General features: G+C 52.3%; 1 protein-coding gene across 2 annotated transcripts; it reads right to left on the reverse strand.

Moving 5' to 3' along the window:
- Nucleotides 1-32,582: 32,582 nt before the first annotated feature.
- On the reverse strand, nucleotides 32,583-54,723 carry RHCG (Rh family C glycoprotein). Of its 2 annotated transcripts, none has more exons than XM_026510456.4 (11): nucleotides 54,494-54,723; nucleotides 46,069-46,255; nucleotides 43,692-43,842; nucleotides 40,110-40,257; nucleotides 39,080-39,246; nucleotides 37,492-37,629; nucleotides 37,157-37,293; nucleotides 36,730-36,854; nucleotides 36,437-36,510; nucleotides 33,808-33,889; nucleotides 32,583-33,013 (listed from the first exon to the last, which is right to left on the reverse strand). In XM_026510456.4, the coding sequence occupies exons 1-10, from the start codon at nucleotides 54,678-54,680 to the stop codon at nucleotides 33,821-33,823; spliced, it is 1,383 nt and encodes a 460-aa protein (XP_026366241.1). In that variant the 5' UTR covers nucleotides 54,681-54,723; the 3' UTR covers nucleotides 32,583-33,013; nucleotides 33,808-33,820. The 2 variants fall into 2 exon arrangements, with proteins under 2 accessions (XP_026366241.1, XP_057159700.1); XM_057303717.1 differs by having other exon boundaries at nucleotides 33,797-33,889.
- Between the last annotated feature and the right edge of the window lie 15,755 nt (nucleotides 54,724-70,478).

A 70,478-nucleotide genomic window follows, 5' to 3' on the forward strand; every position in this document is an offset into this window, starting at 1 on the left:
GTGGTATCAAGAAGGACTTGAAGGTTTATGGCAAAGTCTGCAGATCATTTTCCTTTCCCTTTGGCTGCCCCCAGTGAACACTGAATTTCCAACCTCTCTTGGAGCTAGATATGGACATGTGACGAAGTTCTGGCCAATTGAATGTAAGCAGAAGTATCTTGTGCACCTTTTAGGGAGTGTCCCTGGGGCGTGTGTGTTGTGGAGGTGGGGGAGTGCCTGTTAATCTTTCTTGCTTCCTCTGGCTTAGTGTGTCTTGGTGCCTGGCACCTGGATCTCCTGATCTGATCTGGTTAGGCTGATGGAAGCGTGTTCAGTGGGTAAGACCAGAGCAAGATGGAGACTACCATCTTTGGGCAACAGCTATACTCTGCCAGGCCAGTGTACTCTCCCACGAGTGCCCGAGCCTTTTGTTCACCTGTTCTAAAACTGGTGGCAATTGGGCCTCCACCATGGCTTCTTTTTCCCCATGTTCCTGACTGTTAGCTGTACCTGGAGGAGGTCTTTCTCAAGGCCATCCACATTGTGAAAATAATAGCAGCTCACAGTCACCGAACACTTCTATGGGCAGGCACTGTGCTCGGGGCTTTGCATGGTTGGTCACATTATTATCTCTTACCCTTCATGCCACCTCACCTTCCAAGCCACACCAGGGTCAAGACAACAGGAAGGTTCTGGTGGAGTCGGGAGTCATTAGTGAACACAACTGATGAGGCTCTCAGGCCCCTCCCCCCACTCCTGACCCACACTGATCACCTTCCCTGTTCTTGATGAGGAACCAGGCACAGTCGTGAAGCAAGTGGCTCAAGCTCACACAGCTGGGAAGTAGCAGATAGGAAACTCCAGGTCTTTACTGGGCTCAGGAGAAACAGGTGACCCCATGAACTTCATTCATTTCCAGTGGAGAGATGACGAGGTTGGCTTTGGATTACTACAGTGCCTTTGTTTCTTTTAATTTTTAAAAAATTTTAATGATTTGATTTATTTATTTGAGAGAGAGCACACTAGCAGGGGTGTGTGTGTGGGGGGAAGACAGAGGAAGAAACGGAGCCCTATTCGGGGTTTTATCCCAGGACCCGGAGACCATGACCTGAGCAGAAGTCAGACACTTAACAGACTGAGCCACAAAGGCGCCCCTACAGTGCCTGTGTTTAAATCCCAGCTCTCGCACTCACTGGCTTAGTTTCTCTGTGCCTCAGTTTCCTCATCTGAAAAAGGTGGGTAGTAATGGTGCATCCCTCATAAGACTCCTGTGAAGATTAAAAGAGTTAATGCATATAAATCTCTTGATTGTATGCATGATCAATGCGTATGTCGATATACTATGATTATTACTACTACTGCCGCTGTTGTTATTGTTAGGGATAGGATGGGTCCAGGCCCCTCCCCTGGCCCTGCCGGGGAGAATCAGGAGGTAAAGAAGAAAGCCCTGCCAGAGGCCAAAGGACAGAGGAGGGGCCGCGTGACTGCCTGGGCTGGCGGGCAATTTACTAGAGGAGCTCATTTGGTGACTCCGACGCTGAGTTAATTAAAGATGGCCGCTAGGGGTCATTGCCATGGCGACAATTAGGCTGGGAAGGAGCCTCATTAAGGTGCGGTTTTAACAAGGCCTGTTGTTTTTAACCTGGCCTCTTGTGAAAGAGGAATTCTTCAGCTCGCTTCCTTTCCTGTCTTTCTGTTTTTCGGGTCGGTTTCTAGAGACTTTCTGAGGAAGGACGAGACACAGGAGAATCCTGTGTTCAGCCCCTTTGAAGAATCAACAGGCTTCTTCTCCCTGGTGCCACCTTCGCATCTGAAAGGAGGCCCAGGTGGCTGAGGTGTAGAGAGGGAGGGAAGGGTGGAGGCGATGAAGTCAGAGCAGGAGGTGAGGAAGGAGGATGTTATTAGAAATGGAACTAGAGGCCTTTCCTGGAACTTAGAAATGTGGCCTCTGCCCCCCAGGCTGCTGACTAGTGGGCGAGGAGCGCCAAGCCTGTTTCTGTAGAGTGGAAGGAAGGGAGGGAGGGAGGGAGGAAGGAAGGACGGAAGGGAAGGAGGGAGGAAGGAAGGAGAGAGGGAAGGAAAGAGGGAGGAAGGGAGGAAGGGAGTTAGGTTGGTTGGAAGGGAGGGAGGAGGTTCGAGGCCTCTCTTAATTCTGAGCACTTAAAAAGTGTATTTACTTTTCTTATTTCCATAGTAATATAGGCTTATTGAGAAAAATTAGAAATTTCAGAAAAGCACAAAAAGAAAATACCCCCTGTGGTCCCGCCGCCAGACTTACAGACTGTTAACAAATTTTGGAGAGAGAACTGAGCAGAGGCTGCAGGCAGCTGGATTGAGGGGAAGGGAAATATGTTTTCATTTATACCCTTTTTACTGTTTGAATTTTTAACAGAAGAATGTCAAACGAAACCAAGTTCAAGTAGTACATAATGCAACCCCGCCCTCCCTTCCTTTCCTTCCTTCCCTTCTTCCTTCCTTCTTTGTAATCTCTACACCCAGGTGGGGCTTGAACTCACAACCCCAAGATCAAGAGTTGAACGCCCTACCACCCGAGCCAGCCAGGCGCCCCAACATTTTTCTATGCATTGAGATGTACTTTTTTTTTTTTTTTACAAAAATAGGGGTCATATTGTACCTACAATTTTAAAGTCTGAATTTATTCAAGATAACAAGGTATCTTGAATGATTTCCCAGGATGTTACATTTCTTCCTGGCTTTTTTTTTTTTTTTTTTTTTTTTTTGAGCATGGTGTAAAAAATATTCCATCCGTGCGAAGGGTAGACAAAAGGGAGTCTCCTACCTGGGGCACATCCTTGGTCCCCCACCCCAGAGGCAGCCACTAATACCAGTTTCTTTTGTATCTATTTAGAGGTATCCTACCTGTGTACAAGCACACACATTTCCCCCCAATATCCATTTTGTGCAACAAAGTGCACTCTACACCCTCTTTTGTACCTCATATTACAGTATGTCTTGGAGATGGTTCCCTATCAGCAAGTATAGAGCTGTCTTGTATTTTTTTTTTTTTTAAGATTTTATTTTTAGGGACGCCTGGGTGGCTCAGTTGGTGAAGTGTCTGCCTTCGGCTCAGGTCATGATCCCAGGGTCCTGGAATCAAGTCCTGCTTTGGGCTCCTTGCTCAGCTGGGAGCCTGCTTCTCTCTCTGCCTGGTGCTCTGCCTGCTTGTGCGTGCACTTGCTCTCTCTTTCTCTCTCACTCTCTCAAAAATAAATGAATAAAATCTTAAAAAAAAAAAAAAGATTTTATTTTTAAGTGATCTCTCCAGCCAAGGTGGGGTTTGAACCCACAACCCAAAGATCAAGACACATTCCACTAACTGAGCCAGCCAGGCACCCCCTGTTCTTTTTTTTTTTTTTCTAACAGCTGCATTCTATACAATTCTCGACTCGAATGCATTTGACCAGTATCCTCTTGGTGGACACTCAGGTTATTGTCAGAGATAAGCTGTATCGCGGCTGGAATTCTAGAGGAAGCTTGTTAACTCAAGGAGTGTTACCCCATCATTTTTAGTATTTTTAAAAATATTCCCGAATATGAATGCCTGTGACAAATTTAACAATTCTTTATGGTTGAATATTTAAATTGTTCCCGTTTTCCACAGAGGATTACCCACCAAAATCTTTGAGGACCCACAGTCTGCTGGGGGGACAGACAAATGAACAAGCCCTGTAATAACACACTGCTTAGGGGTTGTGATCGTGCTGTGTGCGGGAATGTGCAGCCCCACCTGTGGAAGTCGGGGAGGATCCGGGCTGGAAGTGGGAAGAGGGAGGGTGGCAGGGCTTTAGGCAAAGGCCTTGAGGTATGAAACCCTTGGCGGGCTGCCGGACCTGGGAGTCTTTAGGTATAAATGGGGGTGGTTCTGGCCCGTAAGGGGCTCACAGGAGTGGTCTTGCATATGCTTTCTTGCCCAGAATTTGGCATAGTGGTCAGCACTCAGTGGATGTTTATGGATGGATGAATAAGAGGGGGATAAAGGGAGAGGAGCCAGAGAAGGGGGTAGGGGCATGGCTTTGATGGTCATGCTGACAGTCTGAACTTCGTCTGGTTGGGTTTGGGGTCCCCCGGAAGGCCCTCAAATGGAAGCAGACACAGGTAGATCTGCTCCCATGGAAAGGTTCCTCTGGGAGCCCAGGTTGAATCAGGATGGCCACATAGGCTGCAAACAAGGTGTGGGACACTGTCGTACTGGTCCCCCATATTCATCCCCCCCCCCCTTCACTGATTCTCCTTGCAGGAGGATTATACATCCCAACCCTTTGTTGCATGCCTGGTGAACATAGGCATGGCCATGAGACTTGTTTTGGCCAATGAAATATGGATGGAAGAGACATGTGACATTTTCAGGAGCAGCTTCAAGGGACAGTTAGTGTAAGTTTGGCCAAGTTTGCATGGAGACATAGACTCATGGCTTTTCTGCTAGACCCACTTTGGGAGAGGTGGAGAAAAGCCTATGGCATAAGTCTCCAGCAGCTGCTGTCCCTTCTAAGACACGACTCCTGGTGGCCTTTTGAAGGTCAGAAACATCAACGGGCATGTTGGTATCAACAGTAAGATGAGAGTGTATCCTTGCTCACTGGGATTCCCTCTTTCTGAAGGGGAAACCAAGGCTGTAGTGCCATTTTAACCCAAACATTATGCCATCGTACCCAAGAGTCAGTTGCTGCTGCCTTCCCAATAAGGACACTTATCTCATAGAGCTGGAGTTCCAGAGGAAGGATCTCCTTGAACATCATAGCATCAAGGCTCAGGGAGGTCACCAAGAACCCAGGTCTTCCATCTTCATCTTCCACATTGGCTTTATCCTTGGGAACATCCCCCTTTCATGATCACGGGGTGGCTGCCAGTAACCGTAAGAGCCATGTGATTGCCTGCTTGTTCATGCCAAAGAAGAAGATGAGAGGAAAACGCTCCACCCAATCCATGGACATCATCAGGACAGATGGTACCAACTGGTCCAGGCCAATGGTTCCCAATCCCATCAAGCCTGATGCGTGCTTCTCATAATAACTATTACTATCCTAGTGTAATTGTAGAAAATAGAACTCACTAGGACATCTAATTACAAAAAAAAACCCCAAACCAAAAAACTAATACAGTGCCCTAACTATAAAAGAAAAACAAAGTGAAATGTACAATAAAAGAGCACGTATGTCAAGATATACGCTCAGGTGCACGTATTCGAGAGGACAAAACGAAACAAATGCCTTCACCTGCATATACAATCTCCATGAATGTGGCAGTGATGGATGAAGACAGATACAGGTGGATTGTTTTGGTGACTAAAATGCCACCTGGTACATGATTGTGTTGACACAGTAACTCTTGGGAAGAGTCTCAACACCACAGAACTAAGACTTCTCAATGTACAGAGTGGTTACTGCACTGTGGTTTGGATTCAATATACATATTAAAGCTGTACAAAAAACTTCTCTGTTCATATGTAAAGTGGGATTAGATTTTAGGCTCAGATTTTGCACCTATGTCTCTATTCAGTGGAAGATTTGAAAGTCTTGTGGGATTCAGACCAAAGCTTTGTTATCGCAAATGTCAGGAATTCTAGCCCCTACCCCAGCTCACCAGATATCTGCAGTGCCCCCATCACCATGACAACCAAAAATGTCCCACAGAAATATAAGTGCCCGTGGGGATACTGCCGCCCCTCTGGAAAACCTCTGGTCTGGTCCAATCAGGAGTCCTTTGTTTGGTGTGGACTGGGGTGGCTGCCTGAGCAAAATTGGGATTCTTTTAGCAAGAAGGAGGAGGACCAAAGGTAGTAGAGGTGACCCAGTGTTCATGCTAGGGCTCCAGCCCAGCTCTTTCTCATAGGATTCATGGTCTACCGCTGGGGTCCTTTCTGGGACTGAAAAATCTTAGAAGATACACAGAGAGGCTCTCAGGAGAAAGTTCCATTAGGGGGGTGAGTGTGTGTGTGTGTGTGCATGTGTGTGGTTTCTGACTGGCACAGAAAATACTCATGTTTCTCAGCCAGGAAGAGAGGAGGCCTGGGGCGCCTGGGTGGCTCGGTCGTTGAGTGTCTGCCTTCAGCTCAGGGTGTGATCCTGGCGTTCTGGGATTGGGCCCCACATCAGGCTCCTCCGCTGGGAGTCTGCTCGTTCCTCTCCCACTCCCCCTGCTTGTGTTCCCTCTCTCGCTGGCTGTCTCTCTGTCAAATAAATAAATAAAATCTTTTAAAAACGAAAAAAAAAAGAAAGAAAGAAAGAGAGGAGGCCAGGACAGGGTAGGCTGGTCCTGTGTCCACTGAGAGAGAATAAGCCCCCTTTCCCTGACTTCTTCCAAAACACTGACACTCAGATGTGTCCAGCACCTCCTGTTACAAAACCCCTTTCCTGCTACTATCTCTCTGCACGCTTGCCTTCTATTGGGTTACTCATCTTTTAAAAAATTAATTTGTTGAAACTCTTTATACATTATAGATCTTATTCCTCCTTTTATTTATGTTGTTGACATTTTCTGCCAATTGTCACTTTTCATTTAACTTCATATAAGGCTTTTTTTTGGTCTCATGTAAGTTTTTAATTATTATGTAATCAAATCTGGAAATCCATTTCTCTGTGTACATTAGGTTTATAAGGCTGGGTGAGCTGGTGGTTTTCCTGTGTTGATGTGAAGGAGGCCTGCTGGGACAAGGGAACTATGCAATGGGAAGGCCAGCTCACAGGCCTGCAACACAAGCGGTTCCTTGAGCCTTCCTGGGTCAGGCATGTATCTAGAGACCTCTACCAAGACCTCCCCTCCACTCCTCTCCCCAGAAGGTACACCCATGTGGAGGACCTGGGATTTGGAGTTCCCTCTGAATCCTACCAACAATCCTTATAGAGCATGAATGGCTGACATTTCTGCCTGGGGAGGGCTGAGGGACCCCCTGAAGGTCATCTCCTGGCTTTGGGAGTGGGACATACAGTGCATCAGTGTGGTCAAGTGAAAGCCACCAAGGGCTGGGAGGAAGAGGAGGTAGGGTGAGTGTCCGTGCTACAGCTAACTGGCTGTGTGGCTTTGGGGCAGACTCTGCCCCTCCCTGGACTCAGCTTCCTCCTCTGCGCAAGGAGGGCATTGACCATCATGGTCCCAAGGTTCCCTTTCACAGCAGATATCCCACCATATTTCTCCATATATCCCTTCCTCGAAAGCCCCACCGCTGGGAGCTGCCTCATCCTGCCCCTGCTCACATTCCTCACCTGGCAGTGTGAAGATGTCTGGGAGTATCTGTAGCTCCAGAACCTTCCTCCAGATGTGGGTGTGATTTCTGAGTCTCCCTGGTTCCTGGCTTTGGCCCTGGAAGTGTAGAATGAAGGCTGGTCCCATAGGGCGCTCTGGGGCATCCGTTTTCCAATATCAAACCTATTGACTTGCACTCAGATTGAACATAATTTACTCTGTGAGTTGGGGGGCGACTGGCTGGTTAGCACGAGTTCTAGTCCATAGACAACTAATTCAACATTCGTTCATTTGGATTTTGCAGTTTTCTTTTAAAAATCTGGAAGCAAAACTTTTGCTTTTCATGCCCCTTATATTTTAGTAGTCCCAGAAAAGCTCATAAGCTGAACAGTGTGCCTGTCACCAGGCTGGAGACTCCCAGCCCCCTGCTCGACCCACCCTCAGCCTCCCTGCCTCTAGTCTGTCTCTTCAACTCATCCTACACAACACAGCCAAAGTGACCTCAGTTTTTTTTTTTCAATTATAAAGACTTTACAATTTAATAATTTTTTGTTTATTTTTCAGAAAGGTGATTCATTCCATGGCTCAAAATTCAATATGAACAAAATGCACACAATGTAAGTTTCCCTCCTCCCTGTGCCCTCCACCCCTAATGTCCATCATTGTGATGTATCTTGCAGATATAGTCTATGAATATTCATGAGTCTATATATACATATTCTTTATGGGGGGGTCCTTCTCCATTTTTTTGAACACAATGACAGCAGAGTACTTTTCTAAGTGTACTTCCAACCAGACCTTTGGGTGACCCTCTTTTGTCCCAAATGGGAAAGACCAAGCTCTTTAGGCTGGGACTAAAGACCCTCCATGGCCAGTCCCCCTTCTGACCACTCCCCAACATCCTGGCTCACCTCCAGGCCTGTGCATACCTCTGCCTCCAGTCAGAGCACACGTCCACTGCTCCTGGCTTCTACGATTTCTCCAGGGCTCAGCTTCCCTGGCTCTGCACACTGTGCTGGCACTCTCTCTCCTGCTCATGGAAGCATACAGTGCAAACACTGGCCAGTCACTGTCTGCTTCCCTGTGAGTCTCCCCCGCCAGGCTGTGCGGTACCTGGGGACAAGAGGTCGTACCTTACTCATCTGGAATCCCCAGGGCCAGGCAGGGTGCCTGGTGTAGAGAGGACGCTCCGCAATCTTTGCCCAGTAGGCTTGGAAGGGGCCGTAGGCGCTTTGCCACAGCGGCACCTCGTGGTAGACCTTGGAAGTGCAGCGAGGAAGAGACCTTGGGGCGAGGGGCAGGGGTTGCACAGGCTTCAGAGATCCCCTGGGGTCTGAGTAGGAGGCGCTCCCCTATCGGTCCGCTCCAGATTCCATTTTGTCCAACGGCACCCAACCTGGGCAGGGCCCGGTGGGCGGTCACCCACCTTTCCATCACCAGGACTGCTGTCCGCTGAGACCAACCCACCCCATGATCGGCAGCTTGGGGCATTTAGCAGTGGTGTGCGTGTGTGCGCACGCACGTGTGTGCTGTACTGGTGTGTTTCGGGGCATGGCTTGCATATCCCTGTACAGATACTTAACACCGTCCCTCTTCTATAAGACGAAATTATTGGCAGTCATTTCAATAATCATGAAATGAATAGCAGTAAATAAATGGCAGGCAGCCAAAATTTTCTTTTATTGAATTTTTTCTATAAGCTCATGCCATTTCAAAAAGAAATTACAAATACAAGAATCATGATAGTACAAAAAAGGAAGACACGGACACGTACTTTTACATTATTTTTTTAAAAGGGAGGGACGTATACCCATATATTGCCGTGTCCCAGTATTGAATAAAATTACATTAGAATTAAGTAGGAACAATTTAAAAAGAATACACTTCCCTTTTAAATAAATTGTTCAAATTCCGTAAAATATTTCCTGTTTAATCTAAAATTTGCACTTTCCTAACAGAACTGTTATGTCCTCAGAACTTGCTCTCTGTTTCACTGCTTAAAATTTTTTATTTTATTTTATTTTATTTTATTTATTTTGAAGATAATATAAATAATTATATTTGAAGATAATATATTTTGAAGACAAGATAAACTGCACCTGGGTGGCAGTCGGTTAAGCATTTGCCTCCTGCTCAGGTCATGATTCTGGGGTCCTGGGATCGAGCCCCCTGTCGGGCTCCCTGCTCAGCAGGGAGTCTGCTTCTCCCTCTGTCTCTCCCTTTCTCCTGCTCATGCTCTCTCTCTCTCAAATAAATAAATAAAATCTTAAAAAAAAGATTTTATTTTTAAGTAATTCCCACCCCCAATGTGGGGCTCGAACTTACAATGCTGAGATCAAGAGTTGCATGCTCTACTGACCAAGCCAGCCAGGCGCCCCTGTTTAGAATTTTAAATACAAATAAAACTAAGGGATTCAAGTTCTGTTTCTCCAAGTTCACTATCACAGAGCTGGGGCTTGGAGACACAAACCACACCTGAGGCCACTTGGACGGTTCCAACCATCGGAACCTGTGCGGGGGCCAGTGTGGAGCTAGGAGTTGTTGGAATTCATGACTGTGTAAAGCACGGGCTAAAGGAAAGGATACATAATAGAAATGTGTGGACTGGAAGTCTGCATATTTATTACTAAGGCCAACAGGTGACAGAAAAGGACCCATACTGTAAGATTCCACTTATATGAGGAAGCTAGAATAGGCAAATTCATAGAAACAAAAAGTAGAGAGAAGTTACCAGGGGCTGGGCAAGGGGGAATGGATGTTACTAAGAGGAACAGAGTTTATGTTTGGGATGATGAAAAAGTTCTGGAAGTAGATGGTGGTGATGGTTACTCCACATTGTGGATGTGCTCAATGCCGCTGAACTGTACAGTTAAAAATGGTGAAACTAGGGGCGCCTGGGTAGCGTAGTCGTTAAGCGTCTGCCTTCCGCTTAGGGCGTGATCCCGGCGTTCTGGGATGGAGTCCCACATCGGGCTCCTCTGCTGGGAGCCTGCTTCTTCCTCTCCCACTCCCCTGCTGTGTTCCCTCTCTCTCTGGCTGTCCCTCTGTCAAATAAATAAATAAAATCTTTAAAAAAATGGTGAAACTATTCACAATAAAAAAATAGAAAAAATGGTTAATATGGTAAAATTTACATTATCTCTATTTCACTGCAATGAAAACAGTATGAAATAAAATCCCAACGGGTTAGAATTAACAAAAGAATTTGGGGAGGGGGAAAGAGTATCGTATCACGGACATCATTAAAGAATTCCTGGTGCAAAGTGGTAATTTAAAAAAACAGACTGAGGGTGGGTTTTATTAAGTTATTTATTATTATTTATTATATTTATTGTTATTATTTAATAAATTGTCTGCAGACAAGGTACTTGCCTGCCCCCAGGTTGGACACCATGGGTGTGTTTATCTTTGTGGGTCTGTGGTACGTTTGTCCTTTTTTGTCTGTGAGGTATTTGTTTTGGGTTTTCCCATGTGCATGTGTCTCTCTGTTTACGTCTCTTTGTGTGTTTATTTGTGTGTCTGTCTACGGTGTGTGGTAAGGATTAATGAGGTGACCAGGTCCCCGTCACAGCGCCCACGGTGAGGATCCGACACCTGTTTCCTGCTGCGGGCTTGTTGGTGGGTGTTCGTCTTTGTGTCTCCGTGGATCTGGTGGGGGGGGGGTCTTCGTGTTTCTATGTATGTCTGTGGTGTGTGTGGTAGGCCCACGGCGACCGACTCTGTGTCCTGCCCCCTCTCTCTCATTTTGTCTGAGACTGTCTCCCCAGTGACTGCCCGTCTGTCCGAAAGCCCCAGCGAGCTCGGCACTTGCTCGACCCTGAGCCCCAGATTGGTCTGGCAGGAGTGGGCGGCCACCCACCCCAGCAGTGACATGGCCCTCTGGGGGTCACCTCCGTGCAGCCCTTATGTGGAGCTGGGGGCATGAATCTGTGGATCCAGTGGCCTGGAGCCCCGTGGGACCCCCGTCCTGACCTGGTGTCTGGGCCTCAGCCTCCTGCTCATCAGTCCGTTCCATGACCTTCAAAGCAGACACAGTGACACCAGCTAGAATCCCCCCCCCCCCCCACCCAAACGCAGCCCTGCACAGGCTTCTGTGGAAGTGCTTTCGGGGCCGCCAGGCTGAGCTCTGTGAGAGATCTTCAGAGCGGTTGGTGAATAGGTAGGGAGGTGCGGAGGCAGCGCCAAGCAGGGCTGGGAATCCTGCAGCTCCAGCGTCAGGAGGGAGCAGGCTTGACCCGCAGAGGGGGTGACACACTTCCCTGTGCAGCGCCGAGGTTCCCAAGCCGAGGCTGGGCGAGGGTGGTGGGAAGCCTGTTTCCTGAACAAAGGTCAGCCCCCCTTGCCGCTGATGCTCTTTTGGGAGCCTTGGCTTTGGCCAACAGGAAAGAAAGGCTCCTTCTCTCTGGGTGGTGGTGGGCCTGGCACAGGGCTGCCTGGGAAACAGAGCCCAGTGTCTGGCTCCAATGGGCATTCAGAAGCTCAGGGCCTGGAAGGCTCTGCCAGCTGCCGGAAAAAGGGGCCATTGTCCCGTCCTCATCCTAGCCAACAGGGCCTTCCCTCCATGGCTCTTGGGGGCCTGGCCAATTCCGGGCTCCCAGGGTGGGCTGTGACTCAGAGGTGCCCACCGTCAGGCGCCACAACTGGGCGGTGAGAGAGGAGTCACAGGTGTGGGCTTGAGGATTGGGCTGGGACTTCTGGTTCTCACTCAAGTCTAGATGCAGAAGTACCTCTGAGCGCTACAGGAAGGCCTGCCTTAGGGCTGGGGGGGTGTGCACCAAGCGGCAGGGACACGGGGCATCTCAGAGGCTTCGGGGGGTCCCAGGTCCCATCTGCGTGGTCTGGCACAGCGCCAGAATTCTGCCTGTGGCTTTCCAAGCTAGCAAGAAGCCAGCCCAGCCCTTCCTCCATCCAGAGCTCCCTCCTCCGTGCGCTAATGAGCTTAGCAAACCAGCTTCCTGGTAGCCGAGAAGGTAGCTCGTGCGGGTCCTCTGCCCACAGTGGAGACGGCTGTGTTGAGAGCTCTGCCTCTGGAGGGTCCACAAAGCCGATGAAGAATGACACTTCTGTCCTCTCATCCATTAAAAAACAGGTGGCTCAGGCCAACACGGTAGCCTGCACTGGACCCTGGAAGAAAGGACGTTAGTGGAAACACTGGTGAAATCCAAATAAATCTAGCATTTAGTTCATGGTACGGCAGTTGCCCCTTCTCTGTGGTGGGGCTTCCCACGATTCAGTGAGTGGAGGTCAACCATGGTCCTGAGCACATGATCTCTTCCTGACACGTCGTCAGCAGGTCAGTAGTAGCCTAACGCCCTGTCCCCGTGCCTACGTCATCCACCTCACGTCATCTCCTCACGTGGGCACGTTATCATCTCACGTTATCAAAGAAGGGTGAGTGCAGCACAATATTTTGAGAGGACAGACAGAACACATCCACATAACTTTTTAAAAATTTTCAGTATTTTTATTTTTTATAAAGATTTTATTTATTTATATGACAGAGAAAGAGAGAGAGAGCACAAGCAGGGGGAGCAGCAGGCAGAGGGAGAGGGAGAAGCAGAGAGCCCGACATGGGACTCGATCCCAGGACCCTGAGATCGGGACCCGAGTCAAAGGCACACGTTTCAGCGACTGAGCTACCCCAGGGCCCCCACAGAACTTTTCCTGTGGTGTTGCTATAAATGCTCTATTTTATTATTATTATTGTTCGTCTCCTGCTGTGCCTAATTTATAAATTAAACTTTACCATAGGTATGTACGTATAGGAAAAAACATAGTATATATAGGTTCACACTATCTGTGGTTTCAAGCACCCACTGGGGGTCTTGGAATGTACCCCCCACCCCCGCGGATGAAGGGATGACTGTATGGTAGGGACGTTACCTTGTTGGTTTTGACAAAGGTACCATGGTTACGGTTGTTGTTTGGGGAATGTGAGTAAAGGGTCTGCGGGAACTCCGTGCAATCCTCAACCGCTCTGTAAGTCTAGAGTTGTTCCAAAATAAAAGAAGTGCCTTTGAAACAGGTGGATCCTAGAGAAGGAGCCCTTAGCGCCTGTCCTCGACACCCCAGCCCACTGCTTTTACTGAGACTGCTGGAAGCCTTTGTCTGAGCACCACTTTTGGACACAACTAATTTAGGACATTCGAATAGGCCCGAAGGGATACACGAAATGCCATTTATAGAGCATGTCCTGTGCGTCAGGGCCGGTGCCCATCGCCTCACGGAACGTACACGCCACGCGGCAAGCACGGTTTCTATTCAAGCACTATGTAGAGATGAAGAAACCGTGACTCAGTGGGCTCTGACGCCCGCGGAGATCACAGAGCCAGGGCTGCAGAGCCCAGGTCGGCTGACTCCCGAGTCCGGGGACCTCCGGAGTGCTTCCCCTAGCGCTGGGCCCCCACGGGGACGTTGCTGTCTGACAACTCAGTTGGCGAAGGACGTGGGTCTTGTAGGTATGACTGACCTGCGGGGGCTGGGGGGGCGATGCTTCAGAAGAGGGGCTCTTCCCGAGCCTCCTGGAGCTGCACCCTGTTTGCAGACCAGCGGCCCCTCAGGAGGCCCATCGCTCACCGGAGCCCTGAAGGCCTTTCTCATCAGTCACCAGTTCCCGTTGCTGTCCTGGCAAGTGAGAAAGCAGCATTTTCTCTGCCCCCCCACCCCCACCCCTGACCGGCTCTCTTCCGGGACTTTCCAGGCCCCCCCGGGGAGTGGGGGGACAGTTCCCTCAGCTTTCATCAGTCCCTAGCACAGCTGCCAGGCTGTGGGTGGCTGGGGCCCAGCTGGCCCCCCATGGAGGGGCGGTGGGGGCGTGTTGAGGGGATGCCTGGGTGGGCGGCTAGTGAGAACTGGCTTCCTGGGGCCTCCCCGGGTGCTGAGCAGCGTGGCCACTTCCGAAGGCCCCTTTGTTTGCCCCTTTATCCAGAAGAGTGGCTGCAATTGTGTAGGGTACAAAGCCACTGTGGGCCCTGACTTCCCACCCCTGCCTGTGGCCCAGGAGGGAGAGGGTTTCCCAGGCTCCTCGGGAAGGCAGCCTCCTGCCCCTCCTGGACGGCCAGAGAGACCAGGCCTTCTACTTCTGGGCCCAAGACGTGCTCATCCAGCTCGCGCCAGCGCCTCTGTCCCCCGGGGCCACGGCCATTCACACAGGCCGTTGACTTACTGCTCATCCCCTCCTCATCCCTGAACGCACACAAGTGCTAGACGCTGGGGGAGACTCCCGGAAGATGCCCTGTGCTCCACTCACCTGTCACAAAGCATCTGGGGGGCAGTTTGCGGACACGCGGGCAGCCTAGGGTGGACTGAGCCCGGGCCACCTGAAGAGGCAGGTGGCAAGTGGGGTAAGATAGGGAAGCGGGCCACAGGGTCCTTGCTCCTACCATGAATGAAGACACGAAGAGGAGGGAGGAAGGAAGATCTTTACCACCACCTCCGTCTCTACCTTAGCCCTTCACGCACTGGTCTGCTAAGCCCTGTCCCCACATCACAGTGTTCGATGCTCCCACCATTTCCCCTCCTGTAGACGACTAAGACTGAGAGAAGTGAGTGACTTTCTCAAGGTCTCTCAGCTCATAACTGGAATTCAAGGCCATGGGTGTCTGACTCCTTAGACCACACTTCTAACCATTCTTCAGGGAGGAGGGCAGGAATGCACCCATGGATGAACTGTGCGGCCAAGGCCGCAGAGGCTGTTCCAGGGCTGGCTGCGTTGGCCTCCTGTCTGCCCAGACTACCCAGCCCTGGCGATCCCCTGGGTATTGTCCACCTTTGCTCAGTGGGGGAGCTTCTGGTTCTTCCAGGAAGAGGACAGTAAAGCTCCTTGTCTCTCAACCTGTCCCTCACCTCCAAAGAGGGACAGAGGGGACCACCTCCGGGCTCACTTCACCCTGGGAGCACTCGGAGGAAAGAATGGCTCACCCGTTGGCCGATGGCTCTCACCCAACCTGTTTTCCACTAGGTCACGGGAAGCAGTGACTCAAGGTCTTGTGGTCCCTGGAACCCAGAAGGTCATCCCGAGCCCCAGTGTCAGGCTCTGGGCAGTAGCCCTCTAGGGAGAGCCGCCCCTGCCCCACCCAAAACAAGCCTCAAGTCCTTCGGGGAACCCCGGGAGCCAGCTCACGACTGTTCTCCACCTCAAAGACTGAAGCAGCCCAGCCGGATCTCCCCTCTCTTCCTCCTCCCCTGCTCCTCCCTCCCCTCCCCTCCCCTTCCTCTGCTTTCCCTTCTACTCCTCCATCTTTCTTTCCCTCCTCCTGCTTCTCATCCCTCTCTTCCTCTCCTCCGTGTCCAGATCTCTCCAGGGGTCCAGGACTTGAAGTTCATACAAATGATGCCATGAGCACACCCCGCCCCTCACCAACCCAGAATGCCCACAGATCAGAAAGCTCATACCAGAAGGAGGCCTTGGACTTACTTCATTTTACCGATGGCCCAGAGAGGGGAGACAATGTGCCCACGGTCTCAAATACTACGTAGCCACTTTCCATGGGAAGAAAAACAATGGCAGCACCATTTATTGAGCACCTACTAGATGTTAGGTGCTGTGCTAAGTACTTTATATGGATTCCGCGACAGCGACCCTTTAGAATAGGAGTCACTATTTCCTTTTATTTTGCGCCATGGAACTGAAACGCTGAGAAGCCCAATGACTTGTCCAAGGTCACACAGCTAGGAAGCGGAAGACCACAGATTCAACCCAACTCAGACCATTCATGAGCTCTGTTAGGATCATTTGCTCCAACTCCCTCCTGCCCAGGACTCATTGATCACTGATTCCCCCAGGGGTGGCTTGAGGGCCCACATGGGCCTCCCTGTAATACACCAGCTTGTCTTTTGCCAGCCAGTCCGAGGGGCCCCACCGCACATCTTGCTCTGCCCAGGATGCCACCATCCGTTCGTCTCAGGGACTCTGTCCTCCTCACTCCAGCCCTGCAAATGAGGGCAGAGGAGCATTCTGGGAGAACGGGGGTAGGGGGCCTGCAGCATCTCCCCCTCCCATCTGTCCGCCCACCCAGGAGCCCTCCCTCTGAGATGTCACATGAATTCATCATTAACAAAAGCTCAGGGCAGAGGTGGGAGTGCAGCCGAAGCTGTGGGAATGGAGCGGGAAAGGAGGGAGGCAGCCAGCCAGAGGTACCCCCAACCCCTGGCTGCCCCTTAGAGCAGAAGGAGGCCTGTCAGATGTAGGAGGACAACCCCCCTGCTGGGGAAAGACACTAAGCCTGAGCCTCTTGCCAGCCCTAAGGAGGGCCTGCCCCTGGCTGAGCCGGTTTGGGGCAGAGCAGCAGGTTTGGGGGTGGTACTTGGTCAGCAACCAGGGTCATGCCCGGTCCGTCCCCTGCACTTGCGGGTCACAGCTCCCCGGGGTGTGGGCCATTAAGGGATCAAGGCAGCAGGGAGCCTCTCTTGCTGGCCTTCAAGCACCCAGACTAAATGCCTGTAAACACCAGGAACTGAGAGGAGGAAGGAAATGGATCCATTTCACAGAGGAGGAAACTGAGGCCGAGGTAGGAGAAGGGATTTTGTGAGTTCATGCAGCAGAATAGAGCCAGTCAGGGCTTTTGGCTCTTGGAGGAGAGGATTCAGAGGGGGCCACCAGGGGATGCCCTCCTTGTCCCCCCTTGGGTCACCAGTCCGAGAGGGCTTAGAGTCTAGAGGACTGTTGTCGGGAGGCTGGGGGACACTCCTTCCCGGGACAGGGGCTCAGGTCCAGAGGGAGTGCTCTTGGGGGTTCCCTGCAGCACCAGAGCTAGCCCACATGGCACCTCACCTGCTTTTGAGTTAAAAAGAGGACCGCTGCCCTTAACCCCTTACCTCCCTGTGCTGGTGGCTGCCACACCCCGGGGCTGGGGGCTCCTGCTAACCTGGCCCCCCTCCCGCCCCGTCTCCTCCCTTGTGACTGTCCCCTCTCTCCACGGCACTTCTTCTCTCTCCTACCCTCCTGTCTCTGAGCTCCACTGGCCCTATGCCCCCGCTGCCCCTAGAAGGCCAGGCTCCCCAGTGGGGCTCACACAGTCTTCTTAGGAGCTGTGGCCACCTCCTCCCTCCACGGTCGCTTAACTGAGTGCACCTGCCTCGCACCTGCTCTTTCTTCTGGTGGACCACGGTCCCCCCTTCTCTGCCTGGACGGCTGCTGAGCACGCATCCGGGCTTCGAGGACGCTTGAGGAGGCCTCCGATTGGCCCCGTTGGCTGAGTCAGCTGCCCCTCCGCGGGCTTCCCCTGTATGGGCCTCGCCTCCCTGCACTGTCACACAGTGTGGCTGTCTCTCCCTCAGCCTACAGGAAGCTTCTGGAGGGGAGGAGCCTATGGGTCTCCTCTCAGCTGCATCCTTGGGTCCAGGCCCTTAAGACAAATTGCTACGATGTAATGAGCGAATCAGTCTTTCCTGTGTACCAGGTTCTGTGGGAAAACGCGTTACATACAATTGCTCCGTGCGTCTTCCCAATGGCCCTTTGGATTCGATTACTAATAATTAATAATAAATACTATTAATAATCAATGCTATTATTATTAACAAATAATAATTAATAATAAACTCCCATTCCACAGGCGAAGAAACTGAGGCCCAGTGTGGTCAGGTACCTTCCCGCTAAGCCATGTGTCTGAGTCTTCTATTACATGCGCGGCCTCGGGGACAATGTGAGTTGAATGAACTGGTAAATAAACGGCCAGGATCTGCATGGGTAGGCAGGGGAATCTGCAGCTCTCACCGGAGCGCGGCACCCGGTCCCTGCTCCCATCAGGGACTGCGTCCCAGCTCAAGGGGCCCCAGGACCCTCTGAAACTAATGCTGGGCCCTAGCCTCAGCTTTGTCAGGTGGGAGCTGGGTGAATCCCATTCTCCAAGCTTCGGGGCTGCGTCTGTAAAGTGGACACTGCCATCCCACCCCAGCTCCCCTGCACCTGGATTCAGGGGCTCGGACAAGATCCTGGAGGTGAACGCACTTCGACCAGGATAAAGCTTTGCACAAACAGAAAACAGTGTTTAGTCTCGATAAAAGCCACCTGCCTGTCTGCGGCCCCCTCTTGAAGGGTCTGGAGCTCCCCAGACCGCTGGAGATAGGGGAGCCTGGGCTGTCGGGGGTCACCTGCTCCCTTTCATAGCTGGGTCCCGATGCTCCCCCTGAGTCTCTTTCGGGGTGGGTTGGCAGCCTAGCAGTGTGTCTCCCCAGGAGATGTAAGACAATAGGTTTTAGGGCCCTGGAAGCTCTGTGTCCTAGAACGGGGGCCTCAGTTTCCCCACATGTAAGATAACAACTTGCCTGTTTCTAGGCTTGTTGTGAAGACCTAGAGGCCAGGGGGCTGAAAATCTGGCCTGCACCCAATCCCCAAGCTGGGTGCCCTACAAGGACTGCATTTGCCCCAAGGAAGCACCCTTCCCTAATTTTCACACAGGCTTTTGTGGGCCCACACCCGGAGTAGGGCGCAGGCCTCTGAGGGAGAGAGCAGGGCTTAGCCCTGGAAGCCCTCCAGGATTCCCTGAGGTCAGGGCACTTTTCCGGGCATGGACATCCAGCAGGTCTCTGGCGCAGGCGGGGCAAGGTCTGCATCTCCCGTGGCCCCTGAGGCCCCTGAGAAGGTGACTTTGTGTGGAGGTCCCCCCACCCCCTGTCCTGGGCTAAGATCCACAATCCCGCCTGTGGTCTAAGCATCACCTGTGGAGGTGTCTTCCAGATGCTCTGCCCTCCAATTCCCTCTCTTGGGAAAAAAGAAACAGAAAATAAAGTTCTTTCCATCACACGTGTCATTTCCTGGTCTAAGTAGAGTGTCAGGAGAGTGACAAGCTAAAAGCCCTGATTACTGTGGCCTCAAGGCAGCACCATGGAAAAGAGCCCACGTCAGAAATAATGTGGTCCAGCCTGTTTTGGGTGCCTAACCCTGCAATTAATCAGCATTGAAATGGCGGGGAGGAGAAGATGGGGGAGGGTCTATGCACTCACCCTGGGAAGTAGGGAGCCTGCTGATTAAAGGGACACACAGTGTCCCCTCTCTGGGGGGAGGGGTGGCAGAGGGGTCTAAGGATGGAGGAGACATCGTCCAGGGCAGAGTCATCATGAATCAGTTCGCTTATTTCGATTTCAAACCCATATTGTAAATCTGTGGCGTGGGTCTCCTCTCACCCTCCCTCAGAAATCCCTGGGATTATCATTCAATCCGATTTAGCAGCCTGTCCTCTGGGGGCCTAAATGTTAGAACAGATGAGGCTGATGGACAAACACACACACACACACACACACACACACACAGAGGCATTTAATCAGTCTGGCAGGAGGGACTGTTTATAGAAATGATTTCATTATTTTACTCCCAATATCAAGCAGGCTTGCCAGGGAATAAACCTTTCCTCTGGGTAGGCTGGTAAACTTTGCAACTTGCTTGCAAGCTTGTTTTAAACACAGGGCATCGTAGGAAGAAGGAAAGCTTGGGGCCTGGTTCCAGCTCACGCTTCTCATTTTTGACTCACCTGAGTTATTAATTTTGAAGGCGCTGGAGCGCCATGCACACGACCATCTGGATTTGGGCTCCGGCATTCCTGCAGCGGCTCCTGTGCTGGTGGAGCCCCTCTGAGCCTGGGGCCGTCTTCTGGGATTAAGAGCTGCCAGCCAGGGCTCTGGAGGAGACCTGGAGCCCAGATCTAGCCCCCCCTCCGGGGGGGGGCAGGGTAGCTGTGCCTCCCTCGGAGGTGGGCGTGTGCCCAGGCTTCTAGGTGGCCAGGATGAGGAAGCAGGCTGGCGACTGTCTTTTGAGGCCATGGGGCAGGGGTGGGGACTTGATCTCTTGGTCTTTCGGCCCCCGCGGATCAGTAATTAATCCACTAAAGAGGCTTGGTTGTTTTGATCAGACTCCTAGTACTGCCCCCCACCCCCACCCAGTCCCTTTTGTATGCCCTGGGGGCTCAGAGACCAGACAAGACTAAAACCCACAGAGGGGTCAGAGGGGAAGGCCTGGCAATTAACCCCACATCCTGAGCAGGGTGGGGTCAGGGGTCACTGGGGTGGGGGGGGGGGGCCGGCTGCCAGCTGCCACGCCCAGGGGGAGGTCTCCAGGGGCACCCACAGGTGGCATTCCAGCCACTGCCCCCTCCCCCAACCGTTCTTGCCCCACACCACCTCCCAGCACCAGGGCCCAGGCCTCTGAGAAGCATCTTTCTCCCTTTGCTCTCCCACGGCAGGCAGGCCGGTGGGGTTCCTGGCCAGGCCTCTTCCTGGATGGGACCCTGCCCCCACCCCCCCAGCTTGGATCGGCAGCTGATTCTCCCCCCCCACCGCCGCCCCACCCCCGCTCTACGTTAGGGGGAGAATAACCTGTGATAATTTCTTCTTCTTCTTTCTGGCAACTAATGGACTCCTTAAATAGCAAAAATTGCGGCCTGTAATTAAGATCTTGCTTTTTAAATGATTAATCATTGTAACCCCTTTGAGCGGTTTCCTACTTTCCTCCCTTCTCACATTGAAATGCAGATCGCTGGCAGGGGAGGGAGGTGTTCCCAAGCCACCGAGAAGCAATTCAACCTTCCCAGCTGTCTTTCTCGTCCGTGGCTGCCTCCCGGCCTGTCCGTCCGGACGCCCTGCCGGAGAGCGCACGCAGGCCCCGCTCCACCACACTCGCCTGTGGCCTGGCTGGGGGCACCGGTCAGGTCGGCCTCCGAGCCTGACCCTGGCGTGGCAGCCCAGCCGCTGGCTCTTGGAAACTCCTAGGAAAGCAGATCACGTTTGGCGAGCACCTCCTTCGTGTCCAGCCCGTTAGTACTAAGATCTCATTCAATGTTCACAATAGGGGAAATGTGAAGGAGCCCCATTTCCACAAAGGGACAAACGGAGGTGCAAATTCACCAAATTGGTGAGTGGGCCTACCAGGATTTCAAACAAGGACAGTCTGATGCCAAAGCTAGGCTTGATTTACTCTTCCGTGGGGTGGGCAGGCGGGCACGGGACACCTCACTAGACACGCAGGCACACACACACACACACACACACACACACATACACACACGATTCCTCACCAGCTTGCAAAGTGCTCTCTGGGTTGATGGCCTTTAAGTCATCCTTGCGAACAAGCATTTATTTATGGGCCCACAGAAGTGTTTTCCAAGCCTTTCCTCCCTTTGGTACTTACACAGACTGACAACAGGATTTGGGGATGATGCATCGTGAAAGCTAGCAGGGGTCTTGGAACCTCTGTGTCTGTATCCCTCACTTACTTAAGAGGACCCTGGGGCTCAGAGGTTAGGGAACTGGGCCGAGATCACATGCTATATATACAGACAGCACTTAGCAGGATGCCAGCCCCCAGCAGGTGCTCGTGGATTTGTTGAACGAGTCAACGTGGCCAGATTTCTTCCTTAAGGGCTCTGCTGCTCCATTTCTCGGAAGGATTCGTGCACGTGTGGTGGTGGTGGCAGGGGGGTGGGGGCGGGGTGGGGGCAGGGGGAGCTCCTACCTTAGTAACTACCCCAGAGAAGAGGTAGGAAAGAAAGAGCGAACAGACTCAAGGGTGAACGGGGGTGCCCTGTACGGTTGGACAAGATCCCTGCACAGGGGCACTGGGCTGGGAGGGCTGAAAGGCCCACGTCCTACTGGCCAAGCTGAGATGTGTGCATGGAAATCATCAATGACCCCTCCTTGTTAAGAACTTAGAAGCCATGTCCGGTGGGTAGGCGGTGACACCTGCCCCACAGAAGACGATTTGGCAAGATATGGTGAAATGACAAGTTGCATACAAGCTTTCGTCCCGCAATCCCCCTTCTGCGAATTTATCTCACGGCTGCACTCACGCTTGTGAGAACGACTCACGAGCGAGGTTATTCGTTGTAGTGACATTTGTAAAAGCAGAAGGTTGAAACAGCAAAAGGAGCCTCAGGAGAGGAGCGCTCGATGTAATCCTGTGAAGCCGAGGAAAATGGGGAGAAAATAAGAATACATTTGTATCGACTTGTTATGGGTAAGGAAACTCTGGAAGGATACACAAGAAATGAAGAATAGTTCTTCTCTTTGTAGGGAGTAGCGAGAACGGGGCGGACGTGGGACAAGGACAGGAAGGACACTTCTCACTGCAAAACTTTTTATTTTTGTATCAGGTGAAAGTATTAGCTATTCAAAAAGATTAAATATGAATGACCTTCAATGCCCTCACTGACAGGGCACGCGCCTGCTCACAGGCTCAGACACACGTCAGCCACCCTGTCGGTTGGTCGCAGGTCTCTCAGGGACACACGCCTGCCCCGGGGTGGGGGTTCACACGCTCGGAGGACATGCCCCACGTCAGGCCTGTCTGCTGGGGTGTCCAGGGGTGAACGCAGTGCAGATTCGCAGCTGCCAGTCCTCCCTGAGGGTTACTCCAGCTTCCTGCGCCCCTTACTTCACCGGTCCCATGCTGGACTTGCCCCACAATCTAGGGATCACCGTAGGCCACCTTGTCTTGCCTTTTCAGAGTATCAGCGTCGTTCAAGGCACGGCTCCAGCCACAAGTGTCCGTAGCAAATATGCACGTGCAAACACACACAGGTGCACGGCGTGCGCTCCCACGCACACAGCCACGTCCAGGCACACGTGCGTGCACACGCACACACACACGCACACATACACACACACGGGCCTGGCCTGGGCCAATCCACAAGTCATGGATGCTTCGGCCACTGCCAGGAATGAGAGACTGAGGAGCACTGAGTGGGGTCGGAGGAGAGAGGGAGCTGGAAAAACCAAGGGACCTGGGCTCTTCCATCCTGGGCAAGGGCCTGCACCTAAGTGGGGAAGGAGGCCCACACCTCTTGGGCCCATGAGAGGTAGCAAGCACGTGTCAGAAGTCAGACCACACTGAGTTCAAGCCCCAGCCCTGCCTCGTGGTCCCGGCGAGGTGCTGTGCTAGGACGGGTCATTAACACTGGCAGGGGTGTAAGATCGGGCTGAAGAGTTGGCTTGGCTTGCTAAGGTCTGACAGCTGGTGAGTGGCAGAGCAAGGAGCACACGGAGCAGGCTGGCCCAGCAGTTGTGCTCTGCCCCGCACCACTCCGGGGGGCCACCTCTCAGCCATGAGCCGCTTTTTCAGGTGTAGTCCGGGGGCAGGTGCTCAGTAAGCAGAAGGGTCATTATTAGGGCTGTTTCTGCTCTTGAACCCTGTCAGAGGTGGCTCACTGGCTCTTGCTCGGGGCAGGACACAGGGTGGCTAAAGGGTCAGTTGCCTCATCCGGCTGGGGTCCCGGGGAGCCTGGGGGTCCTCCTCGGGAAGTGCCTTTGCTGCCTGAGACCCCCTGGGGATGAGGTCTCCTGGGGCAAGGGCAGCTCAAGGGTCACCACTCTCTGGGAAGGGGCAGCCCGGTTCACTGTGCCCCAGATCAATGCTCTGACCCAGGTCCTCACACCCCGCCATGGCTATGCTAGTTCCCCTCAAGGTGGCTCTGAGCAGCCCAAGCCCTTTGTCGTTCTGAAAGTGCATGACCAGGGATATGAGCCCCAGGCTCTCCCACCGAATCAGGTCGGATTGTTTTTGGTTGCAGGTAACCAACAGCCTGATGGACAGGTCAGAGCTTCCACAAACGCAGGCTTATTCACCTCACACAGCCAGAGGGCTGAACATGGTGGTTCCCGGGTTGGCCCAGCAGCTCAGGGACGTCAGGGAATGGGTTCAGCATCTCTGGGACTTGAATCCCAGGCTCTCTTCATGCTGTCCCCTCAACAACATGTCATTGTAGCCCATCAGGAGAAAGGACCAGTGAACCCTAATCCTGGTTACTAGACGACAGGGGCACTGGACCACCTTGGTACCCACAAAGGCCTGGGAAGAGGGCCTGGCTGATACAGGGAGATCGTGTGGCTCCCAGACGGCCCCATCCCCGGGCTCTAGGCCTGGCCTGGAGGAGCAGAGAAGGGAGGTGAGCTGCTCCATTCTCTCCCCACCCCAAGCCCACATTCCAGGACGCCTCTCAGAGCTGGGTCAGGCCAGCTCAGCTTGTTCCCATCCTCCCTGGGTGTGATGAACGCCAGGGCTGCTTACAGAGTCACAATCGCCAAATTAGGTTGCCAAAGGCATCCCAGGCCCAGCCTGGTAACACCTCCCCAGCTGAAAGGAGGCGCGTCTGGACCAAGCAAACGTCTTTATTCAGCTCTAACTGACGTTTCACAGACGTCTGTAACTCCGTCTGGAGGGACACAAAGCGCCCCCAAGCGCCCCCATGTCGGCCCAGGCAGCCTCTTTATGTCGCCCCTTTCATCTGGCAGTCAAAAGTGTCCGAGCTGCCTGGGCCGTCCTACCCCGTCCTGAGGCCAGGACAAAGGCGGGTGCTACACACAGAGGCCGCCTGGTGGGCCTTTACCTCCCGGAGTGCGATATGCTAATCCAGCCCCAGCCGGGACCCCTCCTGCATATCGATGGGCAGCAGCCAGCCTGGCTGGGGACTGGGAGAGTCCCGGCTCACCCAGAGAAGGGGGAGCCCGGCTGGTCAGGTCAGTGGGTCGGCCTGGACTCGGTTGGCTAAGGCGGAGGGGGAAGGGACCCTGGCACTCAGCAGAAGTTCTCAGCCGGGGATCCAGGGCCCCCAGGGAGAGGGACATGTGACCCCCTCCAATCACAGGCGAGTCTATGAACAGGTCCTTTTCTCTAGGGAGAGGGTCTATATCTTCCGTCAGATGTTCCTACAGGCAAGTCTTACTGCTGGGCTCATCCAACCTCCGATTTCACTGATGGAAAACTGAGGCCCAGAGAGCGGGCCCCCCCCACCTGCCCAATTTCACCAGTTAAGTTGGTGGTAGCACTTGGGTCTCTACTCCTGCCCAGAGAATCTCTCTGCCATCAGAGGCCGCACGCTTGTGAGCTTACACAAACAAGGCAGGGGACTGTAAGGAGACATTGCAGGTTCTAGGAGGAGGGGCCAGCAGGACAGGGGAGCGTGCCACAGTCCGCCAGGGCCGCTGCGGCTCAGCCACAGCCCAGCGTTGCCAGGTCCTCAAGAAAAGACTCAGATATTTTTTAAATATGAAATTTGCCACTTTAAAAGCAGATTCATATTTTAAAGCCTCTGGGAGGGTGGGGAGGGGTGGCCTACATGGCCCGTGGGCTGCTGGGTTTGAGACATTTGCTTTTGGCCTCACTGAGACCCCCAACCTCCATGACCAGGGCTGCAGGCAAGGGAGGCTTGATTGTGGCCGCCAGCCCAGATTCTCCCTATGCAGAGGCTCCCCCTTGCCCAGAAGTCAAGAGTGGGCTGCGATGCCGGCCTGGCATCCAGAAACCCACTCCAGCTGTCTTTGGTGCCCTGGAGCACGTCTGCAGCCGTAGCTCTGGGTGGCTTCTGCTCAGAGCTGTCAGCCTCAGGCTGAGATGCCCCATCTCCGGTGACTGCCATCCCTCGCCTTTCCCGGGCCCTGCTGTGTTCCTGGCTGGAGGCAGGAATGACAGGTTAATGGCAGTCTGTACTGGTCCCCACAGGGTGCCCTGACCTTCCCTCTGGGCTTGGCATGATCCCACAGAGCATCCTCCAGAGGGAGTGGGTGGGGAGGGAGACAGAGTAGGAGAGAGCCAGAGAGAGAGACAGCCAGAGAGAGAGAGAGAGAGAAGAGAGGAAAATAGAGGAGATGGGAAGGAAAGAGAGGGAATCAGGCAGATAGAGAGGGAGAGAAGAAGAGGGGGAAGTCAAACTGAGAGGTGGAGGAGAGGCCGTGGATGGGGATGGAGATAGAAGAAGGGAGATGGAGAGAGAAAGAGGAGAGCAAGACGACACAGGTAGAGAGAGCCTGACAGGTGGAAAGAGGAGAGGAGGCTGAACCGCAGGCAGGCCAGGCAGGCGCCTGCCCCAGGAGAGGAGGCAAGGAGGGGAGAGAAGGAGGGAGGTGGGAGGCGCTCACTCCAGGCACCCTCAGGCTCGGCAGACCCAGTCTCCCACCTGCCTTGGCAGGGCCATGTGGGCAGTTCTCAGAGTTCTGAGCAGAGAGCATCACGCCCTCTGTGCTGGGTCAGTGGCAGACTCCAGAACTGACCCACTGGGGGCTCGGAAAGGCAGGGAGACCCCAGGGAGGCCTTCCGAATGAACGGAACGGAGAGATTCATTCACCCTTCAAAGGAGTTTACATTTATTTTGGGAAGGATGAGACCCAAACTTCCAAGTTCTTTTTTTTTTTTTAAGGTTTTATTTATTTATTTGACACAGAGAGAGAGAGTATAAGCAGGGGGAGCTGACGTGGCAGGTGGAGGGAGAGGGAGAAGCAGGCTCCCCACTGAGCAGGGAGCCTGGTGGGGGACTCAATCCCAGGACTCTGGAATCATGACCTGAGCCGAAGGCAGATGCTTAACCAACTGAGCCACCCCGGTGCTCCCCCCAAATTTCCAAATTCTTAAAAATGTTCTTTTAAAAAGACTTATTCGCTTTTAAGATGATAAAGGAAAATATGTTAGCTGTGATGGCACAGGAGGGACCCAGTGAAAAGTAAGCTTTTGCCAGCAGCATCCCCAAGCACACTCCGGGGGACAGGATCTGAGTCCTCCAAGCAAAATTCACACGGGGTTGCCTCCTCTTTCCCACCCATGGCCTAAGGGATTGGGGCTACAGGCTGGCATTCGTGCCAGCTCTGCCTGCTGGACCCCGCATCGGCATCTCTCAGGAACATACGGGAGGTCCAGGTCCTTCGTGAAGCAGCTTTTTACAAGCACCCGCGTGTGTAAGTGCGTGAGTGTGCACATCATCCACCTTCCAGGGGTGGTTCCTGGTGTGTCCAAGGGTCAGCTAGGTGACCTGTCATTCAGTCAGTGGTAGCAGACAACCAGAGAGGCTAGAAGATGCCTCGGGCACTGGAGCTCTGCTTGTAACAACGGCCTTTGAGACATCTGACCTGGGGGTCTTGGTGCTCAGTGACACAAGCAGGGAAATTTCAGGGACAGAAGAGACGGTGTTAGGCCAACAGGGTGTGGTTTGAGGGGAAAGATGAGCAGATGGGCCAGACTCCTCCCTTTGTTTGTTCAGTGATTGATATCTTCTTCTATCGAGCGTTTACAGTGATATTTCTCTCGCACGCATTTAATTATGTGCATAAATGCTCAACGTTTGTAATTAAAAAAACCATAAAAATACATTTGAATATGTACTCTTCTCGTATACTACATATCAGTACAGCCATTAATGCGGGTATAGGACTGTTTAGAGCTGTGTATACCAAACCATGCATACGGGCTTGCTGGGCAATTGTGAAAGGCCCACCAGGGGTAACTCTGACGATACTGGATGTTTACCCTAAGTATTGACTCTAACCCCACGGAGAAAAGACTCTACCTAATCCCTCCTCTGTACCAAGCCCTCCATTATGCCCTGGAGGAGACAAAAACGAACGTTCTGTCCTTGTGGACATTGTATCCTATTGGGGTATGCCATCTAGGCACGTGATGAGTGTGCCCTGTGATGCGTGCTCGATGGGAGGTGTGCCCATGGTGAAATGGCATTCAGGAAGGTTCTATAGAGCATGGACACTGGAGAGAATTCTCAAAGGGGGAGTAGGAGTGGTTACAGCAATGGTTTCAGCCTTGCTCTGGAGGGCTGGGGGTTCAGGTTCTGGCCCCGCCACATACTAGCTGCGTGAATGAGTTCATACACGCCGAGTGCCTAGCACTGAGCCTGGAACCAACTACGTGCTTTGTCCTTGCTGCTATTAGTCTTTCGTCCTATCCTGTCTTGACCAGCTCCTGTGTCACTGGTCTTCGGCTTGCCTCCCTGTGGAGTCTGTGGTTATGGTGTTGGGGGCCTCCCTGCACCCCTGCCTCCCAGTCCCTGGCCCAATGGAGGTCAAATGGTAACCGCCCATTGAAGTATATTTGCTCTGGGAAGAATTTCTAGCTATCATCCCATACAGTGATAAACGTGGACCCTGGCCTTCTTTCCCTCTTGGTGGGGGGGGCAAGAGGTGCTAAGCTGTGGGAGATCTCTCTCCCTGCCACCAACTGCTAATGCCCTGCTGCACCCCATCCCCCACCAGCTTCCCACAGGGCAGATCCTAACAGCTCTGGATGGAAGAGGCGGGTGAGGGTGGGGGGATTGGGCAGCAGCCCTGGGAGCACAGATGGAGAGGGGGCTCCTTATATTCAGAGGGACACTGACAAGCCAGGTGGGTCCAGCAGGGAGCAGCCAGGGTGGACAGGGCCCCATAATCAGAGAAACAGGTGCCAGAGTGCCATGCCCAGGGGAAATGGGAGAGTCTGGGGAGGGGAGGGGAGCCCAGAGGGCCAGGGGAATGCAGCTGGTACAGGCTCCAAACAGGGTATGTTCCCAACATCCATGACGGCCCCTAAGCAACACATGCCCTGCCTGACCCTTCTGTGTGCCTACACCGCCCAGCTCAGAGCGACTAGAGCACGCACTGCAGAGTGCCCTGGCCAAGGGTCCCCATGACCATGCCCTCCCTGGGTCGTCTTAGTCTTCTGCAACCTCTACGCCTCATTTAGAACCAGGTGGACTGTTGGTTCCTGTTTGCTTCTTAAGGGAAGAACTGAACTCAGGGGTAGAGGTAGAGACAGAAGGGGTGGAGAGATCGGATAGAGCTGGGTTCCTCACCTATTAGCTGTGTGGCTTTGGGCAGGTCCCTTAGCTCCTCTGAGCCTCAGTTTCTTTGTTTGTGAAACTGGAAGCCCAGTGCCTACCTCCCCGGGGTTCAATGAGACACTGAGTGCAAGGTAGGTGCACAGTGGCTGGCGCCGGCCTAGACGCTCCGTGAACTGGTAAGAACTTTCTCTGAGTCTCCGCACATCTCCATCTGTGCATGCTGCAACTCTCTCCTTCAGGACCCCAGCTCTGACACCTCTTGGATCCCATGTAGCTCTCTAACTGCTCAAGACTCAGCCCGGCCCGCAAGGGACCAGAAACAGAGACAGAGCTGCCCCCCTTCATCCTGATGGAACCTGGAGGCCACCTCTTCTGGCCCCTCTGGAGTCCCTGCCTCCTTTGCCATCCTTCATTTTGACACGCCCAAAAGGACATCCCAGAGCACAACTCAAGCTGGAAGTTTCTGGAATTCATGAAAGAAGACCCGCACTGGTGGCGGAAGTGTTCCCAAGGCCTGGGTGCCTCACACCCCCAGGCCTGCCTGCTCCTTGGAGAAGGGTCCTGGTACCTCCTATTTTCCCAGCCAGGAGGCCTACGGGTTCCCACATTACCACATGAATGGGGCACAAGCCCCTGGTCCACTCGAGCAAACAATTTGGCTAGCAAATTGACATAATTATGAGAGACAGAGAGGGGAAAAAAGCGGCCCCCACCCCCGAGGCCCCCCAGCGGGTGGCTCCCGCCGAGCTCCTCCCTGGCTTTGTGGGCCGGGCGCTCAGGGCTGATTAGAAACCGTGTGGCCTTTTCAAGAGCCCTAAGTGATTGGCCCCCTTAATCTGATTACAATTTGCAGAGCCCCTCCAGCCGCCTCTGAAGGGCCTTTCTCAAGCACCCCGCTCGATGGTGCCGCACGCACACACACACACGCACACACACACACTTAGCACCCACTTGGGCCTGCTGGTGGGGTCTCTGCTCCTCTTTGTCATGCCTCACTTCCTCAATCAGGGACCTTGAGTGGCCCCAGTGGCTGCCCTCAGGCCCCAGTCCCCTCAAGGTACGCACGTCCTAAACTTCAGACGCACGCCAGGGGCCGGCACTGCCCTGAACACGCTGGGTCTCCTATTTTTATGGTCCCACACGGATACACCGCTCGGGCGGGCGAGGGGCACATGTGGACACCCCTTCCTTCCCCATCACCCCTCCTTCGTCAGACAGGACACTCTGAGCATCCAGTTCTGAGTTGCGTGACCCCATCAAGGGCTCTCTCCACAGCAGCTATATTTCTGGGGCTCCTCGGGCTGCAGCTCCCAGGGAATTAGGCCCGGCAGGCAGCCTGGGCACAGCCCAGGCACAGGCTGCTCCGACTACCCCCCCTGGGAACTCAGCCCTCCACAGCCACTTTGTAGCTCTTAATCCCTGAGGCTCAGCCACAATGGCTCCTTTTCCCATCCTCGTTTCTGGCTCTTGCAGGCCCAGCCTGGCCTCCCACCCCAAATGGAGCCCCCCCCCCCCAGGGGGGCAGCAGCTTAGGATGAGGGTGGGGTGGGGGGGCAAATCTGGGGCCAAGGCAGAAGGTGACAGAAGATGGGGCTCTGGCCTTGTTAGCAAACCACGCGTCGTCCCCCAGGAGGAGCAGGTTGGACCTGAGCTGGTAGCAAACATGACTTAGGGCCCTCCTGGGTGACCCCCTAGCCTGCTACACCCCCATACTCCAGGGCCCTTGGCCTGGAGGCCCTGAGAAGTGTTTTCTCCCCTTAGGAACCCCACTGTCTTCTCAGACTGTCCCGAAGCACTTCGTGTGGCTGGGCCAGAGAGCAGAGAAGCTGGAGTCCACGTTGAGATATTGGAATCAATGGGACCTGGGCCCCAGTCTCACCCTAACACCATCTTTAATAACCTGTGACCTTGGAAGGGTTACTTATCGTCTCTGGGCCTCAGTCTCCCCACCTGTGAGATGGGTGTGATAGAAGCTTTCTGTCAGGGTGGCTGAGAGGTTAAAGAGCAGAGGGCGCTTCAGGCACTCAGCAGGGCGCCGGGCAAACAATTGGCACCAGTCTGTGGCTGCTGTCATCATTTGTGTCAAGACCAGGAGGAAACCCGGGGTGCAAACACAGATGGGGGAACAGTCTCTGTGCTCTGTGCACCCCTGCAGCCCTGCTGGAAACGCCAGGCTCTGCAGTGCGGGTGCGGTGGGGGGAGCTTAGGACAAGCCTCGCAGGTGCCAACAATTTTTAGATCTCGTCCCCATCACAAGATGAGACGCAGAGCGAATCTGGGCAGCAGGGGTCCAGACCCAGGACTCTCCCTCCACAGGGCCCCGGGCACGGGCCCCCAGGACAGCCTCAACAGTGCCCTGAGGCGACGACCAACCCCTGCCTCGATGCCCTCCCCGTACAGCCCCCAGGACCCGGGTCAGGTAATGGAGGGGGACGGATCCCGCCCCGGCCCCTCAGAGCCCGGTGCTGCGCGGGGTCTAACCCCGTTAGCGGACAGCGGGCGGGCTCCGCGGGCAGGCTCGGGGAGGGTCTCCCCCGGCGCGCCCGCGCCCCCGCCCCCATGGACAGGCCCCTCCCAGGGGCTCGTGGGCGTGCCGCTGGGCGGGGCCGCCGGGCCGGGGGCTGGCGGCTGGGGCTCGGATCCGCGGAAATCAAAGCCGCCGCTCCCCTCCTCGCCACGCCGCACCCCTGCCGCGCCGCCGCGCACCTCCTCCTTTGTCACAATGTTTTTCAATCCGGTGAAGCAAACTGTCCAATTAGAGCCGGGGCCTCCAGCTTCCATCTTTGCCGACGTTTAATTAACATGCTCCTCTTGGCAGCTGCTGACAAGTTCCAGAAACAGGTTGTAAAGGGTTTTTGTCTTTACCCAGCATGGAAAATGAGGGGTGTTACATCGCGGGAACATGAATAGGTTGCATTTCAGCTCCCTCCTCCCCTCCTTCTCCTCCCCCCTCCTCTGGCACGGAGAATGAAGGCCTGAGTGTGTATGTATGTGTGAATTGTGAGGGGGGCGGGGAGGGCGGATTTGGAGGCAGGAGAGACCTTCTCCTCCCTCTCCCCTCACCCCTTCTTCCCTGGAGTCTTCGCTCCACAAAGGATCTGGATTTTTCTTCTTATTTGCCAGCTGGCAGACTTTTGCCTCACGTCTCTTTTAGCCATGCCAAATCTCGCCATGTTAATTCCCATCTCTGGGTGTCTGCACTTTCTGTCCCTATGCCATCGTTCTGGTAAACTCCTATTCAGCCTCCAAAACCCTGCTCCAGTGACCTGCTCTGGGAAGCCTCCCGGGCATTGGATGGCTGTCAGAGTTCAGGGTGGATCCCTGGTGTCAGGCCAGTCCTCAGCTAGACTGTGAGCTCCCTAAGGGTAGGAAGTGTGTGTTAGTCTGCCCAGGGTGGTGGCTGGCCACAGGAAGTGGGGAGAGCTAAACTGCTGAAACCTTCCCCCCCAATAGGGAGGAAAAGCTGGCTTGGCAGGGAGGAAGGAGGGAAGGGTTGGGATTGGGGGATTGGCTCAAAGGAGCCTTCCCTCCTATTCTCCCACCCTTCCCGAATGCCCTTGAACGGGCGTGAGATCACATGAAGAGCACGGTAAACATGGCAGTTTTCACCATGGGTGTGTTTCTGGGATGGCTGATGTGAAGTCAGGAAGGGCCTTGGAGAGAGGCCTCAGCCCATAAGCTGAGCCTGGCAGGGGGCCCCACGCTGGGGCAGCCTCCAGCACCCCAGATTCTTCCTCTTCAGCCTGGGATGATTTCCCTTGCATTGTGGGTGGCAGGTTGGTGTGGGAGGTCAGGACTGGGGCAGGAGGCCAGGTCTCTCAGGTCCTTTTCTCGCTCAGATTGGCCCTATTGGAGCATTCACACCCATTCTACAAAGAACACCAAGAACGTTTATTCACGGAGGCCACCATCTGCATGGCACAGAGTGGTCTGGGGGACACAGGGAGCAAGGGAGGTGCTGGCCAAGGGGCAGGCAGGGAGTGGAGGAGCCCAGCAGTTGGTGGCTGGCAGCTGAGTTGTCTCCTAGGAGGGCTCAGGTCCACTGCCAGCTCCCAGCCCCACTCCTGCCTGCTTTTCCCAGGATGTGGCCACCAAGACCCCTGGAGGCAGGCCTCCTGCAGCCAGAGCCTGGCTTGGACGCCCACTTTGTCTATAGCTCTTCCTTCTCCATTCTCAGGCAGGCCCCCTGGGATAAAGGGGAAGGGAAGTGAGGCACCCTGGGCCAGGCCAGCAGGTGGGGTGCTGCTCGCCTTGCTCTTGTGCTCCCAGCTTGATCAGCACCACTCCTTTGAGAGCGCTGGGACAGTCTGTGGAGCCTGCAGGGAGAAAGCCAAGAGCAGCAGGCCACTGTGGGGTCCTGCTATAGCCCCTCAGGCACCTTTACCTTTTCCAGAAAGGGTAGGCGTCAGAGACAAGTGTTTATAGCCCCGCTCTTCTCTATCCTTAAACCCCAAATCCTCTCCTGCCACATCACTCGGTCTTTGCCCCAGACACAGCTCTTTCCAAGCTCTGGCCTCTAAGGGGATCAAACAGCACTACTGAGTGCAATGGTAATGACCTGCAAGGATCCCAAGCCCACCACTTGCACTATGTGGCCTCAAAGAGCCTGAACTTCTCTGAGCTTAATTCTCTCATCTATTAGAAAGAGAGAAGTTGTTGCACCTGTCGTGTCGAGCTCTCTGGAGGGTGAGATGCAAAAGGCAGGGCTTGGTGCATTCCACAGAGGAGCAAGCAAAGGTGAGCTGATGGGAAGAGGGAGACAGAGAGAAGAAAGGAAGAACTAGCCTGAGCTGATTGACTGAATAGAGCCAGACCTGTCATTTCCACTTTTATGAATGAGGAAATTGAGGCTTCGTCGCTGGGTGAGGGGATCCTCAAAGTCACAACCAGTAAGCAGCAAAGCCAAGTGTGTAGTCCGGCTTGCTAGCAGTCTGACTCTGAGGCCATCAACCCCTGCGTGCCCACTCCAATCCAGGCAGGAGCGGTGGAAGCTTACATCCTCATTTCTTGATGCTTTTTTTTTTTTTTTTTTGCCCCTTTGTTGGTGGCATCCAGTTCCCAGAGCTGGGCCCCCATGGGGAGAACCTGCCCGTGCTCACCTGCTTCTCACCTGCCCTGGGAGTTTAAGGTTCTGACGGCTTGAGGGTAGAGTCCTCAGGATGCAAGACCGTGCTCTTTGGCTCCTCAGGCATCTGCAGAAAGAGGAGTGCAGCTCCAAGGGCCTTGTCCCAGGCCAGGCTGGTGTCCCTGGTAGGACTAGAACAGCCTGGGCAAGTCTGGAGCAGCGTATGGCGTGTGGCGGGCGCCACCTTGTGATCACTGTGCAGAGCGCACTCCAAGAAGCAGGGCCGTCCTTCACAGGTATCACGCCCTCTACATCAGGTTAGCCACTGTCCAGGGTGCTGGGGCACTGCAAGGACGACGCAGCGTCCTTGCCCCACTTAGAGCAATGGGAAAGCGTTCAGGTGACGCGCACTCTGACAATATGAGCTGCAAATGCACACGAGAGGCTGATAACCCGCCTGGAGGGGTGGAATTCCCGTTGTGCTGAATGAACCCACCTTTGAAGGATGAGTAGCCGTGTGCCAGGGAGAGGCAGCATGGCAAGCTCCCTGAACAGCAGGCAGGTCCAAAAGTAAGGTGGGGTGAGATATAGGGGAGGCCGGAAGCAGATAGCTGGAGTGGGGGCGGGGTGGATCAGCCTTGCCTTGGCTTCAAGGCTTTCATTTGATCTTAAAGACAGCCTCACCTGGGGTCCTGGGGAACATCTGTCTCATCCCATCCTCTGGAAAGCCACCTCATCTCCCAGGTAAACCACCCAGAGGCCAGGGGCTGAGGGGACGGCCTGATGGTGGCTCACTTCCACTGACACAAAATTAGATCTCAAAACCAAGCACTGCTGAAGGGTTTTCAGCAGACAGAAGGTGTGAACTTAGAATAAATTATAAAGATCAAAACAGAACCAAGAATGAACTTCTATGTATGGGAATTGATAAGATTTTTTAGTTTATCTCATTAGTGGTAAATCCATGTGATTTCTAATTGTGGTGTCTAAAATAGTTTAAGTTCTGACTGTAAATATGGAATGAAAATAATGCTGCTAAAAAAAGTTTATTAAGAATGTTATAACACAGATTACTTTGAGAGAGAGAGAGAGAGAGAGAGAGAGATATGAAGAGCAGGACCCAAACTGGGCATATAATCTCTGCTAAGAAAAATCTAGGCGGATTAAAAAAAAAAAAAAAAAGACTGGAGGGACATATACCCAAAATATTAGCCGTGCTTGAATTAGGATGATGGGGTTTCTTTCTATTTTTCTCTATTTCCAGATTTCTCTTAATGGGCTTCTATTCGTTTTACAATAAAAAGACAGTTTAAAGAGAATGAACTCAAAAGCGTTGTTAGTTATTTCCATGAAATTGGCTTACAGTGGATATCCATGAAAATTACCCAGGAAACTTTCTTTTTTTAACTTTTTTTTTTTAATTTGACAGACAGAGACAGCGAGAGAGGGAACACAAGCAAGGGGAGTGTGAGAGGGAGAAGCAGGCTTCCCGCTGAGCAGGGAGCCCGATGCAGGGCTCGATCCCAGGACCCTGGGATCATGACCTGAGCCGAAGGCAGACGCTTAATGGCTGAGCCACCCAGGCGTCCCCCGGAAAACTTTCTGGTGTGGTTTTAAAAATACAGAGCCAAATGAAAGGCAGTGATGGGCAGGTCCGTATCATAGGGGCCACACACAGAGCTTAGGTCCTGCCCTCTGTCATGAGGGGAAATGCAGGTAGTTGTCATCCCCACCATCTAATGCAGGTAAACACCTGCAACAAGGACTCGTCGGGAGGGAGGCCTGCCTGAAGTCACAGAAAGCCCAAATTGTGGCATGTTTTTAAAGAAACGGAGTTCTGGGACATCCTACTACTTTCAGCTTCTTGAACAATGTTTCTCAAGTTTGGTTTCTGTACTGCTACTTCTCTGGATGCTGAAAGCAATGGAATGTCACTCAGTTTTCTGGACCAGAATCAGCTGGGAACTTGTTCCCATGAGGAGGCCCTACTCAACTACAGTTCTGGGCTGGCACCTGGGAAGCTGCATTTTTACAAGGTCTCCAGGTGGTTCTTATGGAGTCTGAAGCTGAACACCACACTGGTTCTTAATCTGGGCTACATATTGGATTTCCCTGGGGAGGAGGGAGGGAGGGAAGGAAGGAAAAAAGGAAAGGAGGGAGGGAGGAAGAAAGGAAGGGAGGGAGGAAGGAGAAAAAAAAAACAAACAACAACCCCAAAACTCAATGTCCAGGCCCTAATCTTGGGGCTGAGGCCTAGGCTTGGAGCATCTTTAAGGTGATTTCAGTGCACGTGGAAGGGCCGTAGTTCTCAGAGGCGGGTGTGTTTTTCATCAGAATCGTGTGGAGGACTTGTTCAAACACAGTGCTAGGGCCCGCCCCTGAATTTTGGATGCAGGAGACCTGGGTGGGACTCAAGAATTTGTATTCCTAACACGTTCCCAGGTGCTGTGACTGGGGCACACAGGGGACCACACTTTGGGAATGACTGCTCTAGAATAATGCCTTCAGCCCCCAGGAGACACACGGCCTCTGGATGGAGGAGCAGGCTGCTGCAGCCTCTGTCCCCAACCCTCAGCTTCCAGTCCCGCAGGCCCCAGTTCGGCTGATGTGGGCAGGGTCTGTGGAGAAGGGATGCAACTCCCTTTGTGCAGGGAAACAAGTCCATGGAACTTACCTCCCAGTAGACTGCATCCTCAAAGCAGTTCTCGTCAGCGGGTTGTCCCCAGAATGGCAATTTCAAAATAATCCCTAAAGAAAGTTGGGGCTCACACGAGGTCAGGAACCACTTCTTCTCAGCCTACCCAGCCCTCCCCCTTAGCTGGGAAGCACACCCCCCCACACACAATCCAGTCCCACAGCCACAAGTGCACAGGATTCCTGGGGGCTCCAGGTTGACCTCTGGTATGTGCTTTTGGGTCCCCCACCCACAGCGGTCCCACCTTCTCTGGCGCAGCCACTTCCACTCACCCACGATGATGCCGCCCACCAGGGCCATGGCCAGGGACACAAAAAGACCAGCAGCCTGAAACTTGCCCTGCATGCTTGCGTTCCAGTTAGTCTTGAAACCATCAAAGCCAAAGGCAAGGGCAAGCCTGGGGTGGAGATCAGGGGAAGGTCAGGGCTCTGCAGAGAGGCCAAGAAACCACATGCCATCGCCCCACAAACGTGAGTGGGCACCGAGGCTCTGAGCCTTCCCCTGTGCAGTGGACAGATCACATCGTCTCTAAGGCTCTTGAGGAAGGACAGAGGTTGGGGAGAGAGGCCCATGGACAGTGGTTCAGATTGGGGAAGGCTAGGGATAGAGACGGTATGCTGGACCCCAGAGGAATAGTAGGAAGAAGGAATGGAGAAGGAAGGAGGGATTTCAGCTCCCCAACCCCTCCTCCATACTTACCCTTTTACTCCATACACATCAGCATTGGCGCAGGACGCCGTCACAGCACCCACGATGGCGCCGATGATGCCGGGCATGCCATGCAGGTTGTGAATGCCACATGTGTCCTGGATCCGCAGCCGGGCCTCCAGGAATGGCTGGATAGGGGGCACGGGTGTTACTCAGGCCCTGAGCTGTGGCAGGGGCGTGGGGAGGCCAGAATTTTGGAGGCCCCAAATACACGGAAAACCAGGATCCTCCAGCCCCCAGCCCCTTCCCTAGGGACCCCCCTCCTGTCAGGAACACAGAGACCCCCCGGATTCTCCAGCCCTCAGTCCCTGGCCTGGGGTCCTCACCGTCAGGTACACAAAACCCAGGGTGGAGACAATGCCACAGATGAAGCCAACGATGAGGGAGCCGTAAGGCATGAGCATCATTTCAGCGGCCGTTCCCACGGCCACCCCTCCTGCGAGCGTGGCGTTCTGGATGTGCACCTGGGTAGGGCGGGCGGGGCGGGCCGGAGCTCAGTCCTCTCCCAGAGTCCGCATCAGGACGCCGTGTGTGGGGGCTGCTGGCGCTGGGAGGCAGAGATGACTCCCAGGGCATCTCGTAAGCCCGCAGACCGCAGAGGGCCCCAACCCGGGCTCCACTCCCGCGCTCTCTGCACATGGGCACCCACACCCGGGCCACCAGGCTGGCCACTGTCCGCCGGCACAAATCGGCATACTTGTGTCGGGCCGGGTGAGCCCTCTTGGCAGGTCTGCACGTTCCCTGTAGCTCTGTGTGCGCCAGTGCGCATGTCTCATGGGCGCTACACGCACGTCTGCTGACGTCAGGCACCTGTGGGGCCCGACGCATGCGCAAACACCCATGCCGGCGTCTGTGGGCCCGCTACAGCACGAGCAGACCGGCTCTGAGGGCCGACCTGCGCCCGGTACGGTGCTGCCCGCTGCAGGGAGGACTTCAGTCCATCTCCACAGCAAACCCAGGAGGTAAGGACAGTTATTTTTGGATGTTTGCAGAGGAGGAAATTGAGGTGCAGGGAGACCACACAGTGAGCAAGAGGCAGGAAGGTATCTTGATCCGGGTCTGTGTGGAGCCAGAGCCCCTGACCTTGATCCTGTTCTGTGTCCTGGTCTGCCTGGGGGTGTTGGGCGCACACAGGCGTGGCCGCGTCAGTGTCTGATTCTCTTCCCCCTGATGCGTGCGTCCCTACCTCTCCGTGTGGTGAGTGTCCAGTGAACCCAGGGGCTCCTGGCGGTGTCCTAGCACACATACGCCCGTGTCAAGAAGCTAGTATCAGAGTAGTAAATAGAGAGGCGGTCTTCTTTTTATAGAAAAATCGACCAACACCTATGGGGTTTGGCCCCTCCCCACTAACGACAGGACAGAGTGTCCCAATGGTGTGAGAGGAAGGACGCTGTGAAACCGTAACCTCCACACAAACCTCCCCAGGGGAGTGGACAGGCACCAAAGGGGTTCCCTGTCTGAGTGTGTGGGACCGGGCAGGTGGAGGCAGCTTTTGGAAAGCTGAGGGCCAGTGTTTGGAGGATCAGAAGCCTGGCAGAGGGGAAGTGCCCCTGGCAACCTTACTGGGGCAGGGTTCTGATGGGGTACAGAACCCAGAAAAGCTGTCAGCACCCCAGGCTGGGAGGAGGAGAATGAGGAAGACGAGCCACTCATGCAGAGCAGCCAGTGTAACAGAATCTGGGAATCTGCTTCTGGGCTCTGATGAAAACCAGCTGTGGAATCTGAACAAATCATTTCTCCCCAAGACTCAGTTTTTTCATCTGTAGGATGGATGCGATAATCCTGATGCTGCCTGCTTCACAGAGTCGTTGGCAGGGCATGGTGATCATTGCCCACCGGGCACAGGCAGTCATAGTCACACCTCACCCTAGGGTTCCCCAGCTCTCCCCCTTCCCCCCGCCTCCGGCTGCTCACCATGTCCAGCTTGCCCTTCTTGTGCAAGGCGCTGGATAGTGCCACCGAGGTGAGCACGCAGGCTGCCAAGGAGCAGTAGGTGTTGATGGCAGCTCGGTGCTGGGCGTCTCCATGGTTGGACACAGCTGAATTGAAGCTGGGCCAGTACATCCACAGGAAGAGGGTGCCTGGCCAGATCAGACAGGACCGGTGGGCCCGAGAGAAGAGGTGTTAGATGGGCCCTACAGAGCTTAGGCAGACATCCTGTCCTTTAGTTCCAGAGATATCATATGACTCACACGCCCCAGCAGTTTCCCACCCCTGCAGCTTTACTCATGTCAGGGGCTCTTCCCAGAACATCCTTCCTGCCTTACTTACTACCTAACTTCCACTTAGCCTTCCACTGTGCTCCAAGAAGTCTACCCCAGCCCCATAACTGGGCTAAATGCCTCCCACCTTGCTCCCATAGCACCACGAGGGAGAATCTTTCCCCCTACTCTGGTTAGATTATCTGGTAACATTGCCATCTCTTCCACCACACTGTGAGGAGCTCCTTGAAGGCAGGGCTGGGTTTTAGGATACCAGAGTGGGTGGTTGATGTGTATTCTCTGAAATGAATGGACACAGGAAGTAGGAATTCACACCTTGCCTAGCCCAGGGGATGGACTGACCAGTTTCTGGTTACACTTCATTTGCCTTGGGACTTCCTAGGGAATACAGGATGAGTGACCAACTTCTTCCATCCCCATGGGAAAAAGGGACAAACATGTGGGATGCTGGAGGTGTTTACAGGCAACCCCCCTCTGCCTTTTCCCCAAAGGAAACTGCCTGCCACCCACCAGACCACATGGGGATCAGATGTAATTATGGCGGCCTAAATTCCTCTTGGAGACCTTCACCCATTATGGTGGTTCTCACTCCTCATGGTGGTCCTCACCCATCATAGAGGCCCTCACCCATCATGGCAGCCCTGAGTCATCATGATGGCCCGTATCCATCATGGCCGTCTTCACCCACCACGGTGGCCCTCAGTCATTATAGCAGGTCTCACCAATCATGGCAAAGAGGTCCGAGTGGTAGACAGCGCTCTGCCTCTCCTTGCTCTGATGTAGGCTGGGTCGGTAAAGGATCCAGGTCACTGTGAGCCCAAAGTAGGCGCCAAATGTGTGGATGGTCATAGAGCCCCCTGCGTCCTTCACCTGGGGTATAGGGATCTGTCAGGCTCTGATACCTTCTCTCCCTCCCATCTATTAGCACTTTCCTTCCCCACCCCTGTGAAACACACATACACACACACACACACACACGCACACACACACACAGAGCTCCATCTGTCGCTGATTCCACAAGCTGCAGGATGGAACCCAGGGCCCCCACAGACCAATCAGTTGGGAAGGTGAGAAAGAGGGGATCCCAGACCACAAGCTGTGAGCCTGTCAGCAAAATGCCAGGGCATCCTCACCCAGCAGATGGGGTTGTGCCCAGATGGGGAAACCCGGGCTTGGAGAGGACCTTGCTCAGTCACACAAAAGGGAAGATGTGAAGCAGAGCTAGAACCCAGGGCCACCCCCTACCTAGTTTATAACCCACTAGCTTCTACCGTATCTTAATTCTTGGGAGCCCTTCCCTTCCCTCTGGGCCTCCCCTCTCCACATTTCTCCCTCCACAGCCACTCCTGGCCCAACACCACTCCGTCTAAACTGCCACTCCTCATCTCCCCGGCATCCTGCCACACTCCTTGCCTGACAACCTCACAGCTGACCTCCCACCCCACCCCCACCCTCCTCTCCCCTGTTTCCCACAGTCAGAGCAGGCAGATTGGTTTCTTCCTCTTCTGTCCCTTTCTTCCCTACCCCACTCTGTGCCTCAAGTTCCTCCTTCACAAAGCGGGGGAGACCAGGGTGCCTTACTTAACAGGGCTGTCTCGAGGGTGACACTAGACAACTCGCGTACAGCGCCTGGCAAGCGCCTGGCACCCCCACAGGCGCTTGGTTGACTTAGCCTTCCTCCCCGTGCCCCCACCTCCCCTCTCTTCAGCTTCCTCTTCCTCCCCACTCAGAACCAATCTCGGGGGAAATTTCAGTCAGAATCACAGACTTGCTCCTTCACTGTAGACGGGGAATTCCAGCCAGAGAGGTGTGCTGTCCAAGGTCACAGGGCTAGTTCTTTGTTGACAGAGCTGGGCTTCCTGGTTCCCAGCCTGGCCGGTGCCTCTGTGAGCTTTGGGAACTGGGCTGAGCCCCTTAACCTCTGAGCCTCAACTGTCTCTTCTGTAAAGTGGGGTTAATAATTGCGCCTATCTCAGAGATGAGGATGAATGAGATAAGCCATGTGAAGCATTCAGAGCAGGCTCCGGCGAAGGGTAAGTGCTCTTTAAATGTCAGCAGTGATTGTTGTATTTTGACTTGGTACAGAGACAGGCCCAAAGGCTGTCATGAAATTCAAGAATTTCTGTAGCAGGTTGGGAGTATTTTTGAGGGCCTCTTAACTCCCACCCAAGATACTACATTCTCAGGCTATTTCAGATCACGCCATTGGCCCCACTACCTTCTTTCTTCTCCACACTTCCCACCCCAGCCAATTCCCAAGCCCATTGTACTCATCTCCTTTATATCACCTTATCCTTGTACTAGATCAGTCCCAGTCCCATTATCTCTCACCAGGGCAACAAGGACAGCCTCCTAACTGGGCTCCTCGCTTCCAGCTGTTCCCCTCACCACAGCCAAAGCCGCGTTTCCATTCCATGTGTCTGACTGTGCCACTCCCCTGTCTAAAATCCTCCAAGGCTCCCCACTGCCCTCATGACAAAAGTTGAGATTACTTAATGCCATCTCCTGGAGTCTTGATGATCCATGCTCCCCTCCATTACCCTTTAACCCCACCCCCCACCCCAGCACACCCTCTTCCACCTAGGTGGAGTCACCGGAGACCTCTCATTGTAGGCCTCCCTCAAGGCCTATGCACTCACTGTTCCCTCTGCCTCACTCCTTCTCCTGGTTATTTCCTACTTGACTTCTAGCTTTGACATCTCTTCCTCCAGGAAGCCTCCCTGACCTGTCCTGCTGGTCCCTTTAGGCCACCGAGCTCTTGACCCCACTCCTCATGATACTGCATGGTTACTGTCTGTTTACTTCCTGGTTCCCTCTCTAGATTGTGAGCTCCTTGGGGTCTAAGCAAGAGGCCTGCGCACCTCTGTATGGCAGTGCCTGGAGCATTGCCCAACGTGCAGTCAGACTCCAAAATGCATTTACTCGACAAATATTTGTTGAGCACTGATTAGGCATTGAACTGGGTACTGGGGATAGAGATGGGTGCAGACACATCAGGTTTATCAGAGAAGGAGAAATGTAAAGAGACCATAAACCAAGTCAATGTGAGAGATAATGACTAGGGGTGGGGGGAGCAGTAAGATAGAGGGCAACACTGTGGGGTTGGGGAGAATCTGGGAGGGCCTTTCTGAAGAGGTGGTATTCCAGCTGAGACCTCAGTAATGAAAATGACTGAGGGATAAGCATTCCAGACAAAGGGACTAGCAAGTGCAAAGGCCCTGAGGTGGGACCAAGCTTGATGTGTTGAGGAGTAGACAGCAGGGTGTGGCCAAAGCAAGGAAAGATGGGGAGAGAGTAGGTTATAAGCTTGGAGAGAAAGGCTGGAGCAGAACATGTGGGGTTTTATAACAAATTTGGATTTTACTTGAAGTGAAAATTTAAAAACCACTGGAGGGTTTTAATCAGGGGGATGGTTTTACACACATTATTAGCAGGTTTCCATGGCTGCTGGTGGAGATTGGCCTGAGGCAGTGAGTGGGGCAAGGATGAAGATAAGGAGATGAGTTAGGAGGAAGAGAAATGGTGGCTTGGGCTAATCTGGTGGCTGAAGAAAATGACAAAATGAATGACCGAATGTAGTGTGACCTAAAAGAAAAAACAAAACAAAAAAAAAAAAAAAAAAACTCTACCCCTTGTGGGAGGCAGGAGTGTTCCAGGCAGAGTCCAAATGTAGAGGAGTTGGGGGCTAAAAAGTGGATGAAGTCCCTGAATGACCTTCACCCCTGCAAAGGTACCAAAGAGGTATCTGAGCTAGAGTCAGAGGTCTAAGGTGCCCCTTACTTGGGCCATTGAATCGGCCAACTGCAAGGAGTGTCATTCCTGCCATAGCCCATGTGAATGTCATCTCTGGAGTTGTGCAAGGCACAGCCTATGCAGCTGTACATGTCTACCATAGCCATTCCCCTAGGATCCTTCCTTACAGATGTGCCCCCTCAATACACTGGGTCCTTTTCTTGGCAGAGCAACCTGGGAATGAGGTGTGCGTGTGCAAGAGTGTGTGCAGGAACACCCACTCTTTCCATTCGATATGCAAGAAAGAGAAAGGAAGGAGAAAACCACCATATGAGGAACCCCTGCTCTGGCCAGGTGCTGGACTGATTTGCTAGGTAGACCACCATCCCTGCCCAATAAATGTCATTACTCTCCCTTTAGAGATGAGGAAACTGAGGTTCAGAAGGTTAAGTGACTGGCCAAGGTTGCATTGAATCCAGCTGGCATGCCTCCCCAGCCCTCCTTTCTCTCCTTCCCTGCTGTCACCCGAAGTGCCCTCCTCTACCTCTACCCCCACTCCAAGCCCTGCTCACCTCTAGCAGGCTGAGGAGGATGTACTCATTCACCGAAAAGAGGGTCACTTGGAAGAGAGTCATGATGAGTAGCTGGACAGGGCTGACTTTGCCCAGAACTGCCCCGAAGGCCACACAGACAGAGCCCACGCAGAAGTCCGCATTGATGAGGCTGTGGGGAGACAGATCAGGGGAGGGCCTGAGGAAACAGCGAAAAGTGGCACTCCAAGCCCCAGGTTTGAATCTGGATGTTGGTCATCTGTGAGTTTGGCCTCGCAGCTTAACCTTTCTGAGCCTCAGTTTCATGGTGTGGACATGAGTACATAACATCTTAAAGCTACTCTAGGAATGAAAAGAAATAACACGTGAAAGGGCCAGCACAGCAATGGCAGGTACCAGATGCTAGACCCTTCCTCTGTGGCTCCCATCCCAGCGCCCCCTCCTTGCAGACAGCTCTTGTTCAAGGCACCCAAGTCGTCTGGCTGCTGTTGTGGAACATGCCCCATATTTGGGGACTTGCTCTGCCCTCCATCCTCTACCTGCCCTTCCAGAACCTCCCCTGACTGCTTCCTCTTTCAGGAAGCCTTCCTGGATTCCTCCATGCAGATGTGGTCTCTGCCTCCAGACCCTTATCTCTCACTCTGCACATGCCTCTCTTGCTGGCTACCAGGGCCCCGCTTGGGTTTGAGCTCTCATGACTTCCTCTTCACCTTACCCCGGAGAGAGGATTTGTGTCCAGGGAAGAAAGAGAGGCCTTCCTGCAGGAGGTAGGGAGCTGGGGGCTGGTAGAAGATGGCAGGAAGGCCAAAAGAGAGAAGAGAGGCTGAGGAACACCTAAGTTCTTCTTAAATAGGGACCCTGAAAGCCTGGCCAGCCAGTAGAGGGCTGATGGAGAGGCAGACAGCCAGGTGGATGTCGTGCAGCCAAAGGAGACCCTGGTTCCAGCCACATGCCTGCCTAACCCAGGCCTTCCTGTGCTCATCCGGCAGCAAAGCTGTCCTGGATTCCAAGGCAGAGTCATGAGAGTTGTTAATGGTGGCGGGGTGTGGATATAGGGACAGTAGAGACTACTTCCTCAAGCCATTCACATCTAGAGGAAGTGCCCCTGCGCCATGGTCAGGTGTGTGTGTGAGAATCAGGAGGGGAGTAAGAAGCCAGCTGACTGTAGGACCAGGGTGTGGAATGGGGGCTGTTCTGTCAGGGTCCCTCTCAAGATGAGGATGTTCATTGGAACCTTTGCTTCCCTAGGAGCCTTGTTCACTGCTATGTCCCCAGGGCCTCACACAGGGCCTTGCTGAAGGAATCATGGCAGTCACTAAGTGCCAGGCACTGAAATACCTGCTAGGTACTGCATATTCCCTCCTATACCACACCCAAACCCGAGGGGACAAGTGCTACTACTAGCCACATCATAGGGATGGAACAGGGAGGCTTAGAGAGGCCAAGTTATTTGCTCATGTTCCCATAACCGTAGCCAGATGACCCATCTGACAGAGGTGACCATGGGGAAGGAGTGAGAGGGAGAGCAGAAAAGCCCACACCCTGGGCCATCAGCTCCCGGGAGATGGAGGTTTGCATATCACATCTCCGGGGGGCCCACGGAGGCTCAGGCACAGCCTGTACAGGGCATCACCCTGCAGTGACAGCTGGGACCTGGAGGACTCGTCAGCAGGGACAGGACAGAAGCCAGGAGGAGGGTCTGGGGACAACACGATCATCCAGCCCTGAGTGCCAGAATCGGCTCCAGCTCAGGTGCTGAAAATCAATTCCCTGAAAGCCAATTTGCCAAAAACTAATTTGTCAAGTGACCAACTTGCCAAATAACCAGTTCACCAAAACCCTGCCAACTCACAAAGTTTATGATAATTACCTTTGAAGATTTTAAAAAGTTTTATACTTTAGTTTTTTCATCTAGCCATAGCTCTTTTGCAGGGGTGGCCAATTAAATATATCACAGGTGTTTTCATACTTTGGGTCTACAGCTTTGGGAGTGAGACTTTCTTGTGTATTTTGAACTGCATGGTGATATGTGTGACAACGATTTTATGTGCGAAAGACTGACTTATTGATTCCAACGCATTTTCTATCTAGTCAACTATTTTTCCAGTTTCTCTTAAGTCATGGCTTCACTGACTGGCTTGAGTGAATTAATATCTTGCAATTATTTGGCATATGTTTTAAATTTCAGACACCTGGCCTATGATCCCCGGTTGATGCCCTCTATGTGACGTGGTTTGATGGCAAATTGCCTCTAAACTCTTTCTGTGGACTTGGTCTTCCAAGCAGGCTAATGAGTGGTCATTGCATACCTGCCCCTCGCCCTCGGGGCCCCGCCCCCGCCCTCCAGGACCCGCCCAGGACCCGCCCCCACTCGCCGCTGGGCCCGCCCCGCACTCACTTTTCCACGCCCACGTGAATGTAGCCTTGGTAGTAGGAGTGGAACCAGCCCTGCATGAGCAGCGCCCACTGGATGCCGAAGGCCGCCAGCAGGAAGTTGAAGCCCACAGAGCTGTAACCGTAGCGCTGCAGGAAAGTCATGAGGAAGCCGAAGCCCACGAAGATCATCACGTGCACATCCTGGAAGCCTGCGGGGAGAGCGCAGCCCGGGGTCTCGGTGGCCTGGCCCGCTCTAGCCCTGTGGCTGGGCCAGGGCCTCCTGCCAGGCACAGGGCCTGGTGTCTTCCGGGCCGCTGGGCCCTCAGGTAGCCTCCTGAGCCCCCTCCTCCCATCTCTGCAGCTGGATCCTGGGACTAGGTGCAGTAATGAATGGTTTTGCTGACGGTAGAACAGCCACCACCCCCATCTTGTCTTAAGAACCTCTGGAGGGGGCTGGGCTGGAGGGACCGAGGTGAGCCTCCGCTTTAGACCTCGTTCTAATGCCAAGACACGCCTGAGCGCCCCCTCGGGAGATGACAGCTTCTGCTCTCCACCCCCTCCCAGGGCAGAGGTGGGCAGGCTGGGCATTTGAAATTGGAGCCAGGCTGTGGCTCATACCTAGAATCTAGGGTCTAGAACCCATACTTTCTGCACCCTTGCTCCCTCACCTCCATTTCTTTAGTACAGAGAAGTTAGTCTCATCCGGGCCTGAGTCCCTCCACGGGCCAAGCACATGAGTCAATCACCGCCCCACCCAAGAACATCACATCCCACCTCCACCCCCAGCAGGTACACTTTCTTGCATCACCGAGACCCGAATTTGGACCCCAGTTCCTCCATCTGCTGGGCAGATGACTCTGGAAAGCCAGGTAACATCCTTGGTCTCAGCGCCTTCTATAATGCTTACTCACAAAGCCTGCAGAGATTAAATGTGGGTGTGTAGGTAAACCATCTAGCAGTGTCTGTCCCATAGTAGGTGCTCAAAATGGACAAGTGTCAGTATTGTTGCTTTATTATTATTTATTGTTACTTAGGCATAGGCTAATTCTGCATTTTGAATCAACTCTTCTACCAGCTCTTGGTGTGTGACCTTGACAAGCCACTTCCCCTCTCAGAGCCAGTTTACTCCATAAAACCAAAGGATGGATTAGAATGACCGTAACTGTCCTCCCAGTGCTAACATTGCCTGATTCTAGAGTCCCAGAAAATAATAGAAGACAAGAGCTTTGGGAAGCAAAGAGAGTTACCAGAATATAAGGCTCTAAGAGGATCCACAGGTGTTGCAGGACACAGGAGCCAGATTGAAGGGTTCGCACTGGCCAAATCTGGGATGGTTTGAGCACCAAAATAATTACGTACTGTAATGAATTAAAACCATTGCAAAATAAGAACTCGGAATAGGAAATAAATAAACGAGAACGCGGAAAGGGCTCTTGCTTGTAACAGAATGCTGAGAGCCAGACAGTTAAATGTGGAATGAGCGCCGAGGTTGGAAAATCGTGATTTTCACAGTAAAGATTCCATCAGTGGATGCTAAATCCGGGGGGAAATTTTGATGAAGAGCAGAACATTTGCATTGTCTTCAAGAGTCTCCCTATAGACTGTGAGTCGCAAGGGATTGAAAAAAACAACCTGATAATTATGAAGCGGAGAAACAGGACGACTTCTCAACTGGGTGGTCAAAATTAACCTCACCCTGAGGGACACATAGACCATCACGGGCCTTCAGATGTGATCATCTGAAGGAGACTTATCCACCTGGATGGTATTTTAGCCCAGCAGGCATGATCCCAGTCTACTCACAATGAAGCGTCAGACAAACAGAAAACGAGTAACGTGCCCTTAGAAAGGAGGACAGCACTGAGGCTGTAGTCTTGAAAAAGGTCAGTTTCGAAAAAGGCAAAGGCTGCAGAGGTGCTCCAGATTAAGAGAGACTAAGGAGACGCGCCGACCACATTCACTCCTTAACTCTGCACTGGGTCCTGGATTCGGCAGGGGGAGTGCAAGGAGAGCTGTAAAGGTTGTTACTGACAAAAGTAGAAAATAATCAGAAAATAGGGTTGAAGAAATTAGGAACCGTATATTAAGGTATCACACAATGTAGATTGATGAACTTGATTAGTCTGGTTATGGAAGAGAATACTGTTCTCAGGACACATCCTAGAGTCATGAAGGTGACATCAGGGCCATGGCATGTGTAACGGACCCTCAGATGGTTCAGAGGAAACAAGTGTGTGTGCGTTTCTGTGTCTACGTGCGGAGAAAGAGAGAAGGAGCAGGTCGCTAATTGGAGTTACAGAGTATATAGTGCTCTTTATGCTATTTCTGTTTTAGCAACTTTTTGTAAATTTGCAATTCTTCCCAAGTAAAAAGTAAAAAAAAAAGGGGGGGGGGTAACCTGCAGGGCCCATCTACCTGCCTCATTGTTCTTTCCTCATTCCTGCCGCCCCCCACCCCATGCACCGGCCGCACTGGCGTGGTGTGTTCCTCAGCCCTACTCGGGGTCTCTGCCTGTGGCCTCCCCCTGCCTGGGGTGCTCTTCCCGCAGAACAGAGGCCAACAACCTCTTTTCCTGCAGATCTCAACAAAACATCACCTCATCACAGAGGCCTTCCTGACCCTCCGGTTTAAAGGCGGTTCTCTCCCTCCCGGCCCCCTCTTCCTTCCTTTCTAGTTCTTATTACAGTCTGCAGTTAGGTGTGTTGCCCAGCCCGCTAGACTGGAAACCCCCCAGAAGGCGAGGCTGGGCCTTTTTCCTTCCCTCCGTTGTTCCCCAGCACCCAAGGGGAGGCAGCAGTGCTGATGCTGCAGCGGCCCTAACCTTGCCTGTCCCCAGCTGCTGCATCTGCCGCCCCCCCCCCCAGGTCTCCCTGGGGCCCAGGCCACAGCCCCCTTGGCTAGCGGCCACCTGGAGGAGGCACTGGCACAGTGCAGGGTGAGGGTGGGGGGCATGCCAGCTGATGCAAGAGAGCCGTGGGTCTCCCCCCAGCGTGGTGCTCTGAGCTGCTGTCTGGAGACCTGTGCAAATTTGCACGAACAAACAGCAGCTTGGTGTAGGTTTCACAATGTGTGCAGCTGATTTCGTGTTTTATCGCGTTTCATGGTTTATCACGTTTCCAACTGTTGTGGGGGGATCCGAGCTAATGCGTGTGAGGCACCATACGTGGCATCATGGTTATTCTTGGGAAGAACGGATGGGTGGCAGACTGGAGGAGAGGTGTGAAAGAGGGAGGTGACACTTTCAGACTACAGTTCCAGCAGCAGGGAGGGGAGCTGGCAGGAGGGCAGGGCTGCTGATAGACACTGGGAGTTGGGAGCTGGTGGAGTGGGAGGGAGGGGCTGGGTCTGGTGCTGGCCTTGGAGTTGAGAGGACCACAGTGGGGTGGGGGAGTCATGAGGTCGGCAGGGCAGATGGGAGGAACGGAGCCTGGCTATGAGGGGTGAAGCGGGGATCTGAGATGGGGGGGCAGCCCCGCAGATGGAGCTGTGAGTCAGAATGTGGGCACAGTGAGGGGGAGACAGCAGCTGAGAACTGGCTTGCCTTTGAAGCTAGCAGGCTGGACAGGGAAGGCGCTGGCAGGGGGTGGGAGGAACTCCCGGGAAGAGGCAGCGTCACAGAGGGTGGGGGCCTTTCGGCTGTTTGGTGGCAGAGAAGAACCATGTGGGCAGGGACGGAGGGTGGGTACGGTGGGGGGTCTTCCTTCGGGATAGGTGCAATTTCAGGGCTGCCTGAGGTCCTTCCCTCTCAGCGCACTGTCCCTGCCTGCCCCTTCTCACCAGTTCTCTGTCCTCTTTGACTCCCCTAACTCCCCAGCTGTCCTTACCTCTCTCTTTGCCCCTCTCTGGGGGGTGTCTTTTTCTTCTGCCCCCACCTTAGGCACACAGATGCCAGCTTCCCTCTCCTTGGGCACCTCCCCGTTCATTCTCTTGCTCCCTTCCTGTTTATCTCCCAAACTGGTCCTAATTTAGAACCCCAATCTACCAGCTGATTAATTTATGTTTTATACAGTTTGGTGCTACCTAAAATGCTTTTACAAGTAATGGTTTGAAGTTCCCAATTGTGTGACCTTCGGGAAGAACATCATCTCTCAGAGCTGCAGTTTCTTCTTCTGTAAAATGGGGTGAGTGCACGTGCTTGGGTAGTGCTCACCCCAGAGCTCTGTGGTGCACATTTAATGACTTCATCCAGCCCTGGGTAGAGGCCTGGCTCTTTAGCAAATTGATCAATCATATTAGCTACTATTTCTCTTTTTTTCCTCTTTCAAGGCTGTCCTTGTTTTGCACTGAGTTGGCAACTTGCTGTAGATCAGTGGAAGTTGGTGAGACACCTCCCCTTCCCCCCTCTTTGGCCAGCTTGGGGTGACACAGCAGTCCTCTCTACCCGGAGACCACCCCCCACCCCCATGGGGCACAACTGGCATGCTGGCTTGCAGCCACGAGAGCTGCCACAAGGGGGCACCGGTACACAGCGGTTCCCACTCTCCCCTTCTCCACCCTCTTCCTAGCTCCCACTCTCCCTCGCCTCCAGGATGGGTCTCCAGTGAAGCTGGCCTTGGCTCTGAAATATCTGAAATCTGAGGACAGAGTTGCCCCTGCCGCTGGACCACGGCAGCCTCCTCCCCTCTGCTGCACCGGCACAGAAAGCGTTGAGCCCTGCCTGGTGCAGGCTAGTGCCTCTCCCTTCCTATTCTCTGCAGGCCAGCCCAACCCAGCCCAAATTTTCCCTTGAGGCCTCCTGGCCAGGCCCTCACTTCCCCAAGGCTCTGTGCCCACCTCTCCCACACCTTAGAGCTGACCACAGAACCACCCCCTCACCAATGTCCCTGGCGCAGAGGCCCGGGAAAGCAGGTGGGCTGTGTTGGGGTCCCTGCCTGTGTCACTGACTATGACGAGTGTTGGGCACATCTCTAAGGCCCACTTCCGGCACCACAAGATGGAAAGAAATGCCCTGGCTGACAGAGCCTACAGAAAACACTCGTAAGTGGGGAGAGCGCAAAGGCATTTACATGCTAACATGGTTGAAACTAACATTCAGGGAGACACTCCTTGGCCGTATCTCTAGAGAGATGCTGTGCCTCCATTCATGTACCTTCGGCGCCAGAGCACTCACTCCCCCCTGAGGACGCTTGTTACCAGCCTTCACTGTCCCCTCACTTCATGCCCCCAGCTGGGCCACAGCAGTCACCGGCCATCTTCAGTTCTCCTGGGAGATCCAGGGCCTTAAATTACATTTCCGCTTCACAGATGAGCATACCAAGGCTCACTCCATTTAGTGATGGACCCAGATCTGTTTAATTCCAGAGTCCAGCTTACGCTGCCCTCTGAGACTTGTGGGAAAGCTTGTCTTTTATTAAATGGAGCTGAGTCTGAGGTGCAGGTCCCAGGACTTCAGAGCAAGCCTGGCTGCTGTGGCTTCATGATACAGTCTTTCTGGTGTTGAAACTATGGCATCCTCTGCCCTGGGTCATCTCCTAGAAATGTGTCCTGCTCCTCCTTCAGTCTTTGCAGGAAGTTTCAGGAGCCCAGACTCTGATGGCTCCTCCTCAAGCCAGCCTCCCCCCGCCACTGCCAACAGCCACTTAGGCCCCAGAGCGCCAGCCTGTGAGGAAGCTTTGGAGCACAGGCCTCTGAGGGCACTGTCAGGGCAGGTCGCTAGCTGGCTCTGTGCCTGCTGCCTGCCGAGAGGCCCACGCCTGGGAAGCAGTCCTGAGGCCCTCCTCCCTGAGGTCCAGTCTGCGCCAGCTGGAACTAGACTCTTCTGGAAACCAGAGATGCCCAGCAGGCTCCACTAATCCCCCGGGGAGGGAATGAGGCCCGCATAGGTGTTGTGTTGACAGCCTAGAGCCAAGAACCCCAGAAGGTACCACAAGGGCGTGCCCTCATCCCAGGCCCCTGGGAATTGCCACACTGGAGTCCCACCTGTGCCAGGAGGCCACGTGCCCTCTAAGTCCTAACCATAACCACCATGACCAGGTAGACCAGAAGAGGGTCTGGCAGGAGGAAGGGGAAAGGTGAGCCTGGAGGAAGGAGAGTGAAGGAGAGGAGTGTAGGGCTCCTACGCTGGCTCTCTTGTTTCCTGGTCATTCCCCCTCTCTGGCCTTAGTCTCCTTTTCTGTAAAATGGGATCCCCAACACTGCCTTCCTCCTGGGTGGTGGGGGTGTCAAAGGAGAGAATGCACATCTGCTAGCCTGCATTGTTGCCACTACTTGCTAAGGAATCCTGAGGCCAAGAGTCTCTCCCTATACTCCTCTCCTCTCTGTCACTTCCTGAATGATGACCAAGAGCTTCCCAGCACCCACGGGGGAAATGGCAGGAGAAACTCAAGCCCTCCTTGATGGCTGGGGCTGTCTCATCCCCCTTAGCAACCTCCCTCCTATCCCTTTCACAAACCCTACTCTTGGGCCACTCTGTACAACTCACGTGCTCCCCGCATGTCTGCCTGGCTTCCCCCCTCCTCACTGTCCCACTACCATCCAGGAAGCTGTCTCATCTCTTCTGCCCAGAGAACCTGACACCGTTGAGGACAGGGTATTGGGGTGCTCTCAATGAGTCTGGGAGCCCTTTGGGGTCAGAGACCCAGGATTGTTTATACAGAGTGGCCATAAGTCTTGGTCTCTTGGAGGAGTCGTGGTTTACGTGTGCGTCCTGGCAAATTACTACTAGCACAACTCCCCCTCCTCCTCACTGTCAGAAGTGCTACTAGTTGATAAATTATATGGCCACCCCATAGGTAAGTGATTGTTGTGTGGATAAATGAAGGTGGAGTATGGAAGGTGGGTGTGGATAGAGTGGGGATAGGAGCTGGGGAGATGTGAGGACCACACCCCGCATTGGGAAGGTTTTTAGCTCCTATTTTAGGGCTTCGAGACTTTCCACCGCCTGGACTCATCAAGGACCTATGAATGCCCATGGGAGACCTTGCCTCCCGTGCTTTGCTGAGACACTGGCTTTAGGCCAAGAGATGAGCAAAAGGCCATTGAAGGAGTAGAACAGGCAAAGGAGGATCTCAAGCTGGCCTGCCTCTCCATTTGCCGGGTCAGTCCAAGGAGAGTAAAGGTGGACAGTGAAGGACAGATTTGGAGTCTAAATTCTAAGGCCACACTGTCAAGATCTCTTAAAACACAACCCCGAGTGGAGCCCAGTAGAGGCTGTGGTCTCAAACAGCCCAGGGTACACCCACCCTTCCATCACCTCCCTTCTTCAAGACACCATATTTCTATTAATGTAGCCTGTGATTACGTTAGCTTTTTGGCAGCCATTTAATATGGCTGGCTCCCACTGAGTTGACAGGCCCCTCACCCTTGCGTTTGTTCATTCAGGCCATCATCCTGTATTTTTGCAGTTATTTATTTGGAGCTAAGTGAAATGTTACTCCTGAGGGTATTCAAGCCACGGAGGTAACGCCAGCCGCGTAGGCGGCTATTGCCAATGAGCTTTAGGGTCCCTGCCGAGACCAACAGTCCATGACCATGTGAGCACCACCAAGTTGGAATGATTGTCATTGGCTGCTGGTGGATCGTGTGGGCAGTCAGAAAGTACACGGGTATGGAAAGAGCCCTGGGCTGAGTATCTGGAGGTTGGGCCGACCTCAGTGACCTTGGGCCAGTTTTTCCAACTCCTGAGTCCTAGGGCATCTGTGCTCAGTGCTCTTCCAGTGATTGCTTCCTTAGGAAGTGAGGGCTCCATGGCCAGCCCCGTGCCAGAGCTCGACGGGCACTGTCTCACACCAGCCTCATCCCAGATGCATAAGGCAGATGTGGGCCTAGACTCTCAGCGAGGTTGACACGGGCCTAAGGCCACCTACCTGGTCAATGGCAGAAGCATGAGAAAAGTGAGGTCTGGCGACTCCAAGGCCGTGCTCTTAAGGACAGCACCACAAATACCAGAGAATTCAGGATGTATGTTCTTCTTCTCCAAGCCAGAAGAGGGTAGGTGCTACAGTCCCACACACCTCTCCCCGCAGCAGGGCTGGCAGGGCAAGGAGCCATCCATCCAGCACCCCTTGACATGGGACCTACCCCCTTATGTGGAGAGTGTGGGCGCAGCTGGACAAGGGAGCCAGGGTCACCCCCTGGTCGGTGACTGAGATGGGACTCGGGTCGGTCTTCGGAGGACAAGTAGGGCTCTCTGACAGGGAGGCTGGAGGCTTCTGATGGCACCTGGAGTGAGCTCCCCCTGGTGAGTTTTCCCTATTTCTTTAACGCAGGGAAAAGGAGTTGGTGCGCTTGTGGCCCTTTCTCAAGCGTGCTCTCCAGGGACTGGCGGGTGCCCGGGTAGGGAGGGCCAGGGGGCTGTGAGCAGCTTCTCCTCCTCCAGCCCCCGCCCCCTTCCCGCCCCCTGTTCCCGAGCAGCAGGCTGCGCAGGTGCAGCGAGGCTGGGCTCTCTGCCGGGTGGCGGGGACCTGCGGGGAACGCCTCTGGCGGGCCTGCGGGGTGGCCGGACTTACTCGGGTAGCGGTAGTAGAATTCGTTCTCCATGTCGCTGGTGGAGTTCTCTTGCTCCTTAGTGTCCAGCCAGTGGGGGTCAGCATCGGAGTCATAGCGTACAAACACGCCAAAGAGGACCACCAGGGCCACCTGCAGGAGCAGGCAGGTGACCGGCAGCCGCCAGCGGAGATTGGTGTTCCAGACCATGCTGTGTGTGTGTGGGGGGGTGCGCCTGGCCGAGGAGGGCAGCGGGCAGTTCGGACCGACGCTCGCAGACGGGAGAGGCTTATAAGACCAGGGCAGGGGCGGGGCGGCCGCGTCGGGTGGCGGAACAGCTGACCCGGGTGCCGCCCGCGCGCTCACCCAACCGGCGAGACGACGGGACCTGCGGGCTCGGGGCTCGCCTCCACCCGCGCCCCCCAAGCTTCCTGGTCGGGGGGCCCAGCGCCGGGAGCAGGGGCCGAGCAGGCAAGTGGGCGGGGATCGAGGCGCCACAACCTCTGCGGATCCCCTGGGTACCGGGGAGCATGTCCGTCCTCTTTTGTTCCGGACCGAGACACAAACAGCCAGATTGTCTGCCTCCTACCGAGAGAGGAACGGAGGAATTCCTAGACGGCGCTTTTCATCAACAGCATCACCACAACCACCATCCTTTTCTTCTGATCACAAAATTCAGATAGGGTACTGAAAAACCAGGGAAAGTCTAAGAACTGTCACAGACCAAAGAAGCCTGGAGAGGTGTGACTGCTCATACAATCTGTATCCTGGAACAGAGAGAGGGTGTTAGTAGAAAAACTGGTGAAATCCGTATAAAGTCAGAAGTTTAGTTAATAGCGTTGTACCCATGGGCTTTTCGTGGTTGTGACAAATGTACAGGGCTTATGTGAGATGTTAGCAGGGGACACTGGGTGCCGAGGAACTCTGTACTATCTTTGCAAATTCTCTGTAAATCCAAAATGATTCCTGAAAATAGGGTATTAAGAAAAATTATATATATATGATTATCAGAACAGTTAAGTTTTTCACAGTTCATTGAGCTTGATCAGGAATTATCTGTTGGTCAATATGCATGATCTTGACGTGAGGAAACCATAGAATTTAAGTTAAATCTATTGCTTAGTCCATATTTTATCAAAATAAATTTGAATTTCTCATTTTTCTTTAAAAAATGTAGCACAAGTATACTGTAGAGATTTTGGAAAATACAGAATGCACAAAGAGGAAACCAGAAAACCCCCTGTAATCCTCCACCTAGAGGCAACACTAACATGAGAAAGAGAAAGAGGGAAGGAGAGATTCATACTGTAATACTGATTTACAGCTGCTTTATCCACTTACCTTGTAACTATCTTCCCATATTCTTGTTCTTCTACACCGTTTTTAATGGCAGGATATACCAGGCTTTAGCTAGCTAGCCCCCTAGTGTTAGGCAATGAGATTGCTTTGGGTTTGTTGTAATAAATAACACTGTCATGAACATCCAGGTATATAGGTCTTTGTATGGGTTTCAGTGAGTTCCCAGAGGCTGAATTGCTTTGGTACACATTGCCAAAGGTCCCCCAAACAAAGCGTGTGTCTCACGAGCTGTGTGGCACCTGTGCACCCCTGCTAATACTGGATTATGGAAAACCACTGCCAGTTTGAAACCCAGATTTGTAAAAGGCAGGAATGCCATGCAGAACACCTGAGGCTGAGCTCCTGATCAGGGTACTAGGAACTCAAATGTGGCCCCATGGCACTCTCATGGGCACCATTCCCTTAGCAGGAGAAGCAGCCGGCTTCAAGACACAGCCAGACACACAGGAGTGATACCAGCAAGAGGGGCCGTTTATTATGTGCTTGCCGTGGCCAAACCTTTTAGACATGTCCTAATTCTCAATGGAACCCTTGCAAAGTGGATGATGGAGCTCCATCCTACAGATGAAACTGAGTTGAGATTCAAACTCAGGGCTGTCCTATCTCACTACACCTTGCTGCTTGCCCCCTCTGAGCATGGCAGAAGGAAGGTTTGGTTTCAGGTACCTGTACCCACTGTTGCAGAGAGAGACATCTAAGCTCACAGCCAAGAGAGAGTGGAGGGCAGGAGGCAAGGACTGGGACTGAAGTCTAGAGATGAAGTTGGTGGGAGCACAGAGGCCTCTGGAGTCATCTGTTCCCCAGGGGGCCGCGAGCTCCTTTAAGAGAGGAATGTGTCTTATGTCTAACTCTCTCCCCTGCCCACAGCACCACGTGCATGCAGAGCAAGAAGGATGAAGGAAATGGAGAATAATATTTGAGCAACTGTGTCCCAGGTGCTGTTCTAGGTGCTGGGAGGTAAATCCTTGTCTCCATGGAAATTGTTGGGGAGGGGTGACAAAAGCAAGCACGATAGGAAAGTACATGATATGTGCGAGGCTGACAAGTGCCATGCAGGAAAAGGACATGGAAAGTGGATGAGAGGGGGCTGGGAGTGGGAAGGTCACATTGGGCAAGGGGGGCTGGGGGCTTGGAGAGAGGGAAGGAGGCAGGGAGGGAGGGAGGCAGGAAGGGAGAAAGGGAGGCAGGAAGATAGAGAAAGAAAGAAAATTTGGGAGCACTTGGGTGGCTCAGTTGGTTAAGCATCTGTCTTCAGCTCAGGTCATGATCCTGGGGTCCTGGGATGGAGCCCCACGTCACGCTCCCTGCTTAGTGAGGAGCCTGCTTCTCCCTCTGCCTCTGCCCCTCCCCCTGCTCATGTTCTCTCTCTCTCTCTCTCAAGTAAATAAATAAAATAAAATAGAGAAGATTCTTCTGCTGGCTCCAGTCCCACCTCGCCCGTGACCTGGGGGCATGGCCCCCTCAGCAGCATTTGGATGCTGGTGCACTTTCCTGAATGCCCCAGGGCAGCTGTTCCCTTCATTGGCTGCTGTTGGTCTTCATGGTGGACTGAACTCCCAGTCCTCCCCATCCCCCGATGGTCAATAGCTTAATTTCTGGTGCCTCTGGGGGAAAAAGGGCCACTGCTCCCAGAAACCTAGAAAAAAAATGTCTCCTCCCAGAATATTTTCTCTGCAGCTACCAAAGTAAGGCCTGGCCAACAGACTGCCCTACCTCCGAAGAGGCTGGCCCCCTGCAGAGTGTCTATCCTCCCATCCTCCCATCGTGATGTGTGATGCAGGGCTGGAGCTGGGGCGGGAAAATGGGAGCTCTCTCGCCTGGACCCTTTGTCCACTTTTCCTATTCCCAGTCTCCACTTTAAGCATTCATCCATCCATCTTTCTTCCCAGCTCTGGCTTCATGTGATCTGCTCCTTTGTGGTCTATCTCCTTATACCAGAATGTCAGCCCCCAGGGCAAGGGCCCCTAGAAAAGAGCCTAACTCAAGGTAGTTGCTCATTAATGACTTTTTGAATGAATGAATGAACTCTTCCAATTTATTCAGTAATTAAAGTGCGTCCAGAGTACCTATTGCATACGCAGCTCAGTGTTCGGCCCAAATAGCCTCACAAAGATTGCCCCCCTAGTTTGTACTATACAGGAAGGGGCACAAGTGACTTGCCCTGGTGTTTAAAGCAGAATCAAGAACTCTACCACGTAGTTGGGGAGAGCTTGGTGAGCACTGCAGTGATCAGGGTGGGCTTCGTGGAGTAGGAGAACTGATCTAGGATTTGCAGAGCAGGTGGGAGGTAGACCTTTCCTTCTCTGCCCTCTGGCTTTTCTTGTCTCACCTGCACCGCCCCCCCCAGCCAGATGATTCTAGGCCACCTCCCCATCCTGACGTGGTACTTCCTCTGTCCACCAGCAGGCTGGAATTCTGGGCTTGTCCTTTGACACCAGGGTGGAAGAAACTGGCTGCTCAGGTCTATCGGGCCAGGAAGGGGTTTGCCAGAGGAGCTAGCCACTTCCTCCTAAAATGTGTGTGACTTCACAAGTGGGAATGACAGGTAGGGATGATGAGTTGGGATGGTTCCCTTCCCAGCTGGAGAGGCGGGGTGTGGCAGGGACAGGGGCTGGCAAGGCTGGAGGTGGGGGCGGCGGCGGTGGTGTGGTTTGGGCCAGGGGTGATTCAGATCATCCTGCTTTGTGGCAGGGTCTCCCTGCTCCAGGCATGGTGGCCATGCAGAGGGAGCTGTGCGGGGAGTCACTGCCATCTGCACCCTTGGCATCTTTGGCCTGGCTCCCACAACCAGGGCTGTGGCAAGGGCACTAGGCCAGGACTCACAAGTTCTTGAGGTTGGTCCTAGTGCCGTCACGTTGCTGGTATGCACTACTTCTCTGGGCCTTATTTCCTCCATTTGCAAATGGGTACATGCCCTGCTTACCACTCCAGTCTGCTGTGATCTCCAAGGAGAACAGCAGCCTGATGCTTAGCGCCTTGGCCCAGAGGTTTAAAGCGGCCAGGGCTTGAGTGCCAGTGTGGCCACCTCCTAGCTGGGTGAACTTGGGCAAGCCGCTTAACCGCTTTGTGACCCCATCCTCCCATCCACACCATGGCGCAACAGAGTAGTACCCACCTCTCAGGATGATTAGGAGGGCTGGATGGCAATTGCTGGAGGAAACGGTGGCTCTCATTTGCAACTGGAAGTGAATGGGAAAATCCCTTGTAAATTGTGGAGTAATGAATGTAATTAGGGGTGACTTCTATGATGCTGGGTGATGACATTCTCCTCTGGTGCTCTTGAAAAGTCTGCAGAAGGTTGGGCCCTGGAGAGGGAGCCCCCTGCCCTCCCCAGAACCACAGGGCTGGGAGCAGGGTTTGGGACCCTGGGAAGCAGTTCCAGCCACGCACCATCCCCTTCATTCCCTTAGAGCCACACCCATGGGGAGCTCTCCAGTGCGGCCAGCCTGTGGGTCAGGGAGAGGATGCAGGCCTCTCCGCAAAGTCCCCTCCCCTGTGACAACTTGTGGGATCAAAAATAAGGTCACCCATGGTAGGAAACCGGCCATCTTGTTTACTCCCCCTGGTGGGCTGCTCTGAAAAGGTCAGAGCATCCCACCTGCGCTCTTCCTGCCAAAAACACTTGCCCTGAATTCAGTCAGGTGGAAGCAGCGGACACACCCAAACTGAGGGACCGTCTGCAAGACAGCTGGCCTGGAGTCTTTTTTAAAAAATGTAGGTATCTCAGATGTCAAAGAAGGGGAGCTGGGTTAGAAAGACATGACAAGTACACGCAACGCTTCACCTGATTTACGATTGGCTCCTGGATCAGAACAAAAAGCTATATTAAAAAACAACAACAACACAACAAACCGCTCTTGGAACAACTGGGGAAACCTAAAAAAGGACCATACACAAGCTAAGGGATTTATCAATGTGAAGGTTTGTGAGTCTGGTCATTGTATGGTGGTTGTCTAGGAGAATGTTCTTGTTCTTAGAGGCTGCCCGGGGAAGTCTTTAGAGGTGGAATGTCCTGTCTAAATGCTTGTGTGTGTGTGTGTGTGTGTGTGTGTGTGTGTGTGTGTGCACGCGCACAGAAAGAGAAAAAGCAAAGGTGGTGAGTCCAAGTGAAGGGTATATGCATGTGGATTGTACTATCCTTTTTTTTTTCAAGATTTTATTTATTTTTGTGTGTGTGAGAGAGAGAGAGAACACGAGTGGGAGGAGGGGCAGAGAGAGAGGGAGAAGCAGGCTCCCCACTGAGCAGGGAGCCCAATGTGTGGGACCCCATCCTGGGATCATGACCTGAGCCAAAGGCAGACACTTAACCGACTGAGCCGCCCAGGCACCCACATTGTACTATTCTTGTAATTTTTCTATAGGTTTGAAAATTTGTAAATAAGAAGAGCGGAGAAAAGCCCTGTGGGGCCATCATGGGAAGCCTACGAGTCGGTAGGAAAAATTTGCCTCCCCATGGCCTGGAGCAGAAGCCACAGAGTCATAGGCTCAGGGGAATCCCACGCACACCCTCGGCCTGATTACAGTCCGAACTCTGCATAACCCACGGGGCTCTCTGTGTTTGTTACTGCCCAGGGGCCAGCACACACCGAGTGAGCTCCCACCCCTCCACGCCAGGCCCTGGACAATCCAGTGAGCCATGAAGATGTGGCCCCTGCTTTGTCCAGACACACGGTTCGCGGGGGTCAGCCCACGTCATTGCAGAGTATGTTGTGGGTACAGGAGTCCGAGGAGTCACAGACAACTCGCAGGGGTCCAGGGGACGGTGGAAGCAGAAAATATAACGGCAGCAGCTCTGCCAACTGAGAGCTCCCAGGAGCCAAGCACAGAGCTAGGCCTTCCCTGGGCATCCCTGTGTCTCCTCCTCACTGTGGCTGACCGTGCTGGAGGGACTTTATTTATTTATTTATTTATTTATTTATTCATTCATTCATTCATTCATTCATTCATTCATTTATAGCAAGGCGGAAACTCTGACTCAGAGAGTTCAAACCACTTGCCTAACGTCACACAGCTAGAGGATGGCAGCTGTGGAAAAGGGGTGACATGTTCTCAGCTGTGAGAGGGTTTAACAGGCTGACTTGGCAGAGCAGGGCATGCCAGGCGGGCAGTGGGATAACCCAAGGGAACGTGGAGGGATGAGGGCTTGGGGTGGTGTTTCTCAGCCTGGGCCCTGATGACATTGTGAGCCCGAAAAATCTCTGTTGCGGAGGTCGTCCCATGCCTTGCAGGATGTTTAGTGGCGTCCAAGCTTCCTGGATGCCAATAGCCAGTAACACCCTCCACTCGTAGCTGCAACGACTACAGATGTCTGCAGACATCGCCAGACAGTGGGGCAGAGCTGCGTTCTGCCCGAAGTCGAAAGGCAGCTCTTGGCATGGCCGTGCTCCTGGCTGGAGGGCTGTGCCTCTGCCCCCGAGGTGTGCAGGTGGACAAGCCCCGGTGGGAGTTCTGGGCTACCTCTGCAGGTTCCTCCCACAGACCAGGGAAGGGGAGGCTGGACCTGGCTTACCCCCCACGCTGCTCTTTCTTCCATTGCTGCCATGGCGGCTCTCCCTGGGGAGTCCCTTGAGTGATAGCCCCACCAGGACAGGTGAGAGCGACCAGAGACAGGCCAAGCCCTGTTTATCACCCTCAGGCCCGGGGAAGGTCTCCCCTGCTAGCACCCCAGTGTCCCAATCTGCAGTATGCTTTGAGGAGTCCCAGTGGCCTCAGGGTTCCTGGCCAGGACTGGCATTCCAGACAGTCAGAAACAAAGGGAGGGATCTTGCACAGGGACCAACCCCTACATCCCCACGCAGGGCGGCTGGAGTTTTCTCTGCAGCCCGAATGGAAGTGCAGCTCTCCAGACAATTTTAAAAAGTCTCCGAGCCCTCGGACAGCCGGGTCTCTGGGCATTTGCCACTGACACAGAAGCGCAGCCTGTATGCAGTGTGGAACGGCCAAGCCGGTGTCCTTCTCCACCCCAGCTGACCTGGACCCCTGGCTTCCCCCAGACCAGCCACTGGAGGCTCAACACTTTCTAATGTGTACCCTCCTGAACCTCCTCCCCACCACTACCCCCATCCCACCCCCACCCTGTGCCCTACTGTTTGTTAGTTTGACCACCTCTTTATCCTCTAAGAAACATTTATTGCAAACCTACCAGGAGCCAGGTCCTATGCTAGGTGCTGTCCTCAACATGTTCCTGAGCCCCCAGGGGACAGAGACCTCCAAATGCCTCAACATAGCACAGCAGGTGTAAAGACAGCGGCCGGTAGAGAGTCCCCCAGGGGTACCACGGGGGTAGGAAGCATCTGTGGTGGAATCTCAGGTGTGCAGACTGGGTCTTGAAGACTAAGTGCAAGTTCATAGCAAAAGACAAGGGAAGGGAATTCCAGGAAAAGAGACCAGCATGTGCAAAAAACACAGAGGTCATCCATAGGATGCAGAGAGAAAATATTAGAGCTTGTATTTATACTCATTTTTCGTCTCATACTTCTATATTTTCTATTTTATAGGCAATGATGCACATGACATGTTAACATAGTTATATATATAGCATTTATATATACATATATAACATTGATGTATGTGTATATATAATATATATATGAGTGTATATATAGATATGTATATACATATAATATGTATATATGTATGATACACATATATGTATATAAAATATATTTGTACATACATTTATATAGAAATATAAATATGTATATGTAATTATAAATATAAAAATGTAATTTATATGAATTTATATGTATATATAAAATTTACATATACATATGGTTTATTTTTATATACATATTTTGAGGTGCACACCCCCACATTTTTACTGATGCATAATCCAAATTGTTGCCGAGCCTGGTTTAGGACGTGTGTATTTGAAGGGCATGTAAATGCCCAAGAGGCGATGTCTAGGCTTGAAGCTAGACATGGGTGTGGGTCAGGGAGACAGCCCTGGGTGCTGGGCGGGGAGGAAGGGAGAAGGGTTTAGGTCGAGTGGAACAGAGCAGGGTGTAGGAGGAAGCAGGTGAAGCAAGTGGTTCTCAGCCTGGCTGCCCTTTGAATCACCTAAGGAGCTTTTAAAAAGTACTCACTCCCAGCTCCTTTGATTTAATTGGCCTGGAGTGAAGCCCAGATATCATCTTCTTTTAAACTCCCCAAGTAATTCCAACTGTAACCAGAATTGAGAACCACTGCCCTAGATCAGGTTTCTTAAGACTTTCGTGCTTGTGTGCCGCCTAAAAGGATTTTGGAAAACAACATACCCCCTTTCATGTTTTTAAGTTGATGTCTACATTTTTAATCATAATTTTATTTGTTTTTTTTAATATTTATTTATTAGAGAGAGAGAGAGAGAGATGGAGCGCACAAGCAGAGGGGCAGGGAGAGGGAGAGAGAATCTCAAGCAGACTCTGTTCTGAGCGCAGAGCCCAACTCGGGTCTTGATCTCATGACCCTGAGATCACAACTTGAGCCAAAACCAAGAGCCTGATGCTCAAACGACTTCACTACCCAGGGCCCCCTAATCATAATTTTAATGGCTGCAAATATATCATTTCCTGCATGTTATATATATTTTCTCCAGAACCTCAGAGTGGCAAATTTGGTTTATTTAATTTATGGAAAAGATCTGCCACAGAAGCTAATTAGCAACACCAGAATTCATTGCCAAACCAGTCAGCCCAATTAGACTCTCTGTCAAAAGAATATCTGGATACATATTTCAATTCAAATAAATATGTTAATACATAGCCTTGTGACAACCATCTCACTTCCATATTCTACTTCTAAGCTAAATAGTGCACAGAGCCTTGTCACCTAGAATTGGTTCCTTCGATGTAGTAAGATCCTGCCTCATCAATATTTATAGCTGATGCTCAGTGTGCTTTTTTTGAAGGGGTCTCTCCCTAAGGAGTGTACATGCTCTAATTGGCCCTTTGTTTGGGTCCCCAGTGGTTGGCATACGTCTAGATAATGCACCATGGTCAGAGGGAGGTTGAGTGAAAAGAAAACCGTACTTGGAAAGCTAAGTGAGATGGGAAGGGAAAACTGGCTTGATGTTTGACTGCAGAGGCAAACAGATTCATTTTAGAAAGAAGGACCTAGAGAAGTCGAGGACCTGGAAATTGGTATCTTTAAAATTGTTCAAGGTAGATCGATGCATATATGGTAACTTGATTTACAATGAAGACGCCTATGCAATTCTGTGGGGGGCCACAGTGTTTTTTTCTATGCATACTCATGAGGGGGGGGGAAATGAGCTCTGATCCCTTCCTCACACCATATACATTAATTCAAGATAGGTCATAGACTTAAATGTGAAAACTAAACCAATAAACCTTCTGGAAGAAAACACGGGAGGGAATCTTCACAAACAGGCTAAGATCAAACAGGCACTATAATTGTTTTTAATTTAAGTTTTAGCTAGCATACAGTGCCATATTGGTTGTAATTTTTTTAATTGGTAAATTGGACTTCATTAAAGTAAAAACCTCTGTTTATCAAAAGATGCCATTAAGAGAGTGAAAGGGCAGGAGAAGACTTTCACAATACATATATCAGACAAAGGACTCATGTCCTGAATATATAAAGATCTCTTTCAAATCAATAAGAAAAGGACAACCAACCCAACAAACATTTGGGCAAAAGACTTGAAAAAGAGGCTATTTAAAGGGGGGTATTAAGCATATGAAAAGGCTCTCAACACTATTAGTCACCAAGGAAATGCAAAACAAAACCTCAGTGAGATTCTATGATACTCATCAGAATGACTAAAATTGAAGCAATCAGCAATAAGAAAAGTTGTCAAGGATGTGGAGCTGCTGGAGCACTCCTATATTTCCAGCGGGAAAATAAATCGAATAAAGTGGTAAAAACCAGACATACCCCTACTCTAGTGTCAGAAATTCCACTCTTAGGCATACATCCAAAGTTCAGTTGTAGCTGCAGTTCGATTAGTGTGCAGGCAATAAGGGGGTACTTGTAGAGAATTTAGGACTAATTAAAACAACTAAAAGTCAATCTGCTTTGGGGGGGCTCCTGGCTGGCTCAGTCAGTAGAGTGTTTGACTCTTGATCTCCGGGGGTTGTGAGTTTGAGTCCCATGCTGGGGACAGAGTTTACTTTAAAAAAAAGATGTCAATCTGCTTTTTATTATCACTGTGCATCAGGATCAGCCATTCCAAACAAGGATGAAATATCCTCTACCCCAGAACATCTTTTTTTGGTCTAAGTTCTAAACAATTGCTGCAATTACCACTGAGTTTTAAAAATGCATTTATAAACTTCAAATGAGCCTATTTACAGTACGTGACTTTCATAAGCATTGCATTCTACATGGAAGTTAATTTGGAGGATGTCCAGGTATACACTTGGCCCCCAACACACATGGGTTCTGTGCATTTATTTATCTATTTAGTGAGGGGTTGTTTTTAATTTTGGTAAGATGTATGTAATCTACAATTTGCCATTTTACCCATGTTTGAATGTACAACTCAGCAACGTTAATTACATTCACATTGTGCAACCATCACCACCACCCATCTCGAGACTTTCTCATCTTCCCAAAGGGAAGCTCTAGCCATGTGCTATAAGCGTGGGGGTGCGTGTATCCCTTCGAATTAGTGTTTTTGTGTTTTTTGGGTAAATACCCAGTAGTGTGATTACTGGATTGTAGGGCAGTTCTCCTTTTAATGTTTTGAGGAACCTCCACACTGTTTTCCACAGTGCCTGCTCCAGTTTGCGTTCCCCCTTTGTCCACATCCTCGCCAACACCTGTTGTTTCTTGTGTTGTTGATTTTAGCCATTCTGACAGGTGTGAGGTGATACCTCATTGTAGTTTTGATTTGCATTTCCCTGGTGATGAGTGATGTTGAGCATATTTTCACGTGTCTATTGGCCATCTGGATGTCTTCTTTGGAAAATGTCTATTCATGTCTTCTGCCCATTTTCTAATCAGATTATTCATTTTTGGAGTGTTGAGTTTCATAAGCTCTTTATATATTTTGGATACTAACCCTTTATCGGGTATGTCATCTGCAAATATCTTCTCCCATTCCTTAGGTTGCCTTTTGTTTCGTTTTGTCGATTGTTTCCTTTGCTGTGCAAAGACAGGCAAATTTAATTGATGGTGATAGAAGTTGGGAGAGTGGTTACCCTGGGGGAGGCTGTTATTGAGTGGGGTGGTGGATACTCAAATGTATACATTTATAAAAATTTATCAAGCTTTACACTTCGGATTAATGTATTTCACTATATATAAATTATTCCCCAATATAGAAGAAAAAAACCCTCAAGCTCCAAAAGGCAGAGATTTTTGTCTGTTTGGCTAAACTCTATCTTCAGAGGCTAGAGCAGGGCCTGCACGTGTTAGCACACAGGAAGTACTGGATGAACGAATGAACTTAAGATTGCTCTTAGCAGTGTGAGGGCATTGCTCTTATCATGTAAGTCTTGCAAAGTTACGTTTATGGATCTGTCTCCCTCGTCGATTTCTGGCCTTGGGGGTCAGGGACCTGGTAGAGAGGAAGTGAACAGTGAGGCTGATCTGTGCCCGGGATTAGGACAGTCTGAAGACCTCAGTACATTTCTGTCCCCCAACTCCCTTTATGGGAAATTACAATGGGCTGGTCTCTGGAACCACAGAGCATTCAGGATGCACTCCAAGGACTTTGAGATGGACCATCAGTGTTAATAGAATGTAGAAAGGAGAGAAATAAAGGCCCTGTGGCCACGCTGACCCCAAAGCCCTTTGCATTCCCCAACCTTAGACCATACCGTAGGCTCTACTCCTTCAGCCCAGGGTCCCTTTGTCGCTGCTGGCTCAGGTGGGAGGTCTGCCCCCACAGCTCTTCCAGATTCTCTCCCATCCCTCTCCACAGTGGATGCCCCCTTCTGATTGCCTCCAGCAGCTTCCCTGCCAATATCTCTCTTTCTCTCTCTTTTTTTGAATAGAATTCATTAACATGTTATTTCTTATTGCACAACCATGCATGTGTATTTTTTCTCCTTTCTTTAAAAGAGTTCAGTGGGTCTTTCTCTTCTCCCTTGCTCCAAACCTCTCAGCCTGGTCTCCAGCTCCCACGTCTGACCTTCAAGGGTGACCCATCCTCAACCTGACCTCCCCAAAGCCTATGTTCACATGGAACGCCTTTTAAAACCAAGAAAAATTTGGAGAAGGCAGTGGCTTTAACCACAAGGGCTAATAATCCCCGATTAGGTCTTTTGTCAAATTATAATCCAAACGTGGCAGGTGGATCAGGACGCCCAGGAAGGGCCCTTGGCAGAAGTGACAGTAGTGAGAAAGATCCCCGAATACATTCCTGGTCCCTCATATCTTTGCTTAAAGTGACTCCAAGAGCTGAGCAGTGACAGAGACATACCTGTTCACACCTGTCTAGAACTGGACAGCTGTTCTCCAACAGAGCGAGGAGACCGGTTTTTTGTTTTCAGTTTTTAAATCCTCAGGGATAAAGCAAAGGACACTGGATTAAAAGCATCAGGAAGGATTGGGGCTCCGAATCAGGAAGAATTGCCAAATTGATGGTATGAACACGGAACCTGGGCGTGACCTGTCAGGAGCAGTGGGGCAGGCCCCTACTTGGAGGCCCTGAGACAAAGACGATTCCTGATTCAGCTGAGTTTATGGGCTGAGCTGGAACCAAGCCCTGTAGTCACGGCCTACCACCGTTGCAGGGCTAGGTGGCCTAGGTCGCAGGGGAGGCAGGGGCACGAGATGGCCAGGGAGTCTTTCCCAGCCAAGGAGGGCTTCTGGACAGGGCTTGCTCTGTAGAGGCCCATCAGGAACCTGAAGCAACAACAGATTTGCCCATGAGGGTTGGCTCTTGTCCATTTTCTTTCCAGACCATTTTCTTTCTCCGTATCTGTCAGGATTCAGCACAGGTATTACCTCCTCCAGGAAGCTGTCCATCAGGGCTCTGAGCACATAGCAGCGTGCTCTGGACTCAGTTGCTTCCCTCTCCAGATTGCAGATCCCTTATTGGGGGGGACAGTGGGGAGTCATCATTGTGTCCCTTGTGCTTGACAGGTGCTTGGAGATGAGAAAGGAATGAAGGAAGGAAAAGAGGAAGGAATGGAGGGAAAGACAAAGGGAGTAGGAAGAGAGGAAGGAAGAGAGAAGTAGTGAAGGAGTGAGAAAAAAGGATGCAAGGGGTAGGGGGAAAAGGAGGAAGGGAGCGAGGAGGGTAAGAGGCAGGGACTCCTTGCCCAGAGCTGACATAGGTGCCCAAAGCTCACCCCTGCTCCTTAGACTGTGGCTCGTCCATAGCAACACTACCGCAGGCTTCCTGGCAGCTGGGACTCGGGCTGCTCCACATCCCACCCCCATGACCCCCTCTTCGGGCCCAGCCCAGGGAGAGGGTCAGCCCAGGCTGGTGGTCGCTGAGCATTCGAGCTGGGGGCTGCAGGGGTGGTGATGGGCACAGGCTGGCGGGTGAGGGTGGACAGCTCCGGGGGCCAAGGGAGAGCTCCATGGAAGATTGCCATTAGATCTGGTTCTTGTTCATTTCTACTTGGTTCACATAATTTCTGAGCTGCGTTCTTACAGGGAAATGTGCTTTCATTTAATTTAATGTTTTTCACAAAATGACGATAGCATTCTTGTTCTTCCTGAATATAAAGGGGAAAAAAGCACATTATAGTAAATGGAAGCAAAGAATACAAGAATGACCTGAAATCCCAGAGGTGACTGTTGTCAACATTTTGTTGCGTACCATTCTAGAATTTATACATCCATGTATGTACATGAACATATTTAAATATAGAAAGAATTTTTGAAAACAAACGCAACTGGAATCATGTACATAATGCTCTGGAACCTGCTTGTTTCCGTTCAGTAAGGCCCTGTGGACACTCTTCCCTATCAGTAAATACAATTCCGCATCATGAAAACGGCTGCCAACATTTTGAGTGAATGAAGGTCCCTTTATTTATTTATTTATTTATTTATTTATTTATTTATTTATTTAACCTCTTTGAACATTTAGGATTTCCCCCCAGTTTTTACTGTTCAGAACAACTTTGGGGAAGATGCAGCCCCCACAGGGTCATTTTTAAGACACACAACAGAAGACGGTAGATTTTAAATCAAGTTTTAGAAATAACTTGCTTATAAATCAGCCAGTGCATCATTCATTAAAGTCAAAAATTGTGGTAAAAACCAAGAACTGGGCAATGTCTAAAATTGAGATGACTGAGAGTGAGATGAGAAAGGGAGAGCTTTCATCCTGAAAGGGACACTGGGGAGATTGATCGATCTATCTATTGATCATCTATCTCCTTCCTTCCTTTCCTCACTCCCTCCCTTCTTCCCTCCTTCTTCCTTCCTTTCCTTTCCTTTCCTTTCCTTTCCTTTCCTTTCCTTTCCTCCCTTTCTTTTCTTTTCTTTTCTTTTCTTTTCTTTTCTTTTCTTTTCTTTTCTTTCTCTCAAAAATAGACCTCTCCACATATCTTTGTTTTGAACAAACCATTGTCTGTAATCATTCTGTCTACCAATCTTTTTTTTTTTTTTAATTTTTTTTTTTTATTGTGCCCTTTCAGGGTACCTCGGGTGCAAGTGTTCACTAGGGATCCTTTCTGCTCCAGGCACTGTGCTAGGCTCTGGAGATAGAGCGGTGAACAAGACCCACCCACTTCTTACCTCCAGACAGGCTTAGTGGAGAAGCGAAGGAGGTGTTCCCGGCTTCAGTAAAGACGGGCAGGCTGGGTCTTTAAGAGCCAGTCTGCTTCCCCCTTCTGTGGTCTGAGCAGCTGCTGGGATTAAGGAATTCTTGGGCACTGGCTCTGGGCTGCCCATTCCCGGGTAATGGGAAGATGTTTCTCCCAAACAGACCAAGATGTTGGAATCCCCTGCCTCCTCCTTCCAGCCCCTCCAAAGTAACCTGCCCCTCGCTGTCCTACACTGCACAGTCCCTACCTGCCACACAGATCATGCAGGCACATGGTGTTTGTATTATCGTTCTGGAGCTCATGCCACTTTCGCATTTGTTTCCATGAGGCTGGGAAAGAGCTTGAAGTCACCTTGTCTAACTGACCTGGTCTGCTGGGGATTGAATCTTCTCTCTGATCCCCCATCCCCCTTCAGGGGACAACTTAGGTGGCAAGAAGCATTTTATCTCTCAACGTGGCCCAATTATTCTATTGGATACCACTATTTATTGATCCGTTCAATCAAATGGTATGTATTCAGTGCTATGTACTGAGTGCTTACTCTACACTTAGAAATAAACCAGTGAATAAAACAGACAAAAATCTTGGCTCTTGCAAATCTTAGCTTCTAATGGCATGGGTTGGGAAGAACAAACATTAAACAAAATAGGTAAATTATAAAATGCTAGGTAGTAATAAATGCTATAGCAAACAAGAGAAGGAGAATAGACCTAAAATGCTAGGTAGTAATAAACACTATAGCAAACAAGAGGAGGGGAATAGACTGGATCAGGAATGGCAAGAATTGGATTGCAATTTTACTATAAAAATATTAGTGTTATTATGTATTAACTAATACTAGTAAGTGTTAACTAATTAGTAAGTTTAGCAAGGTCATGAGATACAAGGTCAATATACAAAAATCACACTTATTTCTATATATTAGCAATAAACAAGTGGAAATTGAAAAAAAATTTAAAACATCATTTACAAT

The sequence above is a fragment of the Ursus arctos genome, unplaced genomic scaffold (assembly GCF_023065955.2).
Source record: "Ursus arctos isolate Adak ecotype North America unplaced genomic scaffold, UrsArc2.0 scaffold_28, whole genome shotgun sequence".
NCBI classification, from domain to species: domain Eukaryota; kingdom Metazoa; phylum Chordata; class Mammalia; order Carnivora; family Ursidae; genus Ursus; species Ursus arctos.

What these genes read in the sequence shown, in the direction of transcription:
- RHCG (XM_026510456.4), bottom strand. Translation starts at nt 54,680, where the DNA reads ATGGTCTGGAACACCAATCTCCGCTGGCGGCTGCCGGTCACCTGCCTG. An exon ending in ATTCACGTGGGCGTGGAAAA is followed by an intron (nt 43,843 to 46,068) that starts GTGAGTGCGGGG and finishes GTCTCCCCACAG; the next exon opens with CCTCATCAATGCGGACTTCT. An exon ending in AGAAGGGCAAGCTGGACATG is followed by an intron (nt 37,630 to 39,079) that starts GTGAGCAGCCGG and finishes CGCCCTACCCAG; the next exon opens with GTGCACATCCAGAACGCCAC.